The sequence below is a fragment of the Bos indicus x Bos taurus genome, chromosome 10 (genome assembly GCF_003369695.1).
Source record: "Bos indicus x Bos taurus breed Angus x Brahman F1 hybrid chromosome 10, Bos_hybrid_MaternalHap_v2.0, whole genome shotgun sequence".
Classification (NCBI taxonomy): Eukaryota; Metazoa; Chordata; class Mammalia; order Artiodactyla; family Bovidae; genus Bos; species Bos indicus x Bos taurus.
Window position 1 is genome coordinate 18052814 of NC_040085.1, and position 72089 is coordinate 18124902.

Here is a 72089-nt window from a genome sequence, read left to right on the forward strand (position 1 = left end):
TTAATAAAATTCATATTAAAACATTAATTTGAGAAGTGATATTTTACTGAAACTAAAGAGGTGGTGAAATCTCATTAGAAGAAAACTATAGATTGTGTCACTCAATAATTCACCTGATTAAGATGATTTGGAGCTTAATGCACTATTGTCTCCTGCTGCTGCTGCTGCTGCTAAGTCGCTTCAGTCCTGTCCAACTCTGTGCAACCCCATAGACGGCAGCCCACCAGGCTCCCCTCCATCCCCTCACCCCATCCCTGGGATTCTCCAGGCAAGAACACTGGAGTGGTTTGCCATTTCCTTCTCCAATGCATGAAAGTGAAAAGTGAAAGTGAAGATGCTCAGTCGTGTCCAACTCTTAGCGACCCTGTGGGCCGCATCCTACCAGGCTCCTCCATCCACGGGATTTTCCAGGCAAGAATATGGGTTGCCATTGCCTTCTCTGCACTATTGTCTGAATTACCGTAATTAGTGATTTCCAGTATTTTTACTTCTATTCAAAAATATCTATTTAAGTCAGCATTATATAAATCTATTATTGAAGAAAGCATCAAAAAATCAGCACTGAAAAAAAATATTGTGAATTTACTGCTACTTTTTTCTACTGAATTGCATGTTGATACATTCAAATTTTTTAAATGTTTAAAAAATATTCTTAAAACTTTTATCCATTTAAAGACCTACGATGCTTTTATTTGTAAAGTGTCATTATTCCCTTTGTCTTTCAGTTCAGTTCAGTCTCTTCAGTCGTGTCTGACTCTTTGCAACCCCATGAACTGCAGCACACCAGGCCTTCCTGTCCATCACCAACTCCCGGGGTTCACTCAGACTCACGTCCATCGAGTCAGTGATGCCATCCAGCCATCTCATCCTCTGTCGTCCCCTTCTCCTCCTGCCCCCAATCCCTCCCAGCATCAGAGTCTTTTCCAATGAGTCAACTCTTCGCATGAGGTGGCCAAAGTATTGGAGTTTCAGCTTTAGCATCAGTCCTTCCAAAGAACGCCCAGGACTGATCTCCTTTAGAATGGACTGGTTGGATCTCCTTGCAGTCAAAGGGACTCTCAAGAGTCTTCTCCAACACCACAGTTCAAAAGCATCAATTCTTTGGCACTCAGCTTTCCTCACAGTCCAATTCTCACATCCATACATGACCACTGGAAAAACCATAGCCTTGACTAGATGGACCTTTGTTGACAAAGTAATGTCTCTGCTTTTCAATATGCTATCTAGATTGGTCATAACTTTTAAAAAATGACATAACACAAAATCTTCAGAAAGACGGGGAGTATTCTAAATTGGCCCAATAGATGATTAGAAATATTAGAAATTATTTAATTTGTTGTCATCAAACAAAAAAATCCAAATCGAAGAATCCTTATGTAATTCCTACACCCTGTAGGTTGGCAGACTTTTTTGTCTATAAAGGGTCAATAGTAAATAGTTTAGGTTTTGAAGTCGTACAGTCTCTGCTACAACTATGCTGGTATAGCACAAAGCATCCATAGTCAATGCATAAATAAATGAGCATGGCTGTCTTCCAATAAAACTTTATTTATAAACATAAGTATCAAGCTACTTTGCCCTGTGGCTATCCTTTACCAATCCCCTCTATACTCCGAGAATTTATCCATAAACCTCTAAAGATTACTTTTTTCACTAAATATTATCATAGCTTTTTTAGGAGGCTTAAAATAAAGATTACATTAATGAATAGAAATGAAGAAGGAAATTGAATGATGCTAATGCCAAAGATACTTCCTGGGTGGCTCAGTGGTAAAGAATCCACCTGCCAATGTGGGAGATGTGGATTCGATCCCTGGGTCAGGAAGATCCCCTGGAGGAGGAAACGGCAACCCACTCCAGGATTCTCACCTGGAAATCCAATGGAGAGAGGAGGCTTGCAGGCTACAGTCCATGAGGTCACATAGAGCTGGACACGACTTAGCAACTAAACAACAGCAAATGCCTAAGACACATTGATGCTGAGTTTTCAAGAATGAAAACCACACATATGGACACTATCATCAAGGAGATCACAGAGTAGGATTGAAAATAGACCTTAAACAAATAATGAAAGAAATAAAAATAAATTACAAACCTGAAAATGCAGAGGTCTATAATTCTAAAATACCCACTAAGCTTTCCTTAGCTACTGACTCTTGGACAAGTATACAAGAATGAGTAGGCATTTACTATTTTTTTAACTCTTTTGAAGCAAGGAAAAGAATTTTAGGAAAAGAAAAAAAAATAAAATCAACTAAAATATCTATATGAATGGGTTATATAAGAGGAAAATAGTGCCTTTGACATACTCAGTATTGTTGAAGAGAGAGGGAGAGACAGAGATGGAGAGATTAGGGACATGTAATAAAATGAAGTTGGAGAGGCAGTTCTTCTTTGTCCTAAGAGCAAATGGGGATCCAGGTGACTGACATACTAACATCTGCACTCTGGCAAAATCACTCTCACTATGGAAAAGGGACTACATGGAAGAGTGATGGGGTGTGTCAAGTGTTGAGCAAGAGACTGAGATGGATTTTTAATGAGGATTGTGGAGGTGAATTGGGTTGTGGGGATTGTGACATCTTCTAGAGGACTTTTAGGAAGCAAAGTCAACAGAACTGGGAAGTATACTGAATACAGTATCTCAAAAATGAATATCACTAAACAAACAAACAAACAAAAATACATGAGTCTTGCTGCTGCTACTGCTGCTGCTAAGTCGCTTCAGTCGTGTCCGACTCTATGCGACCTCATAGACCAAAGCCCACCAGGCTCCCCTGTCCCTGGGATTCTCCAGGCAAGAACACTGGAGTGAGTTGCCATTTCCCTCTCCAATGCATGAAAGTGAAAAGTGAAAGTGAAGTCGATCAGTCGTGTCTGACTCTTAGCGACCCCATGGACTGCAGCCTACCAGGCTCCTCTGTCCATGGGATTTTCCAGGCAAGAGTACTGGAGTGGGTTGCCACTGCCTTCTCTGAAATAAATTCTAAATATAGATAATTAATATTTTTAAGTAACAGCTATTTTTTAAAATAAATTTAGGATGGTCATGAATTTTCTAAGCGTGAAAGTCAGAAAGAGTATAGGAAAATATTAGCAGATCAGACGTCACAGAAATTTAAGCTTTTGTATAGGTTTGTTAATGAAATGCTTAAATATTACCATACCGAGTTACTTTCCATTCATCATCATTGATTCTGAGCTTCCTCACACCAGGAATGGGCCTTTAGAATTTTAGATCTAGAGTCTTTTTTTAAATAGTTCATTAACAAAGTAACAATCATTTGAACCAAAAAGAAGGCAATTCTAGAAAGAGGGTAGATTTAAAATGTTCCTGATCCCCTGTGTTTAGCCAAGGAGCTTTCTGTTGAAGCCAGCCAATGCTGTGCCAACAGAGCTTGAGTGAGTTATTCCATTGGGGCTCATAATAAATCTAGGGTCAATAGCAAGGAACTCCAGGATAAAGAGCAGAAAACTATAGGTTGTGAAGAAAGCTTTGCATGCAGAGATCAGTGGACCTCTAAGGAAGCTAGTTCTTTTGAGAAAGTCTTTTCTCTAGCCCCCAAATAGCTGAGAAGAAAGTAGCAGGTTGAATGCCATCTGTCCTAAATGGAGAGGAGTACAACGAGATTGGAGAGCAAAGACATGTTTTTCTAGTTTTTCAGCAAGGTACGGGCATTGCTGCTGAGACCAGTGCCCTACTGCCTAAGACACTGCTGATCACAGGTACAGAAATATCTAGGCTTTTCACTCTCACAGCATTGCCTCCACTTAAAGTGCCCCAGCAATCAGACATGTCAGAAAGGAGTAAAGAAAGGGAAAGGATACTTCAGAGAAAAATATGGGCTTCATCTGGGGAAAATAAAGTCTGAAAAAATGATCAGGGTCAGTGACCCAATTTCCCTAGCCAAGAATCAGTACACAAAGTTTTCAATGATTGAGAATTCATTTACAAGGAAGCTCTCACAAAGAAGGAATATCTCACTGAATGCATTGCTTATGTATTGAATCCTCTTGAGGGAATAAATACAATTAAATAAAATTAGGAGAATTATGTAAACCTCAGACATAATTATCATGAGAAAATACAGTGTCTCCAACAAGATTTTGACCGATGGAAGAGAAGCAGGACATGAACATGATGGCCACCTGACTTCAATTCCACCTCCCTTCTGCTCCTCTCCAGCACTTTCCCCACTCATCTTGCAAGTACTTCACACTGACTCTGCTCTGTAACTATGAAGTAGGGGCCAAAATTCGAGTAGCTGTCTCCTATTTCTTTCTCCCCAGTCTCTCTTTTCTTTTCTCTCTTTTCTGTACACTACTTCGCTTCTGTTTCATCTTCTCATCTCCTTTTTTCTTTTTTTGTCTCTGAGAGAAATGGAGGTGTAATAGAAGGTAGAAATCATTGGAATAATTGTGAAATGACAGTAAGGCTCATATTTTAGAATTTTTAGTCATGAGTATCAAAACTCTAGATAGGTAATGCATGTGATTTCTTCTTGAAATTTTAGTTTCACCATGGCCCTAATCTGATGCTCAATTCTGCTGGGGAATCATCTCTTTACACCACTCAAAGCAACAGATCTTCCTCACAGATGAATATATGGAGATGCCCCAGTTCCCCATCTGAGTAGTTCAGATGTTTTCCTAACTGCCAGAAACCCTAATTTAAATGTTCACCAAGATTCTTCTCAAATGTTGAGAAAACGTCTTCTCAAATGTTGAGAAAACAAAAAATGTTTTCTCAACATTTTGTCATTTGGAGTAGCTTAGAGTGCTCCTTGGAGCAGGCAATGGCATCCCACTCCAGCACTCTTGCCTGGAGAATCCCATGGATGGAGGAGCCTGGTAGGCTGCAGTCCATGGGTTCGATAAGAGTCGGACACGACTGAGCGACTTCACTCTCACTTTTCACTTTCATGCATTGGAGAAGGAAATGGCAACCCACTCCAGTGTTCTTGCCTGGAGAATCCCAGGGATGGTGGAGCCTGATGGGCTGCCATCTATGGGGTCCCACAGAGTCGGACACAACTGAATCGACTTAGCAGCAGCAGCAGAGTGCCTCTAGTGGTCTAAAATTGTTGGGTCAACTAGCTCATCAGCAGCCACTAGCTTTCCATTCTCTCCTGAGGACCATCTACAAATTATCAGGAACAAAAGACCTGTCAGCTTGGGTGGGGATTTTTAAAGTAAACTTATAGCATATTCAAAAGCAGAGACATTACTTTGCCAACAAAGGTCCGTCTAGTCAAGGCTATGGTTTTTCCTGTGGTCATGTATGGATGTGAGAATTGGACTGTGAAGAAGGCTGAGCGCCAAAGAATTGATGCTTTTGAACTGTGGTGTTGGAGAAGACTCTTGAGAGTCCCTTGGACTGCAAGGAGATCCAGCCAGTCCATTCTGAAGGACATCAGCCCTGGCGTTTCTTTGGAAGGAATGATGCTAAAGCTGAAACTCCAGTACTTGGCCACCTCATGCAAAGAGCTGACTCATTGGAAAAGACTCTGATGCTGGGAGGGATTGGGAGCAGGAGGAGAAGGGGACGACAGAGGATGAGATGGCTGGATGGCATCACTGACTCGATGGACGTGAGTCTGAGTGAACTCTGGGAGTTGGTGATGGACAGGGAGGCCTGGTGTGCTGCGAATCATGGGGTCGCAAAGAGTTGGACATGACTGAGCGACTGATCTGATCTGATCTGATTCCTTCTTCAAAATGTCAGTTAATGGAAACTATCTTAAACTATTTTGTCAAATTTCATCTTCAAAGTTGAATGAGATTGTTCCAATCTATTTCAAAATAAGTCCACAACAAATTATCAAAGTTTTTCTATGAGTGAGATCTTTTTCTAAGTCTTTAAAACTTAAAAACTGAATTCAGCTTTGTCTACTTACAAGATGTTGCAGTATAATAGGAAAGACAAGCACGTGTGTGTATGTGTGTGTGTTCATATACAAAGTGGCACATGAGATAGTACAAAATGAATCCAGAAATAAGGAGACATTTCTTATAACAGAGAATAGTCAGACAAAAAATTAATGAGAACAAAATTGCTTTGTTTTTTTCCTGGAAATGATAAAAAGGAATGTTATCAGAGGTTACGTAGAGATATTGGGTTGGGAGTAGACTAAACACTAGAGACACTTTCTAGATGAAAATAAGAGGAGGAGATGGACAGACAGGTGGAAGTAATTTAGGAGATATGAGGTAAAGTGTTTTATTCTATTATGCATTTCAAAATTTTAAAGGACATATGAATATATTATTAACCTATCTCTCCTCTCTATATGTAATAGTATACAGTTTGCAACTTGAGTTATGGAACTCAGTTATACATCCTGATGACCTATTGATGCTAACACCCTGCTTCATAATAATTAAGTCCCCTTTATACGAACCTTCAAGTTTCAAACTTTCAAAGATGCAAACATGCATTCTCATGTCCAGTCACTTAAGTCAGTTAACATATCTGGTGTAATTTTCAAGGTACTGTAATTTTATTTTGTTTTCTTTATTTTTGTATTTGTCTTTTATGTATTATTTGTCTGAAAGTATTGTAAAACTATTACAGTACAGTACTATATAATCACTTGCTTAGTTGGACAAAGCTAGCTTTGTTGGACTTAAAAACAAATTGGAGTTGTGCACATGCTCTCAGAATGGAACTCATTTGTATGCAGGGGGATTAATGTAGAATAGATTTGCAATACAGCTTTTGAATTCATTTTATGAGAAGCACTTTGTATTTCTTTTTTCCAACTATTACCACCCTCAAGTGCCACAATAAATGTTTCAAGCTTGTCTCCTGAGCAGAGGCCAGAATGAAGTGAAAGAATAAGCTAGGTGGCTACCTGGAGGAAAAGCACTCAAGGTGCAGGAAGAAGAGCTGCAGAGACCCCAGGGCAGGAAAGCAATCGCCATGTCAGAGCAACATCAAATGTGGTGAAGGTGGAGAGAGTAAGGAGGAGACAGTGACTCATGTCAGAGAGGGGGCAGGGAACCAGATGGAGTAGTCTTACAGGTTGTAGTAAGAATCTGCTTTTCATCTCAGTGAGATGAAAAACCACTGGAGAGTTGTGAGCACAGAAGCCACATGATCTGAATTATGTTCTCAAAACCTCACTGCACTGGGTGGAGACCAGACTGAAGAGGGGCAAAAAGGAAAGAAGAGAGGTCAGGTAGGGTTATTATTGCCACCCCCAGGCAAGAGATGAGAGTGGCTTGGATCAGGTAAGAGCAGAGTTGGAAGTTAAAAGTGATCAATTCTGGGCCTACTTTGAAGAGAGAGCTAATTGATTTTCCTAACAGATCAAATGGCAATATGAGAAAAATTGAGGAGATAAGGGCAACTTCAAGGTTTCCGACCAAGATGATTAGAGAATTTCATAGACAGAGCTGTATTTTGCCTAAATGAGGATGAATTCATAAAAAGCAGCTGGGAGGTATGGACGGTGAAGTAGCTAGAGTGGTGGAAATCAGGAGATCACCTAGAGATATGCCAAGAAGATGCCCCAATGGGGATGTCAGATGGATCATTTAATATACAAGTTCAGAAATCAGAGGAGCCAGGTGGGTTTCAGATATAAATGCTGATATTTAAATAGTTTTTAAAGCCAAGAGATTGGATACAATTAGCTGGAAATAAATTGTTGGTAGAAAGTAAAGAGTTCTAAGAATAAATTCTTGAAGCATTCCAATGTTTAGAGATCAGGGGGATGAAGGAAAAACCTTCAAAGGAGACTGAGAAGGACCAACTGATAACAGGAAGAGAACCAAGAAAGAGCTCAGTCTCTAAATCTAAATAAAGAATTTCAAGAAGGGAGCATTCTATAATCTCAAATGTCATCATTATTTGCTATGAAATTCATATGTTGAAACTCTAGTCCCCCAATGTCATTGCATTTGAAGGTGGGGTCTTTGAGAGGCAATTAGGGTGGAGCCCTTGCTGTGGGATTTGTGCCTTTATAAGAGATGCAAGACAGGCTGTTTCTCTCTCTACTCTCCATGTGAAGCTACAATGAGAAGTGAGCAGTCTGTAAACCAGAGAAGGGATCTCACCAGAAACTCACCATGCTGGCACCCTGACCTCAGACGTCCAGCCTCCAGAATGGTGAGAAACAAATAAATCCATGTTGTTTATAATCCACCTGGTCTATTGTACTTTGGTCCAAACAAAGACACTGCTTCAAGTAGTTAAAAATACTAGCTGGAACAATAAATGCATGTAAACACAAATATAAATAGGCAAATTTTCCCATTAAGATACAGAGACAATCTGAATAATATTCAAATCTTGTGTAGGAGATATAAAAATAATGCAATGAAGTGATAGAAATGTTAAAATTCTGTGATTGGGCTCCCTGCTGGACTCAGGTGGTTCAGCAAGCATCACATTCAAAAAAGGAAGGATGGATATGAGTGTCATCGCAGATATGGGATGGGGAGAGATTATTCCTTCATTTGGTGCTAAAGGGGAAAGAGTAAATTAGATCAGGGACTTTTACTTAACATCAGAATGGAACATGTAATGTTAATTATTTAATCAATGCAAATTAATAAAAAAACAATTTTCTTTATCAGACAGAAAGTCTAAATATGACTCGGTCTCAGGTGAACAACTTTGATATTTGTTAAAGCCATAAAAAAAAAAATGACTTGGGCACCACATGTTTATATGCAGAAAGGGAAAGTCCCATTCCAATTGTCAATGGTCAGAACAGACAGGTATACGGTGCCAAATTAAGGGGACCTCACACTAAGGAGAATGTCAACAGAGGAGTATCTGCAGAGAAACCTGAGCTTCATTTTAACAGTAAAGAAGATATAGCATACATACAAATGATTCTGGAAAGAATTGTGAGAAAAAGAAGAGCACACTTACATAAACTCAATAAAGCAGGAAGGAGTGAAGCCAGGAGAGCAGGAATGAGAAGAACTTCTGTAGGTACAGAGGACACAGCAGTAAATTGACACAGACACTCAACACAGCAAAGCAATTAGCACCCCATGCAGGTAGGAGAGAGGGCCTGTCATTCAAGGAGCACTCCTTCTGTGGTCTAATAATAAGATGCAACTCTAAAGGGGAAAGACTTCCTTACCCAACTCATTTTAGCATAGAGAACACTGAAACCTAATGTTGAAAAAATTAAGCAGAGAAATCCCCGCTGAAATGAAAATCTGGTCAGCTGGGGTCCTTTTGACAAGGTCAAAACAACTTCCTTCTTTCTGAGCACTCCGTTGATTTGCACCAGTTTGAAATCAGTTCTCCCTTGTGCTTCTATTTACTTTCTGATCCTGTTGATAGATTTTCTTTCACATGTACAAGCAAATCATATGGTCAGTTTGAAGGTTTATATGAAAATTAAAAAATAGGACCTAATTAAAAGCTTTTGCACAACAAAGGAAACTATAAGCAAGGTGGAAAGACAGCCTTCAGAATGGGAGAAAATAATAGCAAATGAAGCAACTGACAAAAAACTAAACTCAAAAATATACAAGCAACTCCTGCAGCTCAATTCCAGAAAAATAAACGACCCAGTCAAAAAATGGCCCAAAGAACTAAACAGACATTTCTCCAAAGAAGACATACAGATGGCTAACAAACACATGAAAAGATGCTCAGCATCACTCATTATCAGAGAAATGCAAATCAAAACCACAATGAGGTATCATTTCACACCAGTCAGAATGGCTGCGATCCAAAAGTCTACAAACAATAAATACTGGAGAGGGTGTGGAGAAAGGGGGATCCTCTTACACTGTTGGTGGGAATGCAAACTAGTACAGCCACTATGGAGAACAGTGTGGAGATTCCTTAAAAAACTGGAAATAGAACTGCCATGCGACCCAGCAATCCCACTGCTGGGCATACACACCGAGGAAAGCAGAATTGAAAGTGACAAGTGTACCCCAATGATCATCGCAGCACTGTTTATAATAGCCAGGACATGGAAGCAACCTAGATGTCCATCAGCAGATGAATGGATAAGAAAGTGGTGGTACATATACACAATGGAGTATTACTCAGCCATTAAAAAGAATACATCTGAATCAGTTCTAATGAGGTGGATGAAACTGGAGCCTATGATACAGAGTGAAGTAAGCCAGAAAGGAAAACACCAATACAGTATACTAATGCATATATATGGAATTTAGAAAGATGATAACGATAACCCTGTATGCGAGACAGCAAAAGAGACACAGATGTATAGAACAGTCTTTTGGACTCTGTGGGAGAGGGCGAGGGTGGGATGATTTGGGAGAATGGCATTGAAACATGTATATTATTATATGTGAAATGAATCACCAGTCCAGGTTTGATGCATGATACAGGATGCTGGGGGCTGGTGCACTGGGATGACCCAGAGGGATGGTACAGGGAGGGAGGTGGGAGGCGGGGTTCAGGATGGGGAACACTTGTACACCCGTGGAAGATTCATGTCAATGTATGACAAAATCAATACAATATTGTAATTAACCTCCAATTAAAATAAATACATTTAAATTAAAAAAAGAAATTTTATATGATTCAAAATATCTGATCAAACATATGTACTCTCCTTTCTCAACAGACTTCCCACTGGGATAAAATTTACAAGTATAAACAGAATGATACTAAATCCATAATGTGAAAAAATAAAAAGATGAAAGATATCAACAATTCCCATAAGACAAAAAGTAGATGCGAACATTCTGATGGGTAAGACAGAGAGGGAGAAAGCACAGCCCAGAATGAACTATGAGAAGATTTCATTGGACATGCAAGTGAAGGAAACTTACTCCTTAGGAACCTGTAGAGATTCTGGACTGAGAAAGGATAAGTGTGATGGAGGGCAGGAGGGACAGCACATGGGGACGAACTGAAGGTCACTGTGTGGAATAGTTATATTAGTCTCCCTGCTGCTGGACTTACATGTGAGAGGCATAGCAGGCTGTCCTGTATGTGGGCACCTGATGTTCACTAAAGTTGAAATAAAAGACCTGGAGCCCTGTTTTTTCCTGTGAGTACTTAACAGAGCTAAGTGAAGTGCAGTTGCTCAGTCATGTCCAACTCCTTGCAACCCCATGGACTGTAGCCTACCAGGCTCCTCTGTCCATGGGATTTTCCAGGCAAAAGTACTGGAATGGATTGCCATTTCCTTCTCCAGGGGATCTTCCTGACCCAGGGATCGAACCCAGGTCTCCTGCATTGTAGACAGATGCTTTACCGTCTGAGCTACCAGGGAAGTAACAGAGCTAAGCCACTTTCAAACTGATATTAGGTGGAAAGGAGAGAAAGAAACAAGTTAATAAGCAGTTCCCTGCTCATTCATCCTAAAAAGAAGCCTGCCAAGTAACATGGTAAGTCCACATGGCCAGACTACTGGCCAAGAATCCCATTCAGGAAGAAACTTTGTGGAGAACAGGGACACAATGACATAAGAAGTCCATCCCACTACCAAGTTCTTCATTCTTAAATATAAACCAAGAACAAAGTAACATTAGTCATTAATAAGTAGAGATGGTATCTCTTTCCATACCTTGAAGCACCAAGTCATCAATTGTGAATATGAGAGTCATTATACCTGGAACCAAAGTTGTGGCAGAATGTCATGCTTTATGGTCTCGTATGGAAATACATATTTGGAGAATGACCAAAGGATCTAAGAGAATAATATAATGGTTCCTTGGTCACTACTCTCAAAAAATCTGGAGTCTTTGCTTTGAATAATAATTCTTTATATATTTTTTTAATTTTTCTCTCTCCATACAGTATGTTAATTTTTCCCGATTGGTAAGAAAGAGAAAGGGCTTCCTGGTGGCTCAGGTGGTAAAGAATCCACCTGCAATTTGGGAGACTTGGATTCAATCTCTGCAATTTAGGAGACCTTGGGAAGATCCCGTGGAGAAGGGAATGGTTACCCACTCCACTACTCTGACCTGGAGAATTCCATGGACAGAGGAGCCTGGCAGGCTACAGTTCACGGGGTCCCAAAGAGTTGGACACAACTGAGCAGCTAACACTTTGACTTTTCACTTTTCCCAATTAACAAGAAGATTCTGGCCTGGAGAATTTCATGGAGTGTATAGTCCATGAGGTCACAAAGAGTTGGACATGACTGAGTGACTCACTTTCACTTTCAAGAAATAGAGAAAGAAATTAACTTTTAAAATAAAATAATTTTTAAGTCTACCATTTATTGAATGCACTCACATGACAAGAGAGTTCCATGCTAGTAGTAGACACTGCTGGTGCTCAAACTAGACCCCCTTTTCAAAGCCTGTGGACCCAATTCCCAGCTGCTGCAAATGTTGGCTATGCTTGGCTCATAGCTGCCCTCTTTCCCAGAAAACTGATCTACACCAATAAACATCACCATTCTCCAGTAAAGTATATCCATGCTCCAATGAATGCCTTATTCGAAGATCAGCTGTATGGCCCCTTGACTCAAGGTGGGAGGGATCAATTCTGTGGGGCATTTCATGCTCCAGAGACCCTCATGAAGTCAGGCTGGATCGAGAGTTCAGCTCAGCCACATTCATTTTTACCCTCTTCCCCTCCCCCACTTAACTTGCTTTTCTCAAAATAAGATGGATGTTAGAAATCCCAACTTTGGCTTTGTTAAGGAAGTCAACCTAAGACAATATGCTACCTCACTTAATCCTAAACCTATCCTGAAATATGTATGAGTATAGCCTGAAATCAAGCCACTCATTAGCAACAAAAGATAATCAGACCAGCACCACAAACCAGGTTCTTTCCAGTGGCACCAGAAGACAAACAAGTGGAAAGAGAATTCGAGTATCTTGAGCTCAATACCTTTCATGCCCTTTCTCATTGCCTTTCAAATGCTTTTTCCATGATTTGGAAATATTTCTAAGTCATAAGTTTCCAGACTGAGAACTTGAAGCAAATTGCGATTAGATTACATCCTTCCTTGCATGCTAGGTTGCTTCAGTTGTGTCTGATTCTGTGCGACCCCGTGGGCTGCAGCCTTTTATACTTTTACATCCTTTTAGTCAGTGACTATGTGAACAAAACTGAGTAAAAATCTTAATTAGTCATTTCCAGCTTTTCCCGCTCTTTGGACTAAATAAACAATGTCATGTCTAACAGACCACTATTTCAGCTTTACAATGACTGTGACTTCTAATTTTTTTCCCTGGATCTATTTGTTGTTGTTCAGTCACTCAGTCATATCTGACTCTTTGTGACCCCATGGACTGCAGCATGCCAGGCTTCCCTGTCCTTCACCATCTCCTGGATCTTGCACAAACTCATGTCTATTGAGTCGTGATGCCATCCAACCGTCTCGTCTTCTGTCATCCCTTTCTCCCCTGCCTTCAATCTTTCCCAGCATCAGGGTCTTCCAGTGAGTCAACTCTTTGTATCAGGTGACCAAAGTGCTGAAGCTTCAGAATCAGTCCTTCCAATGAATATTCAGGGTTAATTTCCTTTAGGATTGACTGGTTTAATCTCCTTGCAGTCCAAGGGACTCTCAAGAGTCTCTTCAACACCACAGTTCAAAAGCATCAATTGATTTCCATCAGATCATAAACATTTTTCCTGGACTTTGGCATAAGTTATAGGACAATTCCACAGTGCCAGTGAGTCAGGAGAGGGTGGATATTCATATCCTTGTTGGTATTCCCAGCTCTCTCACCAACATTTTCTAAAACATCCTCAATACCATATGGTCTTTGATAACTGATCCATGTAGGCCTTTAATCACCATAACTTTGGTTACTCAGAGATCCTTCTCAGGAAATCTGTACCCCTACACCCTGCTGTCGGTGTGGAATATTCTATGGCTGTAGCTAATTCTCTCTAGCATCCCCAGCCACACTCAAGTACACAGGAATCAATGCACTCTCCCACAAGGCTCACACCTGGAACTTTGAGTTGTACTCAGCCTTTACTCAAAAATAGTAATATAAACCTCTGATCTGAATTCCTGCAACTCTCTAGGCTTTTTGTTTCAACAAGTTCTCACTGTCTGATGCTAGTCCTTCCATCCACCCATCAAATGTATCCTTATCTAATCCACCAATGGGGTTGCAGTTGAAGATGAAGATGGGTGAAGATGAGGTGGCAGATCTATAACTAAAATAATTCATGACTTACAACTTTTTCAAAATAGTTGCTTAAAACTCCTTTCTGGGACTTCTCTGGAGGTCCAGTGGTTAACACTTGGCCTTCCAATGCAGGCGGACTTTCCAATTCTCTTTCCACTTGTGTGCCTTTCAATCCCTGGTCTGGGGACTAAGATCCCACATGCTTCACAGCCAAAAAGCAAAAAACATAAAATAGAAACAATATTGTAACACATTCAATAAAGGCTTTAAAAATGGTCCACATTAAAAAAAAAAAAAACTTTAAAAAAAGGCTTCTGCATTTATGTTTTTCCATTATTTTCTAAAGCAATGAATATCAAACACCTTGAATAACTACATGGGGGAAGAGCAAAATATACCAGGAACTATGAGGGAGTATCTCAGTTATCATATTAAAATATTGTCATATATAAAAGCATCATAATACCAATTCCAGTGAGTAAAGTTATGGTACAAGACTAGAGTACAATAAGAAGATTGAAAAATATTTCAGTCATTCAGACCAAACTGTGTCTTTAATTTCCCTTCAGAATCAACTGTTTTCAGAATTATGAAAATACTTCCCTAATCAATCAAACCTTCTACACTGTTACTCTTAATCCTCATCTACATCTAGAGAGGTAACAGAATGTCTGTGCCCTGCAGCCTAAGCTCTCCAAGAGGCACTGCTGGAGCCCCAGCAGATTTGGGCACAGGCTTCAGGTGCCTGGGGAGCACTGTGTGCTCACTGCACAGAGGTAGGTGGCTGAGTCACTGGGCTCGGAGTCTCTGATATGCAGGGAGACATGCTTGTTGGTTTTATTGGACTGCGCTGCAAATTTTCCTTCCTCTTTGTTGTTGTTGGCATACACTTGCAGCAGAAACTCAGGGCCTTTCCCAGGGTACTGTCTGTACCATGTGAAGTACAGAGAATTGCTGTCAGAATAAGTGCAGCCGAGAGATGCTGCGGCTCCCTCTGGGACGGGCAGAGACGCAGGACTCTGCTCCACTGTGTTCTGCTGGGTGCTCACCGCTGTGCAAAGAGACGTGAATGCTCAGTCAGAGAAGGTGGGTTAGGTGATCTTCCTCTCCAGAATTCAAGTTATCTTTTCACAGGCCTCCCACCTCTACCATCCCTTATTTAAGGGAAATAGTGTTCATGTTTCTCCATGAGTCTAGAAGGGACAATGACTCCAAATAGTGTATTTTATGGTCCCATAGAAATGCCCCAAACTTACAGATCAACTGAAGCCACAGGATCACTAATAAAACTCTTGAGGATTTCGTCATTCTTTCCTCCTCTGGTTCACTGAGGATTCAAATTTTACACCCTAAAAAAAAAAAAAACGAGTCGAGCTCAGACATTTCAATTCTTCTGCTTTAGAAATCATAAAAAGAGCCTGTTCTATCAAAGACAAAAGAGACTTTTTTCATTACCCATGCAACACACCACCGAGCTCCTCCTCTCTCCTCCCACTTTCTCCCTCCCTCTTTCTCTCTCACAGACACACACACACACAGGAAGGAATACATGAGCAGAGTTCCTGAGAAGACACTGCCATCTTGTGGACTCAAGACCATGATCAAAGAAATATTTGAAGCATAGATCCTTACTATGGGAACTGATGAAAATAAAAATTTGCCACTTTAGTTAAATTAAAAATTTGAGAAGCATATGGTTCAAGTCAATGTGTGTGGGGATAGAGTGATGTCTACATGTGTGTTTTACATCAAATGGCAACGCTTGTCTGATTAGAAGCAGTTTTATCAAATGGCCACTCTCTCACACTGAAAAACCAATCCTAAGATATTCTAGTGATAGAAATCTGGGCGAGGCTCTCATGATTCAGGGATCTGTGTAGCTTTTCTTCATATCAGGCCAACACTTCCTATCTTATTTCCCCACTTTTATTTTTAAAGAAATCTAATCTAACTCAAATTGACTCATTGGAAAAGACTCTGATTCTTGGAGGGACTGGGGGCAGGAGAAGGGGAGGACAGAGGATGAGATGGATGGATGGCATCACTGACTCGATGGACGTTGAGTCTGAGTGAACTCCGGGAGTTGGTGATGGACAGGGAGGCCTGGCGTGCTGCGATTCATGGGGTCGCAAAGAGTCGGACACGACTGAGCGACTGAACTGAACTGAACTGAATCTAACTCAAAAGAATCCTCTTAAGACACAATGACCTAAAATCTAACTGAACAAATATGTTTCCAGCTCACAACTTGGGCAGATTTTTAACAAAGTCAAGGACTTAATTCTTAATTCCATTTTGTACCAGTGGCATATGCGTGAGGAATCATCGCTTACTTGGGCTGATGGTAGTAGTAGATGGACCAGCCTTCAGTACCTAGAGTGTAAATAAAACCCAAAGGACGTGTTCATGAGTCTAACCCCTCTTCTTATACACAGCCCTGGCATCTCAGGGTTAATCTCCAAAGTTATGGGTCTAGTATCAGTCTCTCTAACAAGCTTCCCTCGTGGCTCAGTGGTAAAGTATCTGCCTGGCAATGCAAAAGATGCAGGTTCAATCCCTGGGTGAAGAAGATTCCCCAGGAGAAGGAAATGGCAAGCCACTCCAGTATTCTTGCCTGGAAAATCCCATGGACAGAGGAGCCTGGCAAGGCTATAGTCCATGGGGTTGCAAAAGAGTCAGACATGACTTAGCAACTAGACAAGAACAGCAACAATCACTCTCTGCCTTTCTATTGTACCCTAACCAGCAAACCAGGTTTATCAGAAGGCTACTATGCAAGAAGCTTAACTGAGTCTAATGGGACTTAGTCTTCTCATTTCGCCTCCTGCCTCAAGCCCTTGTAGAAGCTAGTGGCTAGAGACCAGCAATGCAGCAGGTCCCTTTCTGCTCAGGAACTAGGTAAACAGTATCCATCAAAGATGGACTGGTCAGGCCCTCCCTATCCCCACCGATGACTATGTAGGAAGTAGGATGAGGGAGAAGATGCTAACGGTGGGATCCTTTTCTTTAAGAGAACACTGCTTTTGACAAAACTCACACAGCTATTTCTCACTTTCCTCCTCTTCTGGGAATCCTATTAAACTTATGTCAGAAAATTTGACAATGTCCCCCAGGTCCTTTAGTCTCAGTTCATTTTTCTTCATTCTTTTTTCTTTCTGCTCTCTGACTGGACAACTTCAATTAACCGGTATTCAAGTTCTTTCTCCTGCCTATCCGAATCTACTGTTGAATTTTTCTTAGAAAATGTTCTCTGTGTAACAATTTCTCTGCCCTGAGAGAGTGCTGAGTTATGTGACATATAGACAAGCCCTTTGCGTTAGTCCTTGAGGGAGCCACGAGACAGGTTAAAGCAGTGAAGCTCTGCTCTTTCATGACAAAGAGCTCTTCCCCCTCCACCACTGGAACCCACCCTGGGGATGCAGGCAGCTATCTAAAAACTGTCATGGATCCAGTGATGGAAAGACTGAACAGGGTGAGTGAAAACACCACAGGGCTTTCCTGTCAGGTGTCCATTTCCTTCTGCTTATGTGTTTGCTCGGCTGCTGCACAGCTCTCTGTGGTGTTTGCCTCTGTGTACAGGTAAATGTGCTAAAGTTTCCTGTCTTTCTAAGCTGTCGTCTTCCTGGACCTTTGGCTGCAGAGAGAAGACTTTTCATGGCCTTTTTTGTCTATATCTGTTGGCATGTCCAGGTTCCTGGCTTCTCTAGGACTCACTTGGGTTACATGAGGCAAAAGGAAACTCAGGGAACTCACTGCTCTGTCACTCCTCAAGCCCCAAGTTCCTAGGCTAGTCTGGCTTATTCTCTCCAAATTCTTATGTTTTTCTTTTACATGTGGTCCAGGGTTTCTAACTGTCCTTAACAGATTGAGTAGGAAAAAAAAAATACACCTACTACAGCTTGTCCGAAGTGGAAAGAAAGCATGATGCTTCCTTCTTTGCCTGAAGAGTGAACCTCTGACCAGCTTGGCTAGTCCACCTTCTTGGCAGTAGGCCAGTCAAAATGGTATTAAAATTATTTAATTCTTGTTCAGCCACCTAGATTCTCCTGTTGAATAAATACGGTTCTAGATTCTGAAGATAACTATGGTTTACTTGAATACACTGCTCTAAGAATTCCCTTAAATGGCCCAGTAGGCCCAAGGTGGTGAATATAAATGATCTCTGTAAATGGAGTGAAAATGCCCTTATACCTTTTGCTCCTTATCATTCTATACAAAAGTTTTGAGTGTGATTAGGAAATGAGTAGGAAAAATGGCAAAGTTATAGCTACTAGAATGATCACACCAGTTTTGTGGTAGTGGAAAAGGAGCAAAAACCCTGGTACTAGAGAAGGGAACACCTTAGACCCTGGAAAGTTTGTGTTTGTTGGAAGGGAAGATTGTTCATGCTCTCTTTGTATGCTAGACCCAGCACTGCAACCTAAGCAGAACAACCATATGGTCTGTGAAAACAGAAAAATTGGTATGAATATGGCTTGTGCTGGACTGTTCTTCTGTGCCTGACATCATCAACGAAAGCTGTTCAACATGGATTCCCAACCCCTTATGTGTACAAACCTATAAATCAACGCAACTTTGTTTCAGTATGGCGGGTTCAAATGCATATGCTTTTGGTGTCTGCCCATCTTGAATTATGCCTCATGAATGACGCTGCTCATATAACTTAATAAGTGATGTAATGATGATTCTAATCAAGTTTAACAATAAATTTAGAACTGAACAAATCTGTCTCCCTTGGAGTTATATGTTTGTGTTTGGGAAGAAAGAACATCTCTCCATTGGGAAGGATGGTAGATCTTTGGTCCCTTTTTAGAAATTAAACCAAAGACCAGTGTGTCCAATTCCCTTGCATGGGTCATAATGAATATTATATGACGTCCAAGCTGTTTATATCCTGGAACTTATTCACAGTTGACTGAATCTGGGATCCTAGGAGACAGGACTGAGCTTAATCATGCAGATTGGTCTCATCCTGCTGTACAAATTTCTTCTCACAGTTGCTGTTTATTCACTAAGCTGTGTTCAGCTCTTTTATGACCCCATGGACTGTAGCCTGCCAGGCTCTTCTGTCCATGAGATTTTCCAGGTGAGAATACTGGAATGGGTCGCCATTTTCTGCTGCAGGGTATCTTCCCAACCCAAGGATCAAACCAGTGTTTCCTGTGTCTTCTGGATTGCAGGCAGATTCTTTACCACTGAGCTACAAGGAAGCCCTGCTAATAGTGGATTTAATTAACTGTTGTTAGAGAAAAATCAAATAGATTTAATCTCAGTCTTTGTCATTCAGAGAAATAAGAACAGTGGATGGAGTGGTAAACTCTCAAGAAAAATTTCTAGAAACGAATACAATTTAGAACCATGAAGTGAATGTTGTTGAAAGGCAGTTCGCTGTGAGTCTCTTATACTTCTACATGATGTTCTGGGTTTACCAACAACGTAAGGTCATTACCACTCAACCTGAACCATTTCTCAGAGTTGTGCTTGCAGCATGTAACCTTGATGGATGGGGTAGTGTCTTCTCTGAGACAAAGAGTGAGCTTGCTTACTGCTTGGCAATAGCAATACCAAATAGCAATGAATTCCTCAAGCTCGCTATTCATCACCTGTGACACAATCCCATCACATACATAGCATCCATTTACACCCCTGAACTGTGGTGTTGGAGAAGACTCTTGAGAGTCCCTTGGACTGCAAGGAGATCCAGCCAGTCCATTCTGAAGGAGATCAGCCCTGGGATTTCTTTGGAAGGAATGATGCTAAAGCTGAAACTCCAGTACTTTGGCCACCTCATGCGAAGAGTTGACTCATTGGAAAAAACTCTGATGCTGGGAGGGATTGGGGGCAGGAGGAGAAGGGGACGACAGAGGATGAGATGTCTGGATGGCATCACTGACTCGATGGACTTGAGTCTCAGTGAACTCCGGGAGTTGGTGGTGGACAGGGAGGCCTGGAATGCTGCAATTCGTGGGGTCACAAATAGTCGACTGAGCAACTGAACTGAACTGAACTGAACTGAAATCACCATGAGAGACTTATGGACAAAGGCAACTGAAGAAAATATGCTAGTGTTCATGCTGCTTGCTGTGTCCTAAGTAGTAACATCCTTCATCTCTGACACAGGATTTTTTACTTTACTGATAACACCAAAGAAACAACAAGCTATTAGCCTGTAAGAGAGTAAGATCTGCTGCTGCTGCTAAGTCGCTTCAGTCGTGTCCGACTCTGTGCGACCCCAGAGACAGCAGCCCACCAGGCTCCCCCGTCCCTGGGGTTCTCCAGGCAAGAACACTGAAGTGGGTTGCCATTTCCTTCTTCAATGCATGAAAATGAAAAGTGAAAGTGAAGTCGCTCAGTTGTGTCCGATTCTTCGAGACCCCATGGACTGCAGCCTACCAGGCTCCTCCGTCCATGGGATTTTCCAGGCAAGAGTACTGGAGTGGGTTGCAATTGCCTTCTTCGAAGTAAGATCAAGACCTGACAAAACCCTCTCTGCCACCTTTAGAGATACTATAATAAATACTTGAATTACTTTTGAGAAAAATGTTTCCCCAAACTGGTCTAAAATGGATCTTTTCTGAAGGATATTCTTTATAGCCTCACATGGGACTTAACTATTATTTCTAATGAAATGCTTTAGGAATTCTGTTACATACTGTAATGAAATAAAGGCTCCTGGGAAATTAGTATTACACCCTCAAATGACTATTAATCATATGAGGAACCTAATACCAGTACACAATGAAAAGTAGAATAAAAATGAACCAGCCCTCTGACCATAATTATGATCTCTAATCAAAGCTTTAAAAAAAAAAAACTTATTTCCTATAAAATGTTTCTACCAAGGCTAATTATTTGAATATGTTTCCTAAGACTTTCTCTTGCAGTAATTTGAAATCAAATTTTGACACGTGCTCATAATTATTTGACTTGAAATTCCTTGTATATTTTCCAAAGTCTTTGGGACATGTCTTTTTTTTTTTTTTTCTCTCTTTTACATAGTTCACTGCAGGGTTTCTAGCTTTCAAGTCGACCCGATTCATTGAGATTACACTTGATAAAGTGAAGTCAGTTGACTGAGGACAGACTGAGATCCTGCGTGGATCTAATTATTTAACAGAGCCTACTGAGCAAAGGAAGGCTGGAACCTGAGTCTTCAAGTAAGAGCCAGAGATAACCGAATTATACCACCTAAGAAGCAATGAGAACATATATGTAGTTAAGAGTTTCAAGGGTGAAAATGACAAGAAGGGAAAAGGAAAGCAAAGAGGGAGAAGGCCCATACAACATTTATTTAGTAGATATTTATCACCTGACTACTATGGGCCAGTCACTGTTCTAGACACTAAGAGTAGAGCCCATGAGCAGAACACACAACAGTACTGACCTCACAGGATTTATAATCTAACTGGAGTTACTAGCAATGAATATATTGATATGTCAATCAAAAATATGCCTGTTCATTATGGTTATTACCATTGGGATATGACCAGGGTGTTTGATACAGAGTTAAGAAAGGGTTTGTGGATGGCTACACTAGTCAGGAAGGTCAGCAAAAGTCAGGAGGTTTTCTCTACAGTAGTGATATTTGGAGAAGAAAACAGAAACCCACTCTAGTATTCTTGCCTGGAAAATCCCATGGACAGAGAAGCCTGGTGAACTACAGTCCCTGGGGTCACAAAAGAGCTGGACACCAATTAGTGACCAAACATAAACAAGTGATATTTGAGCTGAGACCTGAAGGGTTAAAATAGGTCAGGCTCACCATGATCCGGGGGGGTGGGGGCGGAGAGGCGGGAATTGGAGACAAATGAAAGAATAAGACCCAACATGGGACAAGACGTGACAAGTTTAGGAAACTGAAAGATCAGCATCGTGACTGCACAGAGAGTCAGGGAAGAGAATTATGAACTAAGATTGAAGGGTCAGGTGGGATTCACATTCCGCAGAATCTTGTATACCATAGCCAGGAGTTTCTATTTTATTCTAGAAGCAATAGAAATCCACTGAAGCATTTAGGCAGGTAGCAACAACTTTGATTTATAATTAAAAAACCACTGTTGCTACCAGTTAGATTAGTGCTTCTCAAATTTGAAAGTGGTAGAATCACCTGGTGATTTGTTTAAATGAAGATTCAAATTCAGTAGATTTGAGTTGATCCTGGGATTCTGCACAAGTTCTAATATTGCTGGTCTATATTTTGAATATCAAAACTCTGGGTAATACACTTTGAGAGAAAAGAGACAAGTTAGAAGGCAACCTGGATCAGAACAGTGTTTTCCAAATTTTGTTTAATACATCTCAGTTTATGAAAAGATCAGTTCAATTCAGTCACTCAGTCATGTCCAACTCTTTGCAACCTCATGGACTGCAGCACGCCAGGCTTCCCTGTCCATCACCAACTTCCAAAACTTGCTCACACTCATGTCTATAGAGTCAGTGATGCCATCCAATCATCTCATCCTCTGTCATCATCCCCTTCTCCTCCTGCCTTCAATTTTTTCAGCATCAGGATCTTTTCCAATAAGTCAGTTCTTCACATCAGGTGGCCAAAGTATTGGAGCTTCAATTTCAACATCAAGCTTCCAATGAATATTCAGGACCGATTTCCTTCAGGATTGACTGGTTTGATCTCCTTGCTGTCCAAGGGACTCTCAAGAGTCTTTTCCAACACCACAGTTCAAAAACATCAATTCTTCGGCACTTAGCTTTCTTTATAGTTCAACTCTCACATCCATACATGACTGCTGGAAGAACCATAGTTTTGACTAGAGGGAACTTTGTCAGTAATGTAATGTCTCTGTTTTTAAATATGTTGTCTAGGTTTGTGATAGCTTTTCTTCCAAAGAGCAAGCATCTTTTAATTTCATGGCTGCAGTCACCATCTGCAGTGCTTTTGGAGCCCAAGAAGATAAAATCTATCACCGTTTCCACTGTTTCCCCATCTATTTTCCAGCTGCCATGAAGACCAGATGCCATGATCTTAATATTTTGAATGTTGGGTTTTAAGCCAGCTTTCTCACTTTTATGAAAATATATTAGTTCTTATTCTCTGTGAGGTACTCTGATGTTTTCTAACCTTATTTTTTATTACAAAATGTGTAATGACAAAAACCTTACTGATTAAAATAAAAGAAAATTAAAACTGAAATTTTTCACTTAGTAAAATGAAAACTAATTTAAAGTAGTCATATCCTGACTTGGTATAGTATTGGAAAGTCAGCAGCTTCATGGGTTGCTGTTGAAGCCATAGCTTGGTGAAAAATTTCTTCATGGAAACCAAACATTTAGTGTCATGTTTTTTCCCTTATCCAAGCAATTTCACTTCCATTGAAACTACAACTTAAATGATATTTGTTCATACAAATATTGTCTATAATACTGTATAATTAGAAAAATACCAAATAGTGATTAGTTTTTTAAATACATCTAAATAATGGAAATTAGCCAATCATTTAAAATTATGCCTTTAATATATGTTTTATGACATGGAAATATCTACAATGTTGAGAAAAACTAATATGTTTATAAATTCCAGGTATATTATAGTCCCCCCTCATAGAAAAATATAGCTGTATAATACGTGCACCAAAAATTCTGAAAACTAGTGATAGTCATAACCTTTATGCCATGAAATTATGGGAGTGTTCTCTTTTTAAATGTGTTTATATCTTCTAATTTATTTAAAATTAATATATATAATTAAGTAGTAAAATTTTAGCTTAATTTAAATTTAAAATACTAGACTCCTTCCTTCAAACTCTGGATCCATTTTTTATCTTTAGTGGAAGAAACAATTGACAAAAGGTCAGAGTGTCTGAGTTCTGTTCCCAGCTTCCATTTTGCTATAAGTCAGGCTTTAAGTGGCCATTCAAATCCTGTAGATCCTAATTCTTTCACCTATGAAATTAAGGGCATGGACTGAATCAGTATTTCCTAAAGTGTGATTGATCCAAGAGGTCATGGTAGGCAGTACATAAAAGAAAATTGTAATTGTTACATAAAAGGTATTATTTTAATTTGTAATAGAAAAAATATAACCTGCACATGAAATACATGGTTTCATATTAACATCCATTAAAACAAGGATAACTTTTTGCTCAGTCATTTTTAAAGTCTATTTAATATAAAAGTAAATTTAATATTAAATTAGTAAATAATTGTATAAATGGTACACTGATATAAAAAAATATCATGAAGACTATGAACCAATGAGTATGACGCTATTGGTGAGGGTACAGCATGGTGAAAACTTGCTTTCTGAACTGGAGCCTGAGCACAAAGGGGCCTGCCCTCTCACCTGAAGGGTAGACGGTGAAAAGAAATCTCGGCAAACAGGCCCAGGAGGAGTACAATTTGCCCTGAGGAATGAACTTTCAATAGTAACAAAAGGAAATTTAATTCAATATAAATTCAGATTCATCACATAAAGGAGGGATAGATTATCCTTGATTTCTGTTTGGAGACAGAGATTTTAAGAAAACTCCCTCTGTGGGTAAAGGAAACACCTTCATTCTCACCCCAAGGCTAGATCCCTGTCAAGAGGCCCAGCTGGCAGTTGTGGGACAGGCTGCAGGTGTCTGGAGAGCACTGCATGCAAAGCACAAAAGTAGATAGCTGAGTCTCCAAGATGGGAGGCTGAGATACGCAAAACACTGTAAACCTTCTTTTCCCAAGAGTTCTTTAAAATTTTTGTCTGCCTGCTCTTTCTGGCTTGATTAAATTAAAGACAAACATACAAGTCCTTTCCCAGGCTCCTGCTCGAACCAAACAAAGTTGTAAAATGTTTTCTTTTGATAAGTACAATTAAGATCGGCATGTATTCTCTCTTGGATACTCAGGAATGAAGGACTCTGGTCCAATGTATATTGGCTGCTCACCCCTGTTTGAACAGAGAACAACAGACAAAGGAGATATATTAATGGCCAATTATTTTTTGAAAGAATATATTTCCTTTTCACAATCCCCCCTCCCCAGGTGACCCCAGTAACACTAGCCACCTTTCTATAACTTTCAGATTTATAGGGATTACTAGGATCTGCTCTTTTTATTCATAGCTTCAAAACCAGCCAAGTCACAACACAGCTGCCAATAAAGAACCAGGAATGAAACTCCCAAAGACTTCTCCATTTTTTCCATTCACCAGACTCATGAGAACTCAGGTTGGAATCTGTGAGCTCTCAGACACTACCAGGTCAAGCAACTTGTTTATCTGAGTGCATATTCATGAATTCGCTGTCACAAGAAGCAGAGAGACTCCTCAGCAAATCAGAAATCAGATCCATACCCCTGTGCACACACTCACCCAGCGTCTTCTGATCTCTGAAGAGGTAACATGGAGAGGGGACCACATCAAGATCAAGTGCGGGGTTGTTGCAGAGTAGTTGGAGAGATACACCTACTATTTATCTCCTAGAGTTTTCTCTTCCCCTTCTACTTATATAAAATTCTTGACCATCTACCATGTACAAGTTATTAAAATTATAATTAAATCAATTTAATTATAATTAAAATCAACCCTCTCCAGGGAAAACCTTGTAAGATTCTTTTCTCTCCGATCAATGCAAAACCTTCTAAATGAGCTGATTTATATGAATTTAGTTATTGACACTGTAGCTCAGGATAATTATCTTATATCCAGACCCTGTTTCATAAGTCTTGTATGGATTCTTCTTCCAATCTACGTTAAATTATACAAGAAGGAAGGTATTGTCATTTTCTGTGCATAATGCCTGTGAGATAAAGAAAACAAACACAAAAGACATTAGCGGTCTTACCAAATATTGTCATCAGCTTCGTCAACATTTTGCTTTTATACTCAGTAGACATTCTACTAGTTGCTGGACCCCACACAGAGCTGACCTCTCCCTTTTAATCAAAATTACCATCTACTTCAGAGTAGTAATGCAATATGATGGTCTTACCCTTGGGAATAACCAGGTGAGCAGTTAACTGTGTTGAGTGAGGATACCTCTATGTTAGTAGATACAAGTTCAGCCATGTCTGAAAGAGAAGCACTAGCTCACTTTGAAATTGCATACAACATTTAAAAAATGCTCCTTGACAACCTCCAGGTGCAGGTTTGGGTACAGAGTGCGAGTGCCTGGGGAGCATAGTGCACCCACCACACAGATGTAGAAGGCTGGATTGCTGAGCTGGGCAGCTGTGAAGTGCAGGGAGCTGTGCTTGGCAGTTGCATCCACAGTCGCTGTGTACCGTCCATTTGACTTTTTGTTGTCACTGTAAGTCATGGTTATCAGGGAAACAAGACCTCTCCCAGTGTCCTGTGTGTACCACCTTAGGTTGTTAAAGGGGCTCACTGTATAATTGCGTTGAAATGTGCAATTCTCTCCCTCCAGGACCACCAGGGATGGAGGACTCTGTTCCACTTGGTTTTTGCCACTCATGCCTGTTCAAAAAGCAAAGAGAGATCTGAGAGATAGCTCACCCATTTTTATTGCTTTCTAATTTGCACCTCTTACTCCTCTCCAGAATGAATCCCCCTGAACCATAACATGGCCCCAAATTCTTCTCTCCTTCTACCCCAAAGCAATATATGCAATACACCTTTTTGAAAACCTTTGAAAATATTCCCTGGACTTACTGTGTCAACCTGGCTAAAACTCTTCATTAACTTACAAAAAAAATGAAGCCACAAAACCACCAGGGAGGGTCTCACATGCATCTCCATTCTTCTGCACTGGGCTGTCCCCCAAAACTGACTTGTCTATTCAACACCTTTTATGTTTTTATGTTAATGAAGGATTCTCAGGGATTATGCTTAGCCAATCAGAGACTACAACCCTATTGAGCCAAAGACCAAATTTTGCTGCTTCATACTCAATCATACCCACAGGCAAGGCCAATGCAAATACTGCCATCTTGGGGTCAGAGCTATGGTTGCTCAGAACCTTGGGTTCAGCTTCTTGCTAGGTTTCCTTCTTACTCTTTTGAACATAATACTGAATATAAGCCCCTATAAGTCTCTATAAACAGAGTAGGTTAGTACATAAAACATATGTTTAAAAACCCCAGTATGAATTCTGACTTATTGGATAGGAAAGTTAAGCCTCAGTTTTCTTATCTGAAAATATATATGGTAACACTTTCCTGACATTTTTGAAAGATTTAAAAGACATGATGTGGACTATCAGCATAATGGCAAAGGAGGAAGCCTTATCTCTCTTTCCTCCACAGACATGGACTTAACAATGATATTAGCAACAATATACCTTGAAGGACAATGCCGAACCCAGCTAAAAGTAAATGCACTCGTGGAAGAACAAGCTGAGAGCAGTCTCATTTACAGGGGAGAGAAGAGCAACTTCACTTCACCCACATAAGTCCCTCAGCCAGATGGGCTCAGCCCAGTACCAAGGAGATAGCCTGTGCCCATCGTGTCCCCCATGGGGGAAGGGAGTGATTCTGGTGCTTGGACCCGACCTTCAGTCCTCTCAGGGTGCCCTCTGTGGGGTGGTTTTCTATCTTACCTCATGCCCAGTATGACAGGCAGAGAGCAATCCCTCGGGACAGTGAGAAACCAAGGAAAATGCAGGACGTCTCTTTTGCTGCCAGTCCTGCTCTGTGAACCTGGAAGAGGAGAACTGAGGTTCTTCCTCCACAGGGGAAAAGAGAGCTAATGGGGGGAGGAGAAGGAGCTGGCCTTACTCCTAGCATTTAAGAGTAGGAATGGTCTCTATCTTCCCCTATTCAGGACGGAGCAGAGCCTAGTCCCGTGGGATAGTAAGGAACAAGGAAAGGGAGAGTGTGGTTCCACAGCTAGCACTGCCCTGCAAGACTGGGAATCAGTGCAGAACTGATTTTAACCCCACACAGAGTGAAGGGGGCCTTATGCCAGATAATTCAAAGCGCCCTCCATGGAGCCAGTTTCTACTTGCTTCTGGTCATACTTAGCACTGAATCACTGGCAGGGCTTGGTCACTGGAACAGCTAGCACCAAAGGAAAAAAGAATGGTGTGGTATTACAGCTAGTACTGATGTGCAAGGTGGAGAAAGGCTAGAACTGAGGTGTTTCCTCCAAATGAAAAGACAGGAAACCTATGGGTCCTTGTCCAAATTTCCTCAAGAGTACACTCCCAAAGGGACTGGTCTCTATCATGCCTCATATTTAGCATTGCTGACTGAGGAAGGTGTCCTCTAGTCAAGACCAGACCATAAATACTGGGAGAGGTATCTGCTGCTTCAAAAGCTCACATAACAAAGCAAATCTATAAGATGCATAAAGAATTGAGAAAACATGATACAATCAAAGGCAGGAAATAAATTTCCAGTAACCAACTGAAAGAAATGGAAATCTGTGAATTACCTTAAAAAGTGTTAAGTGTAGAAGCTTGTGAAAATTTTCTTATTGCTTCTATTTTCTCAGTGAAATAGGAGGTCAATGAACACTTGAGAGTGTGGATATCTGAAGATTTATTCCAAACTTTACATATAATGCCCAAAGATTTTGAAAGCAAAAGAATGGCAAAAGATATATCACATAAACACTTACCTTAAAAAACCTAACATATTATCACCTTGTATAACAAACTAGGCCTTCAGAATAGGATTATTAGAGGTGAAGACACACGCACATTAAGTTAATGCTATTGGTTCTGTTTCTCTGGGGATCCCTAATACAGAAAACTTTTAAAATTCATAAAGAAATTTCATAAGCAAAAAACCATCGTTTCAAATTTGTATGTACCTAAGTAATATATATTGTGAGTTATACATACTTTTGTGGACATTTGTTATATTTCACAATAAAATTATTTTTAAACATTGATGGCTCAAAGAAATGGTTGATTAGAAACACTTACTTCAGAGAAGGATGAAAACAGAATCAGTCCAGGAAAATCAAGAGCAGAAGAGCTGAGAGAAGACAAGAGGGGAGAGAGGCAAAGGGAGCAGGAGAGGAAGAGGAGAGAGAAGGAAAGAGCCTTAGACCACAGAGCTGTCCATACCTGTTCTGCTTAAATTAGGGGCAAGAGGTTTGAAATACAGTAATCAATTTTCAACAACACCCTCAACAGAAGCAAGGATAGTTACTAAGGTAGATTTTTACAAACTTCATCAAAAATCAATGTGGCAACAGAAAAAAAATTCAAAAATGCCCTACAAAGCAATGACAGAGTTCAAAACACTGAGGCAGCTGCAGATTTCAAGGCATTTCAAGTAGATGTTATTCCTCCAAACTCCAAATCCCAGTCCTCATTATTTAAATCTTCTTCAAGAAGACAGATGACACAAAATTGTTCTTGGTCTCCAGTGTTGATTGTCCACCTCCCACCCTTATGTGGACTAACTGTGAACATGTTTTTAGCGGCTTTGCCTGGGTCCCTGACTGACAGAGCTGGGAACACAGGCAGATAGTTTCCATTGCCTGAGATGATGTTTCATACACATCTTGTGATGCGATGGGGTGGATTCATCTCTCCTTCCTTCTCCAATGGCAGCTCTCCCACCCACATTGTTTTCTCTATATTTCTAGCACAGGCTTGAAGTTGACTGGACATGTATTCCTTACGTATCCAGTAAGAAACTCCAAAAAGCACTGCTAATACTGAGATATAAATATTGACCAGAAAAGAATGCCTGGGTTGAAAATCTTAATAAGGAAAAATGAAAGAGATAGGGAAAAAGACAAATACAACATTTAAAAATCAGAAGAAAAACGAGCCATTCAAGATGTTGAGCCTGGATAGCTGCCTCAAAATAAACAAAAACTGAGAAAAACAGATAGCCTTAACCTCAATCTCAGCTCACATACACACACACACACACACACACACACATGCAAATTTAAAGACAAAACTAATCTGAGAGACATTAAAGTAAATATGAGATAAAATTTTGTCATTTAAGGTGCTACAGATTGTGAACAATGAAAATATAACTCAGAATCCATAAAAGAAAAATTTCATAAATTTACTACATACTATTTTTAAAATTCTGCATAGCAAACATGAATAAAGTCAAAAAGATTGTATTAAACTTTTTAAAGACATACATATGACAGTTTATGACAACTTTCTTAACAGAGAATGCTCTTTCAAATCTATATTTAAATGACTCTAACACAGGTATTGTTTTAGTTGCTAGGTCACATCCGACTCTCATGCACCCCATGGACTACAGCCCACCAGGATCCTCTGTCCAGGGGATTTCCTAGGCAAGAATATTGGAGTGGGTTGCCATTTCCTTCTGCAGGGGCTCTTCTGGACTCAGAGATTGAACCCTCATTTCCTTCCCACTGAACCATCTGGGAAGCCCCATAACACAGTAGGGAATGGTAAGATACATGAATAGAAAATTTACACAAAAACATATAAATGACCTTTAAATGAAATGAAGTTCCATCTCATTCATAATTTTTTTTTAAATTTAAAACTTAACTGATAAGCAGAAGTCCAAAACCTCAGTAATACACAAAGTTTAAGGAAAAATTGGTGATAAAACTTATCTAGAAGAAAATTTAGTTAAATCATAAAGACTATGGGTATGTTACTTTCTTAAATAATATTCTATTTCCCTAAAGTGAATACTTAATTATCATATTTTGAATTTTTAATTATTTTGGCTTTCTTACTTACATGTGCCATTGCTCAATTCATTACTGGCTAACTTCCAATTTTCTGCTGGGTTTGGGAAGTGATCACTGCTTATTATATAGGCACTGGTAGAGAACGTAGATAATCTCTGCTTATATATTTGTAGTCCTCCTATTTTCAACCTTCACTCCCTGAATGACCTCGGAACACACAAACACACACAACACGTCATGCACCCTAATTATTCAAATGTAATTGATGTTTCTGGTCTCTAAATTTTTCTGCAAGGGTACAGCAGTATCCCAATGCTTCTTGTTTCTTTTTTCAATGGTCCCAAGCCTCACTATTTACATGACTTTACCCTGAAATTACTTTAATCCTGGACAAGGAGCTATTGGTGTCATACTCTTTTGTTAAACTCACTAATGAGAGTTGGGTATGGGGAATATTCACTTCCGGTTCTCATGCCCTAGGCATTTGTATGAGTTTTGTATCAACCAGAGACTGAGAGACAAAACACCATAGACTGTGCCACAGAGTGAATCAGATAGTCAGACGCTCAGCCCCCAGGCCCCGCTGCTGCTCAGAGTGTGTTCAGCTCCCCCTGCAGTTCCCTTCTCTGTGCCACTCAGAGCACAGTAGTACACAGCCGAGTCTGACTCTTGGACTGAGGCTTTCTTCAGGTGGAAGGATTTTGATTTTCTGTGGTATATGGCTTCAGACTTTTGCTGATTCCCTTCTCCTTGTCCTTCGTGGCTTTCAGGAGGATCTGTGGACCTTCTCTTGAATACCGAACATACCAAAAACCAGTGGGGTACCTGGTGACTGAATAAGTGCAATTGATGGTCACGGCAGCCTTTTCTGGAAGAGTCACTTGGCCGCCTAACCGGGTCACTGAGTCTCCACGGGTTTGTCCTGGGGAAAAATAAAAGAGTTCTGTGTAATCTTAGGCATAAAGCTCTGGGATAAAATTATGATGAAAGGTTTTGTTGACATAACAGAGGAAAGAATCCAAATTTTTGGAGGCATTTTGCTTATTCAGTAGGAAGAGTATTACGGTCTCTAAGCCTGAAGAAGAACTCATCTCTAGAGTATCTCTGAATAACGTTCTTGACTCTTAACATGAAGAAATGTTGAAGTCACAGTGAAATTTAGTTTCACACAGAAAATGTGTCTGTGTTAGGAAACTGCACACTCTGGTGTTACAGGACAGAAAAGTGATGAATGTATCCTGGTCTCCTCTGCAAATCAGAAAAATTTTATCCTTGACTTTATCCATGAGGCGCATGTCAGTCTTCAGGTGGGGCTTGGAAATCTGATCAACAGCTGTCAACACCTCTCACATCTGTTTTGCTTTTAAGATACTACCTGACTTGGAAGTTCTTTAACAAAGCATCCCAGGTATTTCTGTAGCTAAGAAGATATCAGTTTTCTTAAGCACTTTAACATGGTGCTTTATAGTCTCAAGTATCCCTGTGGGCCAACCTATAATCAACTGACTGTCAAAAAAGGGTTTTGTGGCTGATTACAGAGGAAGTAATAAGAAGTCATCAGTATTGAATGAATCTCTATTTCTCAGCATTGTACCCCAATTTATAGAGCAGTGACTTATATTTATTACATGCTCACCAAGTATTTGCTATATCAAGCAAAAGTAATGAATAAAGGGTTTTTGATTCAGGAACCACTACTACTTGAAATATAGTATTTTATCATTTCTAAAATAATATCATTTGTAAGAAATGCTATCGTTTTAATAAAATATTTTCAGGGGGAAAATTCACACTATCCTATCTATAGTCAAATAACCTTGAATTTCAAAACCATTAAAACATGAAAACAAAAGAACTATCGTAACTGAATTTACCAAATCCTTATAGAATGATCTGACATCAATATTTTATTATACTATTTCCCTGATTTCAAGATAAGATGGGTAATCTATCTGAATCAGCCAAGATTAACCCCATACTCTTAGTGAAAATCTAGCTTCAGGACTGATTCTCTTAGCATCCATGTGCCACATTTTGTTGCCAAACTTTAATCAAATAATTTTCCTCCACCGGTTGGGAAACCTAAAAATGTGGATTTCTGTCAAAAGCCTGGAACATGAGTTAGGCTGTTCTTTCCCAGCTTTTCAAATTATTAAAGACATAGCTGATATTCATACAACAGCTGATAATAGAATCAATGTGTGACTGATTTTAAATGACAGATTCAGGAATCCCAACTATAACTTCATGAATTGTACTTTTCAGGATTGAGACCAAAAAGTGTAATTTTTTTTTCCTTGACCCCACTGCACAGCTTGTCGGATCTTAGTTCCCTGCCCAGGGATGGAACCAGGGCCCTCAGCAGTGAAAGAATAGACTCCTAACCACTGGACCACCAGGTAATTCCCAGAAGTTAATAACTTTTATTTATTTTTTTTAAATTTTATTTTATTTTTAAACTTTACAATATTGTATTAGTTTTGCCAAATATCGAAATGAATCACTTCCAGATGGTTTTGTTGCAGCCAGTTCGATACTGGTTTATAAGTAATCAGTGTCTTTTGTAATCAGTGTCCTAGAGCAAGATGGCCATTAATGATCAGGGAGAAATGAAATTTTTTAAACTGGTTTTTTGCTATGAAGTAGCAGCAACAAAAACAAGAACTTCTTTAGCTTACTTTTTATGAATATTCATTTTTGAAAAAATAAAAAATCCTGAAGGCTATCAGGATGAAGTTCTGGAGTGGAACACACCTACAAAACCCTATACCCATGCATCCCTAGACACACATGCATGGGTACTCAGTTGCTTCAGTCGTGTCCAACTCTTTGCAATCCTATGGACTGTAGCCTGCCAGGCTTCTCTGTCCATGGCATTCTCCAGGCAAGAAAACTGGAGTGGGTTGTCATGCCCTCCTCCAGGGCATCTTCCTGACTAAGCAATCAAACCCACAACTCCTGCATCTCCTGCATTACAGGAAGATGCTTTACCGCTGAGCCACAAGGGAAGCCTCCCCTTAGACACAAAGATGGAAGTTTAGCTCAGTCTGATTCCTGGAGTTTACTCTCCACAGATTTGTATCAGGCAGCTTCATCAGTCCAAAGCCCATACAAATAATTTCCCTGATGCAGATTTAAGTAATAAAATCAGGCTCAGATTCTCTTTTGGATTCACATATTCCTTCCTTTCTCCTTCATTTTCCAACTCCGTTGTCAAAAATGGCCTCAGAACTATGCTAGGGAGGAATTGTGAAAAAAATTGACACATTAAACAGAAAGCAAAAAATAAGTTTAGATGATGCTGAGTTGAAAATAAATAGAAAGTTGCTATCCACACATTTAAAAACACATATAGGACCAGAACATACAGGAGAAATATTTGGAATTGAGGTCACATTAGAAGATTCATGCAACATTGAAGAAAGACATTTGCTAAATTTGGATTTTTTTTTCACATATATATGGAATTTAGAAAGATGGTAACAATAACCCTGTGTATGAGACAGCAAAAGAGACACTGATGTATAGATCAGTCTTATGGGCTCTGTGGGAGAGGGAGAGGGTGGGGAGATGTGGGAGAATGGCATTGAAACATGTATAATATCATGTATGAAACGAGTCGCCAGTCCAGGTTCGATGCACGATACTGGATTTTTAATTGTTTAATTAATATACAACATTCACAAAACTATACTGCGCTTATTTTAAGTAAACTAATTAATAAGATTTAACATGTGTACATGTTTGTGAAGCTATTATTCCAATCAAGATAATGAACAATGCATCACCCAAAAAAGTTTTCTCACATCTCTTTATAATCTCCCCTCAATCCTCTCCCCACCTCCTACTCCAATTTTCATGCAGCACTTCTGTCATGAATTAGTTTGCATATTTTATATGATATAAATGGAATCATATGTACTCTTGTCTAACTTCTTTCACTCAGCATAATTAAGATTCTTTCATGGTTGTAAGTATCAATGGCTCATTCCTTTGTATTGATGAAAAGTCTTCCATTACATAGATATAAAATGATTTGTTAATCTATTCACCTGTTAACAAACATTTCTGTTACCTCTAGTTTGAGGCTGCTACAAAGTTGCTTTGAGCTATTTTATGTCACACCTTTAGTAGACATGTGCTTTCATTTTTCTCTTGGGTGAATATCTGGGAGTGGAATTCCTGGAGCATATGGTAGGTGTTTATTTGATTTTAACTTTCTTATTTTTTCTAATAGTTTTTTCATAGATTCACTTGGATTTTATACTCAGATAATTATGCTGTCTGTAACTAAAGATAGGTTCACTTCTTCATTTCCGAACTGTCTGTTTTTTACTTCTTTCTCTTGCCTTTTTACACGGGCTAGAATCCCTAGTAAAACACTAAATACAGAAGGTGAGAGCCAACATTCTTCCCCTAGTGCTGAAATTAGGGGGGAATCATTCATTCTTTCACCATCAAGTATGGTGTTTGCTGTAGTTTTTGTAGAGGTTTTTTATTAAGTTGAGGAAATTCCTTAGGTCCTAATTTGCTGGAAGTTTTAAAACAAGAATAGATGCTGAATTTTCTCAAATGCTTTTTCTACATCTATTAAGGTTATTCTCATTAATTAATCAACTGCTACTTGTCAGCCCCTGTAACTACACTATTGATAAATTGCCACAATAAAATGTCAAAGAATCTATCACTCTCCCATTTTATATAATAAAACAAGGCTCACAAGTGTCTAGAAAGTTCATGACAGAACGAATAATTTTGGATAGAAGTCTCTCTGATAGCAAAACCTGATTCCCTGTTTTTTATACTATAGATTATTTTCAGGGGCTTCTCTGGTGGCTCAGTGGTAAAGAACCCACCTGCAATGCAGAAGCTGCAGGTTGGATCCTTGAGTTGGGAAGATCCCCCGGAGGAGGAAATGGCAACCCACTCTGGTATTTTTGCCAGGATAATCCCATGGACAGAGGAGCCTGGCAGGCTACAGTCCACAGGGTCACAAAGAGCTGGACATGACTGAAGCAAAAAAGCACACACGTACACAATGCAGTGTGTTAACAACTTTCTTCTTTGTTTCTGCACATTGAACTAATAAAAAGTGACTAAATAATCACAGATTTGACCCTTTCACCAAAAGAGGACTGCAACACATTAGAAAGAATATCCAAGAATATCCAAGTTCCTTTCAGATCAATTGTTAGGCACCTGAGGAGCAATGCACTATGGCAAAGATGACAGATTTTTCTGGGTTTAGGTGAACCACCAGAGTCCCAAAACTTCATTCACAGCTCCTGATCACTTGCTTTCTCTAGTCCTTGAAACTGGCTTGTGATAAAGTGGTCTAGAGGAGAGCTGTTCTAATTAACTAGGATAAATATTTCTCAAAAATTTTAAAACAGAGGTGCATATGGTTCAGGAATTCCATTTCTAATTATATCAAAAATTGAAATTTTGGCATATACCCAAAATACTGAGATATTTACATATCTATGTTTCCATCAAAAGGTGGAAGCAACCCAAATATCAACAAATGAATAGATAGACGAAGTACGGTCTATACTTATACTAGAATATTATTCAACCTTAAAAAGGAAAGAAATTCTAAAACATGCTACAACGTAGATGAAACTTGAGTACATCATGATAAATGAAATAAGACACAAAGTGACCTGTGCTGCATGATTCCACTTATACAGGATGTCTAAAGTAGTCAAACTCAGAGACAGCAGAATAGTAGTGGTCAGGAGCTGGAGGGACAGGGGAATGGGGAGTTACTCTTTAATAAGTACAAATTTTCAGCTTTTCAACATGAAAAGAGTTCTAGAGAGGAATAATGTTTCTGTTTAATAATAATGTAAATGTATTTAATATCACTGTATTATGCACTTAAAATTATTAATATGGTAAAAAAATGTCTGTTAGGATGGTAAGATTTTTTGAGTTAAACAAATTTAAGACTTTTTAAAATTAATTTTTACTGGAGTATAGTTGATTTACAAAGTCAGTTTCCGATGTACAGCAAAGTGAATCAGTTGTACATATACAGCATATCCACTCTTTTTAGAATTATATTCCCATGTAGGTCATTACAAAATATTGAGTAGAGTTCCCTGTGCTCTGTAGTAGGTTTCTTATTAGTTATCCATCTATATTATATATATAGTAGTGTGTATATGACAATCCCAACCTCCTAATTTATCCCTCCCCTACTTCCCCCTTGGTAACCATAAATTTGTTTCCTATTTCTGTGACTCTACTTCTGTTTTGGAAATAGGTTCATTTGTACCATTTTTTAAGATTCCACATATAAGTATTATAAATATTATATGATATTTGTCTCTGTTTGACTTCAATCAGTATGACAGTCCCTAGGTCTATCCATGTTGCTGCAAATGGCATTATTTCATTGTTTTTATGGCTGAGTAATGTTGCATTGTATATATGTACCACATCTTCTTTATCCATTCTTTCCATAGGCATAGGTTGCTTCCATGTCCTTGGTACTGTAAATAGTGCTGCAGTGAATATTAGGGTACAGGTATTTTTTCAAATTATGGTCTTCTCCAGATTTATGCCCAGAAGTGGAATTGCTGGGTCATATGGTAGCACTTTTTTTAGTTTTTTAAGGAACTTCCATACTGTTCTCCATAGTGGCTATACCAATTTACATTTCTACCAACAGTGTAGGAAGGTTCCCTTTTCTTCTTTTCTCCACACCTTCTCCAACATTTATTGCTTGTAGATTCTTTGATGATGGCCATTCTGATCATTGTGAGTGGAAGTGAAAGTCACTCAGTCGTGTCCAACTCTTTGTGACCCCGTGGACTATATAGGCCACGGAATTCTCCAGACCAGAATACTGCAGTGGGTAGCCTTTCCCTTCTCCAGGGGATCTTCCCAACCCAGGGATCAAACCCAGGTTTCCCACATTGCAAGCAGATTTTTTACCAGCTGAGCCACCAGGGAAGCCCAAGATTTTTTACCAACTGAGCCACCAGGGAAGCCCAAAGATCAGTGTGAAGTGATATCTCATTGTAGTTTTGATTTGCATTTCTCTAGATGGGGAAACAGTGGAAACAGTGTCAGACTTTATTTTTTGGGGCTCCAAAATCACTGCAGATGGTGATTGCAGCCGTGAAATTAAAAGGCACTTACTCCTTGGAAGGAAAGTTATGACCAACCTAGGCAGCATATTAAAAAGCAAAGACATTATTTTGCCAACAAAGGTCCATCTAGTCAAGGCTATGGTTTTTCCAGTAGTCATGTATGGATGTGAGAGTTGGACTGTGAAGAAAGCTGAGCGCTGAAGAATTGATGCTTTTGAACTGTGGTGTTGGAGAAGACTCTTGAGAGTCCCTTGGACTGCAAGGAGGTCCAACCAGTCCATCCTAAAGGAAATCAGTCCTGGGTGTTCATTGGAAGGACTGATGCTAAAGCTGAAACTCCAGTACTATGGCCACCTCATGCGAAGAGTTGACTCATTGGAAAAGACTCTGATGCTGGGAGGGATTGGGAGCAGGAGGAGAAGGGGACAACAGAGGATGAGATGGCTGGATGGCATCCCCAACTCGATGGACATGAGTTTATGTGCACTCCGGGAGTTGGTGATGGACAGGGAGGCCTCGCATGCTGGGATTCATGGGGTCGCAAAAAGTCAGACACGACTAAGAGACTCACCTGAACTGAACTGAACTGAATAATTAGTGGCGTTGAGCATCTTTTCATGTGCCTTTTGGTCACCTGTACATGTTCTTTGGAGAAATGTCTATTGGATCGTCCCCTCATTTTTAATTTGAGTTGTTTGTTTGTTTGTTTGTTTTTAATATGGATCTGCATGAGCTGTTTGTATATTTTGGAGACTAATCCCTTGTCAATTCAGTTGCAAATATTTTCTCTCATTCTGTGGATTTTCTTTCTGTTTTGTTTATGATTTCCTTTGCTATGCAAAAGCTTTTAGGTTTGTTTATTTTTGTTTTTTTTTTTGTTTATTTAGGTTCCATTTGTTTATTTTTGTTTTTATTTTCATTACTCTAGGAGGTAGACCAAGAAAAGATTCTATTGTGATTTATGTCAAAGATTGTTCTGCCTATGTTACCCTCTAAGATTTTTATAGCATCCAATCTTACATTTAGGCCTTTTTTTTTTTTCTTTAATCCATTTTGAGTTTATTTTTGTGTATGATGTTAGATAGTGTTATAATTGCATTCTTTTACATTTAGCTGTCCAGTTTTTCCAGCCTCACTTATTGTAAAGAATGTAAGACATTCCTTTTAAGATTTCTACTCTACACTGCTGCTGTTGCTGCTAAGTTGCTTCAGTCATGTCTGACTCTGTGCAACCCCATAGATGGCAGCACAGCAGGGTCCCCCGTCCCTGGGATTCTCCAGGCAAGAACACTGGAGTGGGTTGCCATTTCCTTCTCCAATGCATGAAAGTGAAAAGTGAAAGTGAAGTCGCTCAGTCATGTCCGACTCTTAGCGACTCCATGGACTGCAGCCTACAGGCTCCTCCGTCCATGGGATTTTCCAGGCAAGAGTACTGGAGTGGGGTGCCATTGCCTTCTCCCTACTCTACACAATTGCTTTCAAATACTATACAAGATCTATGCAGCTACTATACAAGATCACTTAGCAACCACCCATTACCATTCAATTTTTAAAACACTGAGAAAAATGGGATTCAAGGTAGAAGGAGGAAATTGGAGAGAAGGAATATTTGGGATTGTGTAACAGTGATTGAAAGAGAGGGCCTAGAGGGGTGCAAAATCAGCCACATAATGGCAAAAATGCTTTTGGAGGCATGTGCAGTGAAATGCAAGACCAGAGACAGAACGTAATTCATACAGTACTTCACAAAATGTCCTTCTAAGAGCCACTAATTTTTGATCTTTTTGTGGATAAGACTGAAGGGAGGCAGGAAAAACTTATATTATGAAAATTGAGCCATTCAGTGATAGAGGTGTTAATAAGAAGCAATGAGTATTAGCACAAAGTAGGCACCTTAGAATGTAGATAAGGGTACTATTAACTCAGCTAACAAAACTAAAATGAATGAATTTATTAAATGGTGTGAAACAACATGATATTCAAAAGAAGGAAAATCACACAGAGATTTCATAACAAAACAACGCCTGTAATATAACATATAGTCAATGAATATTTAATGAATTGCTAGGAAAATTAAATAGTCTTGTTTGGGCTTCAGAGACAAAGCAGAACAGGCCTCTGACCTTGCTTCTAACCTGCCTGGACACTACCCTGACTGGGAGTTGACTGTGAGTAACTGCCTGCTGTGAGTGCAAGACTTCCAGCACCATGGATAAGATGGGGAAGGAATATTGAGATTATTGAGCTCCTAGAGGGACCTCCCAGCCCTCAACACTCCAAGTTTTATATGACTAAACAAACAGTATTAACATGAAACCAGAGCTGCAATTTGGTCACAAATTGATGATGATATCAGTTTGCAACTGCCCTGGGATTGTAAATGGGAGCCCTGAACTGCAATCCTTGAAGTCTCACCCACGGAGAGGACTCTTCATAATTGGGACTCCAGATGTGCTGTGACCTGGGACTTCCCAGTGCTGAAAACTCTCAAGTCTGGATGTTGACCTCCATCCAAGTCTGGATGTTGGTCAAGACCCAATTTGGTGATGTATCATCTGCTCTTTCTATTTCTATTTTCTTTTAATGTTAGTGTGTTCAATGCTAATATGTTGAAAGTAAGCTAGATAATTCTCCAATAAACATCTATATTATTTATTTGTATATAACAAGTGGCTTATTTTGTTAACAAATCCTTTGAACCAGAGACAAAAATGAAAACTTTTGGTAAAACATGAATAAATTGAAATGAAAATCCAACAATTCACACATATTTTTACTGATTTGTAATTCAGATATTTCTGAATTCCCTTAATCAATTCTTCTAGCTCATACTAATCACTACATGGCAAGGATTTTATGTGGCTAATTTTTGTCCTCAATACATTATTTTACATTTTTAATAAATAAATAATTTAAACCTAAATTTTAGGGATACGGATTTTTTTATGAATGATAGCTCTAAATATGGCCTCTGAACCTAAAGAATTATTTTCTTAGAATGAGTATCTTCTCTCTGACGCTATGCCTGTGCAACCCTAATCACTTCCTGTCTGTGCTGCCAACTCCCTGCCCTGGTCCCCACAGCAGGTGGAGAGGGCCCTGGGTTTTGGTGCAGGTCCCTCCTACACACGTCTCACTGTGGGTCTCTCAGTGCACAGAAATACACTGCAGAGTCCTCTAGCTGTGAGGCTGAGATGACAAGTGTGATAGATTTTCTCGCTTTCTGGAAGTTCAATGAGTAGCGACCTTCTGTGGCATTTTGCTGGTTAGAAGAATCCTGACGAATAAGGAGAATCATCCCCCCACTGCTGGGCTGCTTGTACCAGACTAAACTATAACGTGAATCACTGGTGTCATACTTGCAGTCCAGGGTCACAGCTTCCTTCTCCTGCCCTAGTACTTGTGGTTGGTCTTGAGTTACCTTCTGGGCAATAATGGATCCTAAAGAAAGAAAATAGAATCAGAACTTTAGGAATAAGTGGTATGGAATAAAGAAATCCTATTTTAGACCCCACTTCTTCCCAGGGTTCCCATAAGACTGCCTGTTCCGCCAGTCCTTAGGTCACAGAGGAGGCACAGTTCCACTGGGAACATCCTTACCTAAACACAGTGAAGCCACGACCACCTTCAGAAGGCTGGAGAGAAGCATGTTTCAGCTCTTCCACTAGATGGAAAATATCTTCTTCTTCAATGTCAAGGCCTTGCAAGGTGAGCCTGACAGGGTGAGGGAAGAGTTGCTGGGCATGTGCTGCTGCTGCCCCACAACAGGAAACAGGGGTTTCCTGGAGTAGCAAGTTGCTGTGGCTCATGTCAACTTCTCTATGGACCAGGAGAGTGTCTCACTCACCCCAAACTTCCTTTTGCATTAACCAGCTCTTCAGTTCAGTTCAGTCAGTCGCTCAGTTGTGTCTGACTCTGCAACCCCATGAACCGCAGCACGCCAGGCCTCCCTGTCCATCACCAACTCCCAGAGTCCACCCAAACCCATTTTCAGTTGACACCAATTACATCTGAAAATAAACACAAGTCAAATTTGATAACAAAAGGAAGAGTGATAATTTGACGAACTACTGTGTTCAGCTGTTGCATCTATGATAAAACTTGTTTTAAGATACTGCATGCAAAGGATTATGGAAACAACATAAGACGTAATGATCATTTATCTTCATACCTACATATGCTTTCTTTCACTTAAGGTAGAAAATAAATTGCTTTATGAAAAGAAGAAAAATCTGTTTGTGTTAATTACTGCAGCTTTCTCAACCTACATATCAATATAGCAATCACTATAATTCTTCACCACAACATCTGTTCAGTTATCTAATTTGGGACTTAATAGTAGGAGAAAAGATAATCTCCCTTTGCAGAAGGCTAGGATGAATCTCGCAGACATGGAGTCCTGTCACAGTGGTCCCTTTCTCTTCTCTATTTGTTCTGACAGCCCAGGTCTGTTCAGAGAGGGCAAATAGATGCCAGATTTTGGTCATCGGGTTATCAAACCTTTGAATTTATATTGTTCCCATTAATTCAATTGGAACCCTCTCAGTCAGGTCTGACTCTTTGCGACCCCAGACCTGCCAGGCTCCTCTGTCCATGGCATTCTCCAGGCAAGAATACTGGATCTTTCCAACCCCAGGATTGAACCCAGGTCTCCAGCAATGTAGGCAGATTCTTGACCATCTGAGCCACCAGAGAAGCCCCCAAAAGCCACACAAAGCCTCTATATTCTGTGCACCTAGTTCTAAGGGAATATACCACAAGAGATCTCCATAAGACAGTTGATCATAAATAAGACCACTACTGATCATAATATTTGTATAAGAATGTAAAAGGAAAGCCATGCCTAAGGATATTACTAAACAACATGGTGTCAACTACAAACTGGCACTTGCCAAGAGTATTTGCCAGCCACTGACCAACAGCAAGGGCATCTGTCTTCTGCCTCTGCAGAAACTGAACCCTGTGCTGCTGCAGCTGCTGACCTTCAACACTCGTTGAGGGGAGTGCAGGGTGGAGAGTGAGGCACTCTGTGCTCCAGGGAAACTGGTGAAACAGGTCTTTCCATGGTTAGATATTTTCAGGAACTGATTTCATGATCCCAATCCTTGCATCTCTTCATATCTAGAAACACACTAAATCCCTTCATGGTGACGTCAGCTCCTTGTGACTAGCAGAAAATCTTTTGTAAAGTAAGCACTTGATTGCACTGAATTCCCCCTTCACCAAAATCTTAAATATTGACTTTCCCCCTCTACCTCTTGGAGCAGTTTCTCAGAGCTATCTGAGCTTCAGTCTCCCTGGCTGCAGTCCTCATTTTGCCCCAAGTAAAACTTAGCTCTCACCTCTCACGTTATGCATCTTTGTAGTCGACAATGGCAAACAGCAGAGAGCTGTTACCTACAGTGGCCTACCCCTTAAAGTTGAACAGAAACTTACTTTCTTATCTCAAAATAATTACAGCCTTAGCTAAACTGGTTGAAGTGCTTTCAGATCCTGCCCTGGAATCTCCATTAAATCTGATAGTACCAGACATAGCACAAATTGTTCTCCAACCTTTTTCTACAAAACCCCCAACCTTTTTCTACTAATCAGTTGATTAATATAAAATATTAATTTCCCCTCAGGTTATTAAACTTTGTTACCCTTCTCAGTGAAAGGTTCTCCTGATAGCACCTCTGCTATTCAAAATACCTTCATGTCCTGAACAGATTTTTTTAACACTCTCATACCAAATGTGAATTAATGTGCTTTAAAATAATCTTATCTTAAATATTGAAAAGAAACAATACCAGGCTGTCTATGCAATAACTATTCTAAACTCCTTTTTAAACCAATCATTAGCAAAAACGAAATTAACGAAGTAGCTGAACTTGTGGATCTATCTTGGATACATTAAATTGCAAAAAGTATACTTACAGTGGTAGTTATAGATTTTTAACACAGTTCACATTTCATGTATGCCTGTTAAAGTGAAAGTCGCTCTTCATGTCTGACTCTTTGTGACCCCATGGACTATACAGCCCATGGAATTCTCCAAGCCACAATACTGGAGTATGTAGCCTTTCCCTTCTCCAGGGGATCTTCTCAACCCAGGGATTGAACCCAGCTCCCCCACATCGCAGGTGGATTCTTCACCAGCTGAGCCACAAGCAAAGCCCAAGAATACTGCAGTGGGTAGCCTACCTTTTCTCCAGCGGATCTTCCCAACCCAGGAATTGAACCAGGGTCTCCTGCATTGCAGGAGTCACCCTTTCTTATTTCTTTAACAAACATCTACTGATAATCAACTATGTGAATGGTGAATGCTCAATTCAACATATAATAGTAAGTGAAAAACATTATAAGCCTATTGTAACAATAATTCTTTAAAAAGGTAAGCTGAATATTCACAATATTATGTGATTGCAGAATTATCAATATCATATTTATTGGATATCACACATTTCCCTATAATTACCATGCAATATATAATCAGAAAAATAATAAGTGCTGTTTTCAAAACACAGAATTAAAAAAACCCATTCATAATAAGGATTGTGAATTGATACCAAGAGGTTATTTATAGAAAAGGAGTGTGAGTGGCAAATGTAAAGGCAATCTTACAATTTCAAAACAAAACAATGCTAACTTCCTTCAAGAATTTAGTAAGCAGCAATTATCCATAAAATGTGTCATACTTTCTGGGTCATCTTGAACCTAACCTTCTGATTCTATGCTTGTCTAACACATCAGTTTCCACTTGCAGATGCACAATATGACAAATGCTACTTTGAAGGTTGCACCAAAGGAAGGGGGCTGCCCCAGTCACAAGTATGAGTACAGGTAGCGGGGGCCTGGGAAGCACTGTGTCCTTGCTGCACAGAAGTAGACAGCTGAGTCTCCAGGTTGGATGGTTGAGATGTGCAGGGAGAGATGTTTGGTGTTCTTATTCAATAAAACAGTCAGTCTCTGGTCTTTTTTTTCACCCATATTTGAACGAATAGCTATAAGGAGCTGGGGACCTTTCCCAGGTCCTTGTTTATACCAAGGGAAGTAGTCTGAAGCTATGTCTTTATAAGTGCAGGTGATAACAGAGCTGTTTCCCTCCTGGACACTCAGGGTAGACGGACTCTGCTCCACCTCGTTTCCAAGGCTGACACCTATGGAGAAAGTAGAAGTCAGAGAAAGGAGAAGGGTTGTCAGATTATTAAGTTCCACAATTTACTTTCCCTTTTCTACAATAACTAGAAGAAACCTGAATAAAGTCAGTCTCGGTGTCTAACAAATATCTACTAATATAGTCTGTTTCCCTTAAACCCTCAACTCACAGTCCAGCTGCAGCCATATGAACGTGATTAAAGCTTCAATGGGTGTCTTCATTGTTTTTCCCATTTAGGATCAATTGTGGACCTGCAGTCTCCAACCAGGAGACCTGCTTCTGTTACCAAGTGATCCCTTCTTTTCTCTAGTGGTTTATTTCATTGTCTACCCAGCCAATAAGAAAAAGGCTCTACTTCTGCCCTAAGCCTATGCATTCAGAACCCACTCACATGAACCCTCCACATGTTCTCATCAGCAGAGGTGCACCACCATCTGGTGGTCACATCTCTAACTACTGAACTCTGGTTAAATGTCCTTTCATAGCTGTGCCTATGAGGGACATGCATAAATACAGCAAATGTCAAACAAATTATGTCTCAGATTGAAGTAATCTCAATTCAGTTCAGTTCAGTCACTCAGTCATGTCTGACTCTTTGTGACCCCATGAACCGCAGCATGCCAGGCCTCCCTGTCCATCACCAACTGCCGGAGTCCACCCAAACCCATGTCCATCGAGTAGGTGATGCCATCTAACCATCTCATCCTCTGTCATCCTCTTCTCCTCCTGCCCTCAATCTTTCCCAGCATCAGGGTCTCTTCAAATGAGTCAGCTCTTTGTATCATGTGGCCAAAGTATTGGAGTTTCAGCTTCAACATCAGTCCTTCCAATGAACACCCAGGATTTATCTCCTTTAGGATGGACTTGTTGGATCTCCTTGCAGTCCAAGTGACTCTCAAGAGTCTTCTCCAACCCCATAGTTCAAAAACATCAATTCTTCAGCGCTCATGCACAGTAAGAATATAGAGATAGAGAATTTGTTTATAAGCTGAAAAGAGGTAGATGCTGTTGCTCTTTATTCAATGATGGGCCTAATATATAGTTTTTAAATTATAAAAGCACCATGATTCACTCTCCTAAACAAACAAACCAAATATATATATATATATGAGAAACTATCAAGTTCAGCCAATATACCATTTTCATTTGCCTGTTATGAAGGAAAACTCTCTCTAAAAGGAACTTGTAAGCCAAAAATCAGAGTAACAGAGAGAAGATCATTTGACATTTCAACTGCCTGTTATCTCAGACTGTCTCCTAAGCTGGTTTTTAGTGGCCCCTTGCTTTCTCAGAGAATTGACAGTAGAAACAGTTGAAATGTATCCTAAAATGCAATTACTAAATGGCAGAGATCTAAGTGTTGCAGATTTTCTTTGCTCAGCAACAAGGGTCTGGAAGGAGGAGATAGGAAAAGAACAGTAAGGGGGAGGTGAGGATATCCAGTTTATCCTCTACTTTCTACTGCTAGCTCATTTGATCTATTTTTTAATTATATAATTTTTCATTCTCTCATCTTGGATCTACTTCCTGTGTAAAATGAGGTTGAACTAAACTCTGTCTACAGGCTCATCTAACTCTAAATTCTTTTATACTATTTAGCAGAACAAACCTTTATTGAGGTCTACTTATATACAATGTAAAGTGATGAGAGAGAGTGGGGAGAAACCCCTTGCACTCTGGAACCCCAACACTATTTTCACATCCCTTGCAGTCTTTGGGGGCTGCAGTTGCCACTAATTAACCCTAGGGCCTTCCTTGGAATGAATCCCTATCTGTGATTTCATTTCTCCTATAAGATCAAGGAGAATATAAATCCATAGTAAAATGGCATAAAATGGGACGTGGCTCACTGAATGTAAGCATCATCACAGTGAGGTCAAAGGGGCTTTGTGACTGAATTGGTAGAAGATGTTCTTTTGGTGATTCATTCTATAAGTCTTATTTCATCTTGTAGGAATAAAAGAAAAAACATCTGCATGAGTGGAGGACCTGGAGGAAGTAGATGAATTGCCAACAGATAAAGCAAGAGGCTCTTTCTAAAGCAACCAAATTGCTTTCTGGCTTCTGTCTTTCTCCTTGCAAGTGTATGTGGGGATCACCTATATCATTTTTAGAAACAGCGCAAAATGAAAATTTGAAATCTTCTTTACAAGAAGCAGAGTAAAGTTTCATTAGGTAATGTTTCTAGCGGGCTTCCCTGGTGGCTCAAATGGTAAAGAATTTGCCTGCAATGCAGGAGACCTGAGTTCAATTCCTGGGTCCATCCCTGGGTCCAATCCCTGGGTTAGGAAGATCCCTTGGAGCAGGAAATGGCAACCCACTCCAGTATTCTTGCCTGGAGAATTCCGTGGAAAGAGGAGAGTGGCAGGCTACAGTCCATAGGGTCACATAGAGTAGAACAGGATGGATCGACTAACACTTTCACTTTCAATGTTTCTAGTGGCACCATTTTTCTAAAATGCTTTAACTCTTCATACAAATTAGTTTCATGTATCTGAATCTAATTTGTTGAGACTTTCGGTCATTTTAGGTTCACAGAAAAATTAAAGAGAGGACGCAGAGGTTTCCAGTATACTTCCCACTCCCACACTTGCATAACCTCTCTTCTTATCAACTTCCACATGAGACTGGTCTATTTCTCACCACTGATGAGCCCATATTAACACATTATAATCACCCAAAGTCTATAGTTTACCAGGATTCACTCTTGGTGTTGTACATTCTATGGGTTTACACAAAGGTGTAGTGGCATGTGTTCACCATTATAGTATCACAGAGAGTAGTTTCGCTCCTAAAAATCCTTTGTGCTCTGCCCATTCATCCTTCCACTCCCCTCAATCCTTGCAATCACTGGTTTTCACTCTCTTTATAATTTTTCCTTTCCCAGAATGTCATATAGTTGGAATCATATAGTAGGCAGCCTTTTAGATTGACTTCTTCACTTAGTATCATGCATTTAAGTTTCCTCTGTATTTTTATGGCTTGACAGCCCATTTCTTTTTAACACTGAATAGTATTCCATTGTTTGGATGTACCACAATTTACTTATGCTTACTCTTGTTGAAGGACATCTTGGTTAGTCCCAAATTTTGGTAATTATGAATAAAGCTGCTATAAACTCCCATGCTTTCTCTTAACTTGTGGCAACTGCCATCAGTGTTTGGTGCTCCTTGGCTTTCAGACACATGACTCCAGTCTCTGCCTTGTCTTCACATAAAAAATTATTTTTCTCATATTTGTTATTCAGTTCAGTTCAATTGCTCAGTCGTGTCCAACTCTGCGACCCCATGAATCACAGCACGCCAGGCCTCCCTGTCCATCACCAACTCCTGTAATTCACTCAGACTCACGTCCATCGAGTCAGTGATGCCATTCAGCCATCTAATCCTCTGTTGTCCCCTTCTCCTCCTGCCCCCAATCCCCCCAAGCATCAAAGTCTTTTCCAATGAGTCAACTTTTCTCATGAGGTGGCCAAAGTACTGGAGTTTCAGCTTTAGCATCAGTCCTTCCAAAGAAATCCCAGGGCTGATCTCCTTCAGAATGGACTGGTTGGATCTCCTTGCAGTCCAAGGGACTCTCAAGAGTCTTCTCCAACACCACAGTTCAAAAGGATACCAGGACTCAAAAATCTGAATACAGACTTTAAAAACATTACATTTAATTCCCTTTTCACTTTGAAGGAACACACACGTGGAGTTAACCAAAAAATTGAGTCATCTCTTTCTATTTGTTGATCACCATGTATTTTTCCAAGCATTTTCCGTCAGAGAAATTTATATGTAGCTTACATTTTATCTGTCAGGTGCACTAGATTGTTTTAACAGGACATCGAATATTGGCATCTACATCAGTTATGACAATGGCTCCATATTAGAGCTTTGTATCCATGAGAGATTTCTGGGAAGAAGAAGGGCAAAAAAAAAAAAAAAAAGGTGAAATGACAGTCCTGAAGGATCTGATCTTCAGAGGAAAAAATGCTGAGTTATGAATCTGGAAACCCAAAGAGGTAACAAGGGTACTTGGACGGTGTAGTACTGTGGAGGGCTGGGGCTGAGGCAGCTGCAGTTTGGGTACAGGCTGCAGGCTGCCTGGGAGCACTGTGCCTCCACCGCACAGAGGTAGGTGGCTGAGTCTTCCAGCTGGGAGGCTGTGATGTGTAGGGTACTATACCGCTCCTTAGAATTCACTGTGGAACTCATCCTTTCATTTTTCTTCGTCCCTGAAGCTATGAAAAACAGCCTGGTGAGGCTGCCTCCGGGATTCTGCTGGAACCACTGCACACTGTTCACCGTGTCAGAAAAATTGCACCTCAGAGTAGAGTTGGCTCCCTCCTGCAGGCTCAAGACTGAAGGATTCTGCTCCACCTTTACTCCCCTCACCCCTGCTTGGAAAGAGAGAGAAGCAAACACATATGATGTCATGGATGGGGTTTTCAGACCAGGAAAGTATCTCAGGAAACACCTGAGGATGTAGGACCATCTAGGAGCTCCAGGTCAGCTTGCCTCCCCTCCCTCCCACTGACAGCTGTGGACACTCCCCAGTTCCCTGTCTGGGATGACCCCAACTCACAGCAAATCTGGACCCACAGAAACCCCAGCAGGGCTCCCCATTTTCTCTTCATGATCCCTTGCCCAGTTACTGAGGTGCCTTCGCCCCTACTCTGAAGAATATAGAGTCTTGGGGCCAGAGAAATTTTGTTCTTACTGTCAGTATGTTCCACCAGTATCACTGAGTACCAATCACATCTGAGGTGAGTCAACTCACTTAACAGGAAACTCCACCCACCGTGGCCTAGTGAGACTGCAGTAAGGTCAGCAATTTCTCCAAAATTGAGGTTTGGGGGGACAGAGCAGAGAGGTAAAAGAAATATTTCCAATATGTGAAGTCATAAAGAAGTTTTTTTTTCTTGAAAGAATATATGTAAGAGAAGATTGTGGGATAGTGTGTGAGGAAAGGTAGATGGTATTTCTAGAAGAATTGTGTCAGGATGGATTACGCAGAACCTTGAGGAATTATAGGGAAGGATGACCCATTTTTCAAATTGCATAGTTTGGCAGAGTCTTTGATAATTTGGTTATGTGAAAATTCTGATCAAGGAAAACTATCTGATACATGCATTGTTTATTGCAGAAGTAAATACAGTTTCTTGAAATCATTTAGAAACCAAGATATATAGTTGGCCTCTGCACAGAAATGATCCCAATAAGAATTTGGTTGTTGAAAAACAGGACATGTGTATAACGTTCACTCTGCCTTAATTTGCACCTCTCCCTTCCTACTGTCCAACTCTTGGATGCCCTGTTGACCCACAGCTAATTCTGATCTGGCCACACTTTTTTGCTCAAATTCAATATTGTCTTTCTCCTTTCCTTCTATTTTTGTTCCTTATTTTTTCCTCTTTCTATTCTTGTTCTTTCTACTCTCGAGGAAATATATGAAAAGGTAGGAGGTCTGGGGTATTGGAATAATTTCTGGGTCAGTGGGTTTGCGGAATTCAGTCATAAAAATTTAAAAAAATGAATCCAGGTAACACAGATGTTTTCTGTTGAGTTTCCATGCTCTCAGAGCTCAGTAGTATCCCTATTTCTCTACCTCTGCTCAGAGAATCATCCTCACCTTGGATTTACAGAGGTAAGGGCTACAGCTTTCCAAACCTTATATAGAATGACAAAGCTGAAATCTGAGATGAACCTTACACAAACACTGTTCCCCTCTTTGCACCTTTGCTGTCTATAATTTGACTGTTCCGCATGCTCTCTGGGCTCCTCTCTTAACTGTTCCATCTTTGGAATCATCAGAAAAGGTCTTCATGTCCGGTAAAGCCTACAGTGCCCCCTAGTGGACTGAAACCATCAACAAAGACCCCTTCAGACAAACAATTGCAGCTTCACAAATCCCCAGTCCCATTCACTGCATGCTTCCTGATGAAGAAAGTAGTCAGAAAAAAACAGTCACTGCCTAGATCGAATGGAAACTAAAAGTAAACTCTTACTCTTAAAATGTCATTTGATGGAAATTTATGCCTTAAAAAATTTGACAAATTTTATCTTGTGCTTTTTTTTCATTTCTTTAGTTCAAAATAAATCCTTATTTATAAAAGTTGTGCTATAAATATGGTAATTTATTTAAAAGAACAAAATTTTGCCATTTGCAGCAACAGGGATGGACTTGGAGGGCATTATGCTAAGTGAAATATGTCAGAGAAAGACAGTACTGTATGATATCATTTGTGTATAGAATCTAACAAACACAATAAACTAGTGAATATAACAATAAAAGCAGACTCATAGAGAACAAACAGGTGGTTATTAGTGGGGGCAGGGCCAGTAGAGGGGTGTGGGTGTGGGAGATGCAAACAATTGGGTATAAGGTTGGCTTAAGGATGTATTGTTACAACATGGAGAATATAGCCAATATTTTGTAATAACTGTAAATGGAAAGTAACCTTTAAAACTGTTACATAGCCATTGTTATGGCTACAGTCCACAGGGTCACAAAGAACCAGACGGGACTGAAGCGACTGAGCACACATACACACAAGTGAAAGAAACCAATCTGAAAAAGCTACATATCATATGATTCCAACTATATGATATTCTGGACGAAGCAAAACTATGGAGACAGTAAAAAGATCAGTGTTTGCAAGGGGTTATAGGAAAGAAGGGAAAAAAATTTACAGAACACTTTTAAGAAAAGAAAGCCTAACCAATGAGTAAAAGTCAAAAAGTTTAATAGTAAAGTTTAACAAACTTGGGTAGCTCAGCTGGTAAAGAATCTGCCTGCAACGCAGGAGACCCCAGTTTGATTCCTCAGTCAGGAAGTTCCCTTCAAGAAGGGACAGGCTACCCACTCCAGTATTATTGGTATTCCCTGGTGGCTTATACAGTAAAGAATCTACCTGACCTGGGTTCGATTCCTGGGTTGGGAAGGTCCCCTGGAGAAGGAAATGTCAACCCACTTCAGTATTCTTGCCTGGAGAATCCCATGGACAGAGGAGCCATGGACAGAGGAGTCCATGGGGTTGCGAACAGTTGGACACAGCTGAAGTGACTAAGCACAGCACAGCACATACAAAGTTTGGGAAATTTTTTGTGTTGTTCTCAGTTCATCAAAGACTAACCTTCACTTTTATGCTGAGTTTAGAAAGTCATCATTGCTTGTCATAAAGAATTGTGGAGAGAACGGCTATTCTTTGCTTACAAGTGACCTCACTCAGGCCTCCTGTTTTAGTGCTCCCCCAAACCCTCAACACTCACACATGTGCACTTATGAGGGCAACACCATCTGTCTCAATTATTCAGAGATGATTGGTGCCTTGTTTTCTTAACCTTTGCACAGGTGTTTAGCACGCATTGTGATGCATCTCACACAAGGTCTAGGTTCCTTCTTCAACTATTCTACAAGTCTTCGTTCTTCCTTATACTTCTCATCCTCTGAAATTTGTTGATAGCACTCTGTGCTGCTAACTCCTTTTCTGTTCCCTATATTTTCAGGTGTATACCCTTTCTAATTTCTTTTCTATCTTTTAAATAGAGTTCCAGGATGATAAAGAGATGAGTGTGAATAAAATCCTTTCCTCTCTTTCCACTGTTTCATTATATATGAGATTCTGTTCCTCCTCCTTTCATCCTATCTTTCTCTATTAAGAATGATAATTTTTGGAGCCTGTGGCTCTCCTATCACCCCTCACGCCATGCTCTGTCAGGAAGACATTGTGCAGACCACACCTCAACTGGCACACTTTGGTTCTATGAACGTATAGTAAGGCATAGTAATACCCACCTGGGTGACTTGGAACAACTTGTGGAAGCAAGACTTTGCAACAATATGCAAAACACCACTTCATTGCTTATGTGGTTTTACCTTGAAATTACTTTGACCCTGGAAAAGGAACTATTGATGTCAGAGTGTTTTCAATTTCACTAATAAGTTGGGTGTGGGGAATATTGCAAGAGAGTTCCAGAAAACCGTCTGTTTCTGCTTTATTGACTATGCCAAAGCCTTTGACTGTGTGGATCACAAGAAACTGTGGAAAATTGTGAAAGAGATGGAAATACCAGACCACCTGACTTGCCTCTTGAGAAACCTATGTGCAGGTCAGGAAGCAACAGTTAGAACTGGACATGGAACAACAGACTGGTTCCAAATAGGAAAAGGAGTATGTCAAGGCTGTATATTGTTACCCTGCTTATTTAACTTCTATGCAGAGTACATCTTGAGAAACACGAGGCTGGAAGAAGCACAAGGTAGAATCAAGATTATTGGGAGAAATATCAATAACCTCAGATATGCAGATGACACCACTCTTCTGGCAGAAAGTGAAGAGGAACTAAACAGCCTCTTGATGAAAGTGAAAGAGGAGAGTGAAAAAGTTGGATTAAAGCTCAACATTCAGAAACTAAGATTATGGCATCTGGTTCCATCACTTCATGGCAAATAGATGGGGAAACAGTGGAAACAGTGTCAGACTTCATTTTGGGGGGCTCCAAAATCACTGCAGATGATGACTGCACATGAAATTAAAAGACACTTACTCCTTGGAAGGAAAGTTGTGACAAACCTAGATAGAATGTTCAAAAGCAGAAACTTTGCTAACAAAGATCCATCTAATCAAAGCTATGGCTTTTCCATTGGTCATGTATGGATGTGAGAGTTGGACTGTGAAGAAAGCTGAGTGTGGAAGAATTGATGCTTTTGAACTATGGTGTTGGAGAAGACTCTTGAGAGTCCCTTGGACTGCAAGGAGATCCAACTAGTCCATTCTAAAGGAGATCAGTCCTGGGTGATCATTGGAAGGACTGATGCTAAAGCTGAAACTCCAGTACTTTGGCCACCTCATGCGAAGAGTTGATTCATTGCAAAAGACCCTGATGCTGGGAGGAATTGGGGGCAGGAGGAGAAGGGGACGATAGAGGCTGAGATGGCTGGATGGCATCACCGACTTGATGGGCATGAGTTTGAGTAAGCTCCCAGAGCTGATGATGAACAAGGAGGCCTGGCATGCTGCGGTCCATGGGTTCGCAAAGGTTGGACACGACTGAACGACTGAACTGAACTGAACTGATGGGGAATATTCATTTCTTATTCTTATGCTTTAGTCATTTGTATGTTTTTTGCATTAACCAGAGACTAAGAGACAAAAAACCATAGGCTCTGTTGGAACCACAGTGGATCCAGGCCCCATTGCTGCTCAGAGTTTGTACTCAGTTCCCCCTGCAGTTTCTGTCAGTGTGCCACTCAGAGCACAGTAGTACACAGCCGAGTCTGACTCTTGGACTGAAGCTTTCTCCAAGTGGAAGGAGATGATTTCTGTATTGTATGCAGCTTCAAAACCTTTGTTGTTTCCCTTGTCGTTAGCCTTCATGGCTTTCAGGAGGAGCTCTGGACCTTCTCCAGGATACTGGACATACCAGAAAAGAGTGGGGTACCTGGTGGCTGAATAAGTACAGTTCACAGTCAAGGTAGCCCCTTCCAAAAGGGTCACTTGGCCGTCCATCTGTCTCACTGAGTCTCCACAGGTTTGTCCTAGGGGAAAATAATAGAGTTCTCTGTGATCTTGGGCATGAAACTCTGGGATAAAATTATGCTTAAAGGTTTTGTTGACATAACAGAAGAAAGGATCCCAATTTTTAGAGGGGTTTTGCTTACCCAGCAGGAAGAGTATCACAGCCTGGAGAAGAGCTCATCTCTAGAGTGTCTCCTGAATAACGTTCTTGACTCTTAACATGAAGAAATGTTGAAGTCACAGTAAAGTTTAGTTTCTGTGAGGTTTAGACACAAGGAAATGTGTCTGTGTTAGGAAACTGCACCCTCTGGTGGACAGGGACAGAAATGCGATGCATGTATGAAAGAAAGTGAAAGTGAAAGTCAGTCCTGTCCTACTCTTTGAGACCCCATGAACTGTAGCCTACCAAGCTCCTCTGTCCACGGGATTCTCCAGGCAAGAATACTGGAGTGGGTTACCACTTCCTTCTCCAGGGGATCTTCACGACCCAGGGATGGAATGCAGGTCTTCCGCAGTGCAGGCTGACGCTTTACCCTCTGAGCCACCAGGCAGCTTGATGCACGTATACTGGAAAGAAAGTGATGTCGCTCAGTCGTGTCCGACTTTGTGTGACCCCATGGACTGTCGCCTGCCAGGCTCCTCCATCCATGGGATTTTCCAGGCAAGAATACTGGAGTGTGTTGCCATTTCCTTCTCCAGGGGATCTTCCTGAACCAGGGATCGAACTTGGGTCTCCCACACTGCAGGCAGACTCTTTACTGACTGAGCCACCAAGGAAGCCCAAGTATCCTGGTCTCCTCCCTAAATTACAAAAACGTTATCGTTGACTTTATCCATGAAGCACATGTCAGTCTTTAGGTGGACTTTGGAAATCTGATCTGATAGACAGAGGGCCTGATGAACTATGGACAGAGGTTCATGACATTGTACAGGAGACAGGAATCAAGACCATACGCAAGAAAAAGAAATGCAAAAAAGGAAAATGGCTGTCTGAGGAGGCCTTACAAATAGCTGTGAAAAGAAGGGAAGTGAAAAGCAAAGGAGAAAAGGAAAGATATACCCATCTGAATGCAGAGTTCCAAAGAATAGCAAGGAGAGATAAAAAAAGCCTTCCTCAGTGATCAGTGCAAAGAAATAGAGGAAAACAACAGAATGGGAAAGACTAGAGATCTCTTAAAGAAAATTAGAGATACCAAGGGAACATTTCATGCAAAGATGGGCTCAATAAGGACAGAAATGATAAGGACCTAACAGAAACAGAAGACATTAAGAAGAGGTGGTAAGAATAAACAGAAGAAGTGTACAAAAAAGTTCTTCATGACCCAGATAAGCATGATGGTGTGATCACTCACCTAGAACCAGACATCCTGGAATGTGAAGTCAAGTGGGCCTTAGGAAGCATCACTACAAACAAAGCTAGTGGAGGTGCTGGAATTCCAGTCGAGCTATTCCAAATCCTGAAAGATGATGCTGTGAAAATGCTGCACTCAATATGCCAGCAAATTTGGAAAACTCAGCAGTGGCCACAGGACTGGAAAAGGTCAGTTTTGATTCCAATCCCAAAGAAAGGCAATGTCAAAGAATGCTCAAACTACTGCACAATTGCACTCATCTCACACGCTAGTAATGCTCAAAATTCTCCAAGCCAGGCTTCAGCAATATGTGAACCGTGAACTTCCAGATGTTCAACCTGATTTTAGAAAAGGCAGAGGAACCAGAGATCAAATTGCCAACATTCGCTGGATCATCAAAAAAGCAAGAGAGTTCCAGAAAAACATCTGTTTCTGCTTTATTGACTATGCCAAAGCCTTTGACTGTGTGGATCACAATAAACTGGAAAATGCTGAAAGAGATGTGAATACTAGACCACCTAAACTGCCTCTTGAGAAACCTGTATGCAGGTCAGGAAGCAACAGTTAGAACTGGACATGGAACAACAGACTGGTTCCAAAGAGGAAAAGGAGTAAGTCAAGGCTGTATATTGTCACCCTGCTTATTTAACTTCTATGCAGAGTACATCATGAGAAACACTGGGCTGGAGGAAGCACAGGCTGGAATCAAGATTGCTGGGAGAAATATCAATAAACTCAGATATGCAGATGACACCACACTTAGGGCAGAAAGTGAAGAACTAAAGAGCCTCTTGATGAAGGTGAAAGAGGAGAGTGAAAAAGTTAGCTTAAAGCTCACCATTCAGAAACTAAGATCATGTCACCTGGTTCCATCACTTCATGGCAAATAGGTGGGTAAACAGTGGAAACAGTGGCTGACTTTATTATTCTGGGGTCCAAAATCACTGCAGATGGTGATTGCAGCCATGAAGTTAAAAGATGCTTACTCCTTGGAAGGAAAGTTATGACCAACCTAGACAGCATATTGAAAAGCAGAGACTTTGTCAACAAAGGTCCATCTAGTCAAGGCTATGGTTTTTCCATTGGTATGTATGGATGTGAGAGTTGGACTATAAAGAAAGTGGAGCACCAAAGAATTGAGGCTTTTGAACTATGGTGTTGGAGAAGACTCTTGAGAGTCCCTTGGACTGCAAGGAGATCCAATCAGTCCATCCTAAAGGAAATCAGTCCTGAATATTCATTGGAAGGACTGATATTGAAGCTGGAACTCCAATACTTTGGCCACCTGATGTGAAGAGCTGACTCATTTGAAAGACCCTGATGCTGGGTAAGATTGAGGGCAGGAGGAGAAGGGGACAACAGAGGATGAGATGGTTGGATGGCATCATCGACTTAATGGACATGGGTTTGGATGAACTCTGGGAGTTGGTGATGGACAGGGAGTCCTGGCATGCTGCATGGGTTTGCAAAGGTCAGACACAACTGAGCAACTGAACTGAACTGAACTGATCTGAACTGAACTGATCTGAACTGAAAATCTGACCAAAAGCTGTCAACACTTCTCAGGTCTGTTTTGGTCTTAGGACGCTACCTGACATGGAAGTTCTTTAACAAAGCATTCCAGGTATTTTTGTAGCTGAGAAGATATCTATTTTCATAAGCACTTTAATATAGTATTTTATATTCTTATGTATCCATTGTGGGCCAACCTATAATTCACGGACTGTCAGAAGAGTTTGTGGCTGATTACAGAGGAAGTGATAAGAAGCTAGGTCATTATTGAGTGAATCCTTGTTTTTCAGCATTGTACCCAAATTTATAAAGAGTAACTGAGAATTATTTGTTGTTTAGTTGCTGCATCAGTCATGTCTGACTCTTCTGCAACCCTAAGGACTGTAGCCTGCTAGGCTGCTTTGTCCGTGGGATTTCCCAGTCCAGAATACTGATGTCAGTTGCCATTTTCTTCCCCAGGGGATCGTCCCAAACCAGGGATCGAACCTGAGTCTCCTGCATTGGCTGGCAGATTCTTTACCACTGAGTCACCAGGGAAGCCCTGACTGATGTTTATTACATGCTCACTAAATGTTTGCTATACCAAAAAAAGTAATGAATAAAGGGTCTTTGATTTTGGAATCACTACTACTTGAAATAAAATATTTTCTCAGTCCTAAAATAATACCATTTGTAAGAAATGTTATCTTTCTAATAAATTTTTTAAGGGAAAAAGTCACACTGTCTTATCAATAGTCAAATAATCCTGAATTTCAGAATCATTAAAATGTGAAAACATAAGAAATATCATAAATGAAATTATCAAATCCTTATAGAATTATCTAAGAGCAATATCTTATTCTCCTACTTCTTCCTTGACTCTAAGATAAGAGGGTTGGCCTATGTAAACCAGACAGGTACTAATCCTATTATATATTCTTAGTTTATATCTAGCCTCAAAGATACTTTCTATTCCATCTGCCACATTTTGTTGGCAAACTTTAATCAAATAATTTTCCCCCAGTGTTTGAAACCCTGAAGATGGAGATTTGTGTCTAAAGCTCAGAGAATGAGTTAGGACGCTTTTCCTTCCCAGCTTTTCAAATTGTTAAAGACCTCTCAGCCGATATTCACATGACTGCTGAAAGTAGAATTAATCAGTGAATGATTTAAAATTACAGATTCTGGGCCCACCAATAACTTCATGAATCACATTATCCAGAGCTGAGACCCACAAATCTGTAATTTTTGAGCACTCCCCAAGAAGTTGGGTGGCAGCCAGTCCAATGTTGGTTTACAAGTTTTTATTTGGGACAGATGTCCTAGATCAAGGTAGTTGTCAAAGATCAAGGAGCAACAGGATGTTCCCAGAACTGCATACATTCTCAAACCTCTCTTTTTGAGTACCAGCAGCAAAAACAAGCACTTCTTTAGCTGTCTTTTTATGACCATTCGTTTTATAAAACAAAACCTCTGAGGAGTATCAAGATGAAGTTCTAAGAAGCATTCATCTTCTGTAAAGCCCTGTAACCATACATCCCTAAACACACAGATGGAAGCTTAGCTCATTCTGTTTCTGGGAGTTCACTCTTCTCAGATTCACATCAAGGAATTTCATGAGTCCAGAGTTAGCACATGAATCATTTCCCAAATCCAGATTTAAATTTAAAAAACCAGGCTTGATACTGCTTGGATTCACATATCCCTTCCTTTCTTCTCACCTTCCAAATCACATACTGAAAAACTGCCTATAGAAAGAAATTCTGGAAAATCAGTTACAGACTTCAGTTCTGGTAGGTGGGTTTCCCTGGTGGCTCAGATGGTAAAGAATCCACTGGCAATTCTGGTATATAGAAAGAATGCAAACTAGGTTGTAATGATGTAGGACTGAAAATAAATGTATAGCACATGGATGCAGATAGTTGTTATCTCTACTTTAAAAAAAAAAACATAGTTTAAGGTCAATGAGTACATATAGGAGAAGTACTTTTGCACTTTGGGGCCATAAAAGAAGACTTGTACAACACTGAAGAGAAGTATTTGCTATATTTGGATTTTAATGGCTTCATTAATGCATGAAAGTGAAAGTGAAGTCGCTCAGTCATCTCCAGACTCTTTGCGACCCCATGGACTGTAGCCTACCAGGCTCCTCCGTCCATGGGATTTTCCAGGCAAGAATACTAGAGTGGGTTGCAATTTCCTTCTCCACGAGACCTTCCCAACCCAGGGATTGAACCCGGGTCTCCCACATTGTAGGCAGACGCTTTTACCGTCTGAGCCACCAGGGAAGTCATTAATGCATAGTTCTCTTTAAAATAAATTGTACCTCCTTAACTTAATAAGATTGACATATGTATATACTTGTGAAACCATCACCATAATCAAGATAATGAACAATGGATCACCCCAAAAGTCTCCTCTTGTCTCTTTTTAGTCTTCTCAGCCCTCTCTTCACTTCCTATTCCCATTTTCAAGCAACATTTCTCTCATAAACCAGCTTGCATATTCAGTAATCTCAAATAAATGGTATGATATGTGCCTTTGATAGCTTCTTTCATTCAGCATAATTATTTTAAGATTCTTCCATGGTTATTATAATCATGTTTCATTCCTTTGTATTGTTGAGTAGTATTCCATTATATAGATAGGATTTATCTATAGATACATTTATCCATTCACCTATTAATGGACATTTAGGTTAGTCCTAGTTTGCAGCTGTTATAAATAAAACTGCTATGAACATGTGTGAATAAGATTTTTTATAGTCACACTTTCATTTCTCTTGGGTCAATATCTGGGAGTGCAATGACTGGAGCATCTATGTTAGGTATATATTTGACTTTGTTTAACTTTCTTATTTTTTCTAGTAGCTTTTTTGTAAATTCCCTTGGATTTGACGCTCAGATAATTATGCTGTCTGTGACTAAAGATAGATTCACTTCTTCTTTTCAAAACTGTATGATTTTTGTTTCTTTCTCTTGTCTTATTACACTGGCTAGGACCCTTAGTACAATATTCAATACAAAGTGGTGAGAGTCAAAATTCTTCCCTTATTCCTGAAATTGGAAGGAAAGCATTCAGTCTTTCACCATCAAGTGTATTTGATGTAGATTTTTTGTAGAGGAACTTTATTAAGTTAATGAATTCCCTTAAGTCCTAATTGGCTGGGAGTTTTTAATCAAGAATAGATACTGAATTTTGTCCAATGGTTTTTCTGTAGCTATAGAGGTTGCTGTCATTAATCATCTGTGACTTGTTAATTTCTGTAGATACATTACTGATAAATTGTCACAAAAAATATGAAAGAAGATATCACTCTATCACCTTAAAAACAGTAAAACAAAGCTATCTAGAAACTTAAATTTAGAGTTAATAGTTTTGAGCACAGACCTATCTAATAGCAAAAATCTGTTCCCTTTTTTTCCCCTATAGATTTTTTTCAGAGAAATTTTGAGAGAGAGAGGGCAGCAAAATTACTTCTCGAATCTTAAAATATTTTAAGACAGTCTTTTAATAGGTTGTCTACTAATGCAAATTGAACTAATTAAATAATTATAGATTTGGCCCTTTTGCCAAAAGAGGAAAGAAATGTAAAGAATACTCGTGAACTTGTTTACAAAACAGAAACAGACTCACAGACGTAGAGAATGAACTTATGGTTGCCAAAGGGGAAGGATGGGGGGAGAGATAGTTAGGGAGTTTGGGATGGACATGTACACACTGCTATATTTAAAATGGATGACCAAAAAGGACCTAATGTATAGCATAGGGAGCAGTGCCTAATGTTACATGGCAGCTTGGATGGGATGGGAGCTTGGGGGAGAATGGATACATGTATCTGTATGGCCGAATTACTTTGCTCTCCACCTGAAACTATTACAACATTGTTAATCAGTTATACTCCAATATAATATAAAGTTAAAAAAAATTCAAGCTGCAATTCAGAAGATGACCATGAGGTAGTGCCTTGACCATTCCTTTCAGAATTGCTAATTATTAATTACTTGGAACCTGAGGAACAATACACCATACCCAGGGTGACAAACTCTTCTACGTTTCCATAAACCACTACAATTCTGAAACCTCATTCATGACTACTGATCACTCTATTTCTCTTTCTCTTGAAACTGGCATGTGATAAAGTAGTCTAAAGCATAGTTTTTCAGACTAACCAGGATAAACGTTTCTCAAAAATTTAAAAATTGTACTGCCATGTGATCCAGCAATTCTACTTCTGATTATATTATATTCAAAACACTTGAAAGAATTTGAATATATAACCCAAATACTGAGATATTCATATATCCATGTTTCTACCAAAAGAGGGAAGGGATCCAAATGTTCATCAACAGATAAATGAGTATCAAAAAGTAGTGTATATGTACAATGGAATATTACTCAACCTTAGAAAGGTATTTTAAAAAATCTACAACATGGATGAAATTTGAGGACATTATAGTAAAAGAAATGTCACAAAATGACCAATATTTTATAATTTCACTTATATGAGTTATCTAAAGTAGTCAAACTCATAGAAAGAGAAAGTAGAACAGTAGTGGCCATGGGTTGGAGGGACAAAGGAATGAGGAGTTAGTCTTTTTTTTTTTTTTTTAATTTTTGGCTGCCCATTGAGGCATGGGGAATATCAGTTCCCTGACCAGGGATCAAATCTGTGTCCCCTGCATTGTAAGCATGGAGTCTTAATCACTGAACTACCAGGGAAGTCCTGAAGAGTTAGTCTTTAATGAGTATAAATTTTCAATTTTCAAGATGCAAAGAGTACTAGAGATGGACGGTGCTTGCTGAACAACAATGTAAATGTACTTAGTATCACTGGGTTGAACACTTAAAATAGTTAAAGTAGTAAAACTGAATGTCAAAATGATAAAAACTTAATTTTAAAAAATTTAAGGGAGTATTTTAAGAATTCTATTTTACACATCTGCTACCAAATACAAATATAAGAGGGAGTTATAATACAAGACCACTTATCAATCATCTATTACCATTCAGATTTTAAGGCGCTGAGAAAATGAGGTTAGAGGTAGGAGGAAATTGGAGACAAGGGTATTTTGGACTATGTTAACACTGATTGAAAAAGAGGACCTAGGAAGCGGTCCTAAGATGGTGGAGGAATAGGACGGGGAGACCACTTTCTCCCCCACAAATTCATCAGAAGAACATTTAAACACTGAGTAAATTCAACAAAACAACTTCTGAATGCCAGCAGAGGACATCAGGCACCCAGAAAAGCAGCCCATTGTCTTCGAAAAGAGGTAGGAAAAAATATAAAAGACAAACAAAGAGACAAAAGAGGTAGGGATGGAGCTCCGTCCCAGGAAGGGAGTCTGAAAAAGAAAGAAGTTTCCAAACACCAGGAAACACTCTCACTGCTGAATCTATGGCGAGCCTTGGAAGCATAGAGGGCAACATAACAGGGAGGAAAAATAAATAAATAATTAAAACCCAGAGATTATGAGTCTAACAGTAACTCCACCAGTGGAGAAGCAGTGCAGACGCCTGCATCCACCACTAGCAGGCGGGGGCTGGGCAGGGAGGCGCGGGCTGCTTTGCTTAGAGTAAGGGTTGGGCCTGAATGCCCCGAAGGTAATCAGAGCAAAGTAACTTGGGCTAGCAAACCAGACTGTGGGCTAGATATGACGCAAAAAGCTTTAACCTAAGACACTGTGAGGACCGTGCACAGAACAAAGGACTGAACAGAATTAGCTGGCTGCCGACCATCCCCCTCCAGTGACAGCCAACCAGAGTTGGAAGGGGGCAATCGCAGCCCCAGAGAGACATTATCTACGAAACTGCAAGCAGGCTTCTTTGCTAACTAAGACTTCTTGGGGTTCAGGACAGTCATCATCCGCCTGAGAAGGTGTGCCAGTTGTACACCCAGAAAACTGAGCGGCAGGGATGGGAGAGGTGATAAGTCACAGCAACCGCACTCGCCAAACACCTCATCACCTAAGCTGCTCAGACCTGGGAAGAACACAAAACGCAGGCACAATGGAGTCTGAGCCTTTGAGGACTACCCAAGTGCCTGAACCTGAGAGTCTTAGACCTAGGAGGTGCATGCAGCCCAGGGCCAGCCTCGGACGGTTCCCGGTGGAGCAACCTACAGCCTGAGCTGTGTGGGCAGGGAGGGCACATGTGCTGTGAGCGAGTGCAGGCCCAGTGTGGCTGAGACATTGCGAGCACACACCAGTGTTATCTGTTTGCAGCATCCCTCCCTCCCCACAGCGCAACTGAACAAGTGAGCCTAAAAAAAATTGTGTTCACCACTGCCCCCCTTGTGTCAGGGCAGAAATCAGACACTGAAGAGACCAGCAAACAGAAGAAGCTAAAACAGAGGGAACAGCCTTGGAAGTGACAGGTGCAACAGATTAAAACCCTGTAGTTAGTACCAACTACATAGGAAGGGGCCTATAGATCTTGAGAAATATAACCTGGAACAAGGAACTATCTGAAAATGAACTGACCCCACACTGCTGACAACAGCACCAGAGAAAGTCCTAGATATATTTTTATTATTTTTACAATCATTCTTTTTTTTAACTTTTTAAAATTGTTAAGTACTCTATTACTTGTTTAATTTTCATTTTTAAACCTACTATTACTTTTCAAAAAAATGACCCTATTTTTTTTAAGCAAACTTTATATATATATATATATATATATATATATATATATATATTCTAATAATTTTTGTGACTTTTTTTTTCTTTTCTTTAATATTATATTTTTGAAAATCCAACCCCTACTCTAGATTTTTAATCTTTGCTTTTTGGTATTTGTTATCAATTTTCTACCTTTAAGAACCCAGTCTTCAGTACCCATTTTTACTTGGGAGCAAGCTTACTGACTTGACTTCTCTCTCCTCCTTTGGACTCTCCTTTTTCTCCACCAGGTCGCCTCTGTCTCCTCCTTCCCCCTTCTCTTCTCTACCCAACTCTGTGAATCTCTGTGTGTTCTAGACTGTGGAGAACACTTAGGAACTTATTACTGGCTGGATCTATCTCTCTCCTTTTCATTCCCCTCTTTTATCCTCCTGGACACCCCTGTCTCCTTCCTCCCTCTTCTCTTCTCTGTATAACTGCGTGAACATCTCTGAGCGGTCCAGACTGTGGAGCACACATAAGGAAGTGATTATTGGCTAGCTTGCTCTCTCCTCTTTTGATTCTACCTCATCTCATTCGGGGGAGAAGGCAATGGAACCCCACTCCAGTACTCTTGCCTGGAAAATCCCATGGATGGAGGAGCCTCGTAGGCTGCAGTCCATGGGGTCGCTAAGAGTCAGACATGACTTCCTGGAGAATCCCAGGGACTGTGGGGCCTGGTGGGCTGCCATCTATGGGGTCGCACAGAGTCACACACGACTGAAGCGACTTAGCAGCAGCAGCATCTCATTTGGGTCACCTCTAACTCCCTCCTCCCTCTTCTCTTCTCCATGTAACTCTGTGAACCTCTCTAGGTGTCCCTCACTGTGGAGAAACTTTTCATTTTTAACATAGATGTTTTATCAACTGTGCTGTATAGAAGAAGTCTTGAGACTACTGTAAAAATAAGACTGAAAACCAGAAGCAGGAGGCTTAAGTCCAAATCTTGAGAACACCAGAGAACTCCTGACTCCAGGGAACATTAATAGATAGGAGCTCATCAAACACCTCCATACCTACACTGAAACCAAGCACCACCCAAGGGCCAACAAGTTCCAGAGCAAGACATACCATGCAAATTCTCCAGCAACACAGGAACACAGCCCTGAGCTTCAATAAACAGGCTGCCCAAAGTTACTCCATAACCACTGATCTTATAACTCATTACTGGACATTTCATTGCATTCCAGAGAGAAGAAATCCAGCTCGACCCACCAGAACACAGACACAAGCTTCCCTAACCAAGAAACCTTGACAAGCCACTGATACAACCCCACCCACAGCAAGGAAACTCCACAATAAAGAGAATTCCACAAACTGCCAGATATAGAAAGACCCCCAAATGCAGCAATATAAACAAGATGAAGAGACAGAGGAATACCCAGCAGGCAAAGGAACAGGATAAATGCCCACCAAACCAAACAAAGAAGGAAGGGATAGGGAATCTACCTGATAAAGAATTCTGAATAATGATAGTGAAAATGGTCCAAAATCTTGAAATCAAAATGCAATCACAGATAAATAGCCTGTAGACAAGGATTGAGAAGATGCAATAAAGGTTTAACAAGGACCTAGAATAAATTTTTTTAAAAAGTCAATATATAATGAATAATTCAATATGTGAGATCAAAAACACTCTGGAGGCAACAAATCCTAGAATAACGGAGGCAGAAGATACGATTAATGAAGTAAAAGATAGAATGGTAGAAATAAATGAATCAGAGAGGAAAAAAGAAAAACCAATTAAAATAAATGAGGATAATCTCAGAGACTTCCAGGACAATATTAAATGCCCCAACATTTGAATCATAGGAGACCCAGAAGAAGAAGACAAAAAGAAAGACCATGAGAAAATACTTGAGGAGATAATAGTTGAAAACTTCCCTAAAATGGGGAAGGAAATAATCACCCAAGTCCAAGAAACCCAGAGAGTCCCAAACAGGATAAACCCAAGGCAAAACACCCCAAGGCACATATTAATCAACTTAACAATGATTAAACACAAAGAACAAATATTAAAAGCAGCAAGGGAAAAACAACAAATAACACACAAGGGAATTCCCATTAGGATAACAGCTGATCTTTCAATAGAAAATCTTCAGGCCAGGAGGGAATGGCAAGACATACTTAAAATGATGAAAGAAAATAACCTACAGCCCAGATTACTGTACCCAGCAAGGATCTCATTCCAATAAGAAGGAGAAATCAAAAGCTTTACAGACAAGCAAAAGCTGAGAGTATTCAGCACCACCAAACCAGCTCTCCAACAAATGAAAAAGGATCTTCTCTAGATAGGAAACACAAAAAGGGTGTATGAACTCGAACGCAAAACAATAAAGTAAATGGCAATGGGATCATACTTGTCAATAATTACCTTTAAAGTAAATGGGTTGAATGCTCCAAGCAAAAGACAAAGACTGGCTGAATGGATACAAAAATGAGACTCCTATATATGTTGTCTACAAGAGACCCACCTCAAAACAAGAGACATATGCTGACTGAAAGTGAAGGGCTGGAAAAGGATATTCCACACAAATAGAGACCAAAAGAAAGCAGGAGTAGCAATACTCATGTCAGATAAAATAGACTTTAACATAAAGGCTGTGAAAAGAGACAGAGAAGGTCACTACATAATGATCAAAGGATCAATCCAAGAAGAAGATATAACAATTATAAAGATATATGCACCCAACATAGGAGCACTGCATTATATAAGACAAATGCTAACAAGTATGAAAGGGGAAATTAACAATAACACAGTAATAGTGGGAGACTTTAATACCCAACTCACACCTATGGATAGATCAATGAAACAGAAAATTAACAAAGAAACTCAAACTTTAAATGATGCAATAGACCAGTTAGACCTAATTGATATCTATAGGACATTTCACCCCAAAACAATGAATTTCACCTTTTTCTCAAGTGCACTCTGAACCTTCTCCAGGATAGATCACATTCTGGGCCATAAATCTAGCCTTTATAAATTCAAAAAAAATGAAATCATTCCAAGCATCTTTTCTGACCACAATGCACTAAGAGTAGATCTCAATTACAAGAGAAAAACTATTAAAAATTCCAACATATGGAGACTGAACAACACCCTGCTGAATAACCAACAAATCACAGAAGAAATCAAAAAAGAAATCAAAATTTGCATAGAAATGAATGAAAATGAAAACACAACAACCAAAAACCTGTGGAAAACTGTAAAAACAGTGTTAAGGGGAAAGTTCATAGCAATACAGGCATACCTCAAGAAACAAGAAAAAAGTCAATTAAATAACCTAACTCTACACCTAAAGCAACTAGAAAAGGAAGAAATGAAGAACCCCAGGGTTAGTAGAGGGAAAGAAATCTTAAAAATTAAGGCAGAAATAAATGCAAAAGAAACAAAAGAGACCATAGCAAAAATCAGCAAAGCCAAAGCTGGTTCTTTGAAAGGATAAATAAAATTGACAAACCATTAGCCAGACTCATCAAGAAACAAAGGGAGAAAAATCAAATCAATAAAATTAGAAATGAAACTGGAGAGATCACAACGGATAACACAGAAATACAAAGGATCATAAGAGACTACTATCAACAATTATATGCCAATAAAATGGACAACATGGAAGAAATGGACAAATTCTTAGAAAAGTACAACTTTCCAAAACTGGACCAGGAAGAAATAGAAAATCTTAACAGACCCATCACAAGCATGGAAATTGAAACTGTAATCAAAAATCTTCCAGCAAACAAAAGCCCCGGTCCAGATGGCTTCACAGCTGAATTCTACCAAAAATTTAGAGAAGAGCTAACACCTATCCTGCTCAAACTCTTCCAGAAAATTTCAGAGGAAGGAAAACTTCCAAATTCATTCTATGAGGCCACCATCACCCTAATACCAAAACCTGACAAAGATCCCACAAAAAAAGAAAACTACAGGCCAATATCACTGATGAACATATATGCAAAAATCCTTAACAAAATTTTAGCAATCAGAATCCAACAACACATTAAAAAGATCATACACCATGACCAAGTGGGCTTTATCCCAGGGATGCAAGGATTGTTCAATATCTGCAAATCAATCAATATAATATGCCACATTAACAAATTGAAAAATAAAAGCCACATGATTATCTCAATAGATGGAGAGAAAGTCTTTGACAAAATTCAACATACATTTATGATTAAAAAAAAAAAATCCTCTCCAGAAAGCAGGAGTAGAAAGAACATAACTCAACATAATAAAAGCTATATATGACAAACCCACAGCAAACATTATCCTCAATGGTGAAAAATTGAAAGCATTTCCCCTAAAGTCAGGAACAAGACAAGGGTGCCCACTCTCACCACTACTATTCAACATAGTTTGGGAAATTTTGGCCACAGCAATCAGAGCAGAAAAAGAAATAAAAGGAATCCAAATTGGAAAAGATGAAGTAAAACTCTGACTGTTTGCAGATGACATGGTCCTCCACGTAGAAAACCCTAAAGACTCCACCAGAAAATTACTAGAGGTAATCAATGAATGTAGTAAAGTTGTAGGATATAAAATTAACACAGAAAAATCCCTTGTATTCCTAAACACTAATAATGAGAAAACAGAAAGAGAAATTAAGGAAACAATTCCATTTACCATGGCAACAAAAAGAATAAAATACTTAAGAATATATCTACCTAAAGAAACTAAAGACCTATATATAGAAAACTATAAAACACTGGTGAAAGAAATCAAAGAGGACACTAATAGATAGAGACATATACCATGTTCATGAATTGGAAGAATCAACATAGTGAAAATGAGTATACTACCCAAAGCAATCTGTAGATTCAATGCAATCCCTATCAAGCTATCAACCGTATTTTTCACAGAGCTAGAACAAATAATTTTACAATGTGTATGGAAATACAAAAAAAAAAAAAAAAAAAAAAACTCGAATAGCCAAAGCAATCTTGAGAAAGAAGAATGGAACTGGAGGAATCCCTGCTTGACTTCAGCCTCTACTGCAAAGCCACAGTCATCAAGAGAGTATGGTACTGGCACAAAGACAGAAATGTAGATCAATGGAAAAAAATAGAAAGCCCAGAGATAAACCCACGTGCCTATGGACATCTTATCTTTGACAAAGGAGGCAAGAATATACAGTGGAGAAAAGACAATCTCTTTAACAAGTGGTGCTGGGAAACCTGGTCAGCCACTTGTAAAACAATGAAACTAGAACACTTTCTTTCTTTTTTTTTTTTTAATTTTATTATATTTTTAAATTTTACAATATTGTATTAGTTTTGCCAAATATTGAAATGAATCCGCCACAGGTATACCCGCGTTCCCCATCCTGAACCCTCCTCCCTCCTCCTTCCCCTACCCTCCCTCTGGGTCGTCCCAGTGCACCAGCCCCAAGCATCCAGTACCGTGCATCAAACCTGGACTGGCGACTCGTTTCATACATGATATTATACATGTTTCAATGCTATTCTCCCAAATCTCCCCACCCTCTCCCTCTCCCACAGAGTCCATAAAACTGATCTATACATCAGTGTCTCTTTTGCTGTCTCATACACAGGGTTATTGTTATCATCTTTCTAAATTCCATATATATGCGTTAGTATACTGTATTGGTGTTTTTCTTTCTGGCTTACTTCACTCTGTATAATAGGTTCCAGTTTCATCCATCTCATTAGAACTGATACAAATGTATTCTTTTTAATGGCTGAGTAATACTCCATTGTGTATATGTACCACTGCTTTCTTATCCATTCATCTGCTGATGGGCATCTAGGTTGCTTCCATGTCCTGGCTATTATAAACAGTGCTGTGATGAACGTTGGGGTACATGTGTCTCTTTCCCTTCTGGTTTCCTCAGTGTGTATGCCCAGCAGTGGGATTGCTGGATCATAAGGCAGTTCTCCTTCCAGTTTTTTAAGGAATCTCCACACTGTTCTCCATAGTGGCTGTACTAGTTTGCATTCCCACCAACAGTGTAAGAGAATTCCCTTTTCTCCACACCCTCTCCAGCATTTATTGCTTGTAGACTTATGGATCGCAGCCATTCTGACTGGCGTGAAATGGTACCTCATAGTGGTTTTGATTTGCATTTCTCTAATAATGAGTGATGTTGAGCATCTTTTCATGTGTTTGTTAGCCATCTGTATGTCTTCTTTGGAGAAATGTCTATTTAGTTCTTTGGCCCATTTTTTGATTGGGTCATTTATTTTTCTGGAGTTGAGCTGTAGGAATTGCTTGTATATTTTGGAGATTAGTTGTTTGTCCATTGCTTCATTTGCTATTATTTTCTCCCATTCTGAAGGCTGTCTTTTCACCTTGCTAATAGTTTCCTTTGTTGTGCAGAAGCTTTTAAGTTTAATTCGGTCCCATTTGTTTATTTTTGCTTTTATTTCCAATATTCTGGGAGGTGGGTCATAGAGGATCCTGCTGTGATGTATGTTGGAGAGTGTTTTGCCTATGTTCTCCTCTAGGAGTTTTATAGTTTCTGGTCTTACAATGAGATCTTTAATCCATTTTGAGTTAATTTTTGTGTATGGTGTTAGAAAGTGTTCTAGTTTCATTCTTTTACAAGTGGTTGACCAATTTTCCCAGCACCACTTGTTAAAGAGATTGTCTTTAATCCATTGTATATTCTTGCCACCTTTGTCAAAGATAAGGTGTCCATAGGTGCGTGGATTTATCTCTGGCCTTTCTATTTTGTTCCATTGATCAATATTTCTGTCTTTGTGCCAGTACCATACTGTCTTGATAACTGTGGCTTTGTAATAGAGCCTGAAGTCAGGTAGGTTGATTCCTCCAGTTCCATTCTTTCTCAAGATAGCTTTGGCTATTCGAGGTTTTTTGTATTTCATACAAATTGTGAAATTATTTGTTCTAGCTCTGTGAAGAATACCGTTGGGAGCTTGATAGGGATTGCATTGAATCTATAAATTGCTTTGGGTAGTATACTCATTTTTACTATATTGATTCTTCCAATCCATGAACATGGTATATTTCTCCATCTATTAGTATCCTCTTTGATTTCTTTCACCAGTGTTTTATAGTTTTCTATATATAGGTTTCTAGTTTCTTTAGGTAGATATATTCCTAAGTATTTTATTCTTTCGGTTGCAATGGTGAATGGAATTGTTTCCTTAATTTCTCTTCCAGTTTTCTCATTATTAGTGTATAGGAATGCAAGGGATTTCTGTGTGTTGATTTTATATCCTGCAAATTTACTATAATCATTGATTAGTTCTAGTAATTTTCTGGTGGAGTCTTTAGGGTTTTCTATGTAAAGGATCATGTCATCTGCAAACAGTGAGAGTTTTACTTCTTCTTTTCCAATTTGCATTCCTTTATTTCTTTTTCTGCTCTGATTGCTGTGGCCAAAACTTCCAAAACTATGTTGAATAGTAATGGTGAAAGTGGGCACCCTTGTCTTGTTCCTGACTTTAGGGGAAATGCTTTCAATTTTTCACCATTGAGGATAATGTTTGCTGTGGGTTTGTCATATATAGCTTTTATTATGTTGAGGTATGTTCCTTCTATTCCTGCTTTCTGGAGAGTTCTTATCATGAATGGATGTTGAATTTTGTCAAAGGATTTCTCTGCATCTATTGAGATAATCATGTGTTTTTTGTTTTTCAATTTGTTAATGTGGTGTATAACATTGATTGATTTGCGGATATTGAAGAATCCTTGCATCCCTGGGATAAAGCCCACTTGGTCATGGTGTATGATCTTTTTAATGTGTTGTTGGATTCTCATTGCTAGAATTTTGTTAAGGACTTTTGCATCTATGTTCATCAGTAATATTGGCCTGTAGTTTTCTTTTTTTGTGGGATCTTTGTCAGGTTTTGGTATTAGGGTGATGGTGGCCTCATAGAATGAATTTGGAAGTTTTCCTTCCTCTGCAATTTTCTGGAAGAGTTTGAGCAGGATAGGTGTTAGCTCTTCTCTAAATTTTTGGTAGAATTCAGTTGTGAAGCCGTCTGGACCTGGAAGATTTCTGATTACAGTTTCAATTTCCGTGCTTGTGATGGGTCTGTTAAGATTTTCTATTTCTTCCTGGTCCAGTTTTGGAAAGTTGTACTTTTCTAAGAATTTGTCCATTTCTTCCACGTTGTCCGTTTTATTGGCATATAATTATTGATAGTAGTCTCTTATGATCCTTTGTATTTCTGTGTTGTCTGTTGTGATCTCTCCATTTTCATTTCTAATTTTATTGATTTGATTTTTCTCCCTTTGTTTCTTGATGAGT

At 39.7% G+C, this 72089-nt stretch overlaps 1 pseudogene and 3 gene segments (V, D, J or C); all 4 read right to left on the reverse strand.

Moving 5' to 3' along the window:
* Positions 1 to 26072: 26072 nt before the first annotated feature.
* On the reverse strand, positions 26073 to 26746 carry LOC113899456. The segment is given in 2 exon segments: positions 26073 to 26464; positions 26695 to 26746. Coding segments are annotated over 2 exon segments (444 nt in total).
* A 14088-nt stretch (positions 26747 to 40834) lies between these two features.
* LOC113899370 lies at positions 40835 to 41409 on the reverse strand. The segment is given in 2 exon segments: positions 40835 to 41142; positions 41302 to 41409. Coding segments are annotated over 2 exon segments (357 nt in total).
* A 3096-nt stretch (positions 41410 to 44505) lies between these two features.
* LOC113899473 lies at positions 44506 to 45072 on the reverse strand. The segment is given in 2 exon segments: positions 44506 to 44840; positions 45009 to 45072. Coding segments are annotated over 2 exon segments (399 nt in total).
* Positions 45073 to 48821: 3749 nt separating this feature from the next.
* Positions 48822 to 49543, reverse strand: LOC113899479 (annotated as a pseudogene). The gene is made up of 2 exons (XR_003512916.1): positions 49409 to 49543; positions 48822 to 49220 (listed from the first exon to the last, which is right to left on the reverse strand). The product of XR_003512916.1 is annotated as a T cell receptor alpha variable 22-like (transcript).
* Between the last annotated feature and the right edge of the window lie 22546 nt (positions 49544 to 72089).